General features: G+C 34.2%; 3 protein-coding genes and 1 non-coding gene across 4 annotated transcripts; 2 read left to right on the top strand and 2 right to left on the bottom strand.

Moving 5' to 3' along the window:
* Nucleotides 1–20,969: 20,969 nt before the first annotated feature.
* On the top strand, nucleotides 20,970–24,862 carry LOC139893498 (phosphoinositide phospholipase C 2-like). The gene is made up of 9 exons (XM_071876657.1): nucleotides 20,970–21,485; nucleotides 21,830–22,026; nucleotides 22,138–22,273; nucleotides 22,439–22,687; nucleotides 22,910–23,121; nucleotides 23,376–23,493; nucleotides 23,862–24,005; nucleotides 24,091–24,177; nucleotides 24,320–24,862. Exons 1-9 carry the CDS (start codon nucleotides 21,180–21,182, stop codon nucleotides 24,611–24,613), a joined length of 1,743 nt encoding a protein of 580 aa, XP_071732758.1. The 5' UTR covers nucleotides 20,970–21,179; the 3' UTR covers nucleotides 24,614–24,862.
* Nucleotides 24,863–27,964: 3,102 nt separating this feature from the next.
* Nucleotides 27,965–30,639, bottom strand: LOC139893497 (putative serine/threonine-protein kinase-like protein CCR3). The gene has a single exon (XM_071876656.1). The coding sequence runs from the start codon at nucleotides 30,554–30,556 to the stop codon at nucleotides 28,187–28,189; it is 2,370 nt and encodes a 789-aa protein (XP_071732757.1). The 5' UTR covers nucleotides 30,557–30,639; the 3' UTR covers nucleotides 27,965–28,186.
* Nucleotides 30,640–33,747: 3,108 nt separating this feature from the next.
* Nucleotides 33,748–34,548, top strand: LOC139890021 (uncharacterized). Its single transcript, XM_071872927.1, has one exon. It carries the CDS (start codon nucleotides 33,748–33,750, stop codon nucleotides 34,546–34,548), a length of 801 nt encoding a protein of 266 aa, XP_071729028.1.
* A 3,930-nt stretch (nucleotides 34,549–38,478) lies between these two features.
* Nucleotides 38,479–38,585, bottom strand: LOC139894775 (small nucleolar RNA R71). The gene has a single exon (XR_011775260.1). It is a non-coding gene; the product is annotated as a small nucleolar RNA R71 (small nucleolar RNA).
* Nucleotides 38,586–72,089: the final 33,504 nt, after the last annotated feature.

The raw sequence follows: 72,089 nt of genomic DNA, 5'->3' as shown, positions 1-72,089 counted from the left end.
CATTGATGACGTGCCGGTTGTGAGAGAATATCCCGAAGTATTTCCAGAAGAATTACCGGGGCTACCTCCACACAGATGTGTAGAATTCCGGATTGATCTCGTGCCAGGAGCCGCACCTATAGCCCAATCCCCATATAGACTTACACATTTCGAGATGCAAGAACTGCAAAGCTAATTACAAGAATTATTGGATCGTGGATTTATTTGCCCCAGTTTTTCACCTTGGGGTGCTCCTATTCTGTTCGTCAAGAAGAAGGATGGATTCATGAGAACGTGCATAGATTACCAAGAATTAAACAAAATAACGATCAAGAATCGGTACCCATTACCGAGGATCGATGATTTGTTTGATCAATTGCAAGGATCAAGTGTTTATTCTAAGATTGATCTACGCTCCGGATATCATCAGCTGAGAGTGAAGGAAGAAGATGTTCCTAAAACCGCGTTCAGAACCCGTTACGGTCACTATGAGTTTTTAGTCATGCGTTTTGGATTGACTAATGCTCCATCAGTATTCATGGATCTAATGAATCGCATATGCAGACCGTATTTAGACAAATTTGTCATTGTTTTTATCGACGACATATTGATTTACTCGAAGAACAAGGAAGAACATGAGCAACACTTAAGACTGGTACTAGAAATCCTCAAGAAAGAAGAACTGTACGCAAAATTTTCGAAGTGTGATTTCTGGTTACAAGAAGTATAGTTTTTGGGCCATGTTGTCAGTAAACATGGAATTAAAGTTGACCCTGCCAAGATCGAAGCCATTAGTAAATGGGAAACACCAAAGACTCCAACACAAATCCGCCAATTCTTAGGTCTTGCTGGTTACTACCGAAGATTCATTCAAGATTTCTCTAAATTCGTCAAACCCTTAACTGCGTTGACTTAAAATGGAAAGAAGTAAGATTGGTCCACGGAACAGGAATCCGTATTTCAACTGTTAAAGAAGAAGTTAACATCTGCACCCATTTTGTCATTACCAGAAGGAAATGATAATTTCGTGATCTATTATGATGCTTCGCGCCAAGGTTTAGGATGCGTATTAATGCAACGCACAAAATTTATCGCACACGCCTCGCGACAACTAAAAGTTCACGAAAGGAACTATACGACGCACGATTTGGAACTTGGAGCAGTAGTTTTTGCACTCAAAATATGGAGACACTATCTGTATGGAACCAAGTGTACAGTGTACACCGACCATAAGAGTCTTCAGCATATTTTTGATCAAAAATAACTGAATATGAGGCAACGTCGCTGGGTAGAGTTATTGAACGATTACGATTGTGAAATCCGTTACCACTCCGGAAAGGCTAATGTTGTAGCTGATGCCCTAAGTCGAAAAGAAAGAGTAAAACCTCTTAGGGTTCGAGCTTTGAACATTACAATTCGTACTGATCTCACAAAGCAAATTCAAGCATCACAGTTAGAAGTTTTAAAAGAAGAAAACGAAAAAGGCGAAATGAACAAAGGGTTAGAAAAACAGCTTGAAGTAAAAGCCGATGGAACCCTGTATTTTGCTGGTAGGATATGGGTACCAAAACATGGTAACCTAAGACAACTAGTACTGGATGAAGCACACAAAATGAGGTACTCAATTCACCCGGGAACCGGGAAAATGTACCATGATCTCAAGAAATTCTATTGGTGGCCTAATATGAAGATAGAAATTGCTACTTATGTAAGCAAATGTTTGACATGTGCGAAGGTCAAAGCTGAGCACCAAAAGCCGTCAGGATTACTGCAACAACTGGAAATTCCTCGGTAGAAATGGGAAAGAATAACCATGGATTTCATTACGAAATTGCCAAGGACTGCAAGTAGTCACGATACTATTTGGGTGATAGTTGATCGCCTCACTAAATCATCTCATTTTTTATCAATAAAGGAGACAGACAATATGGAGAGATTAGCACGCCTATATTTGAAGGAAGTAGTTTCCAGGCATGGTGTACCTATCTCCATCATATCTGATCGCGACACCCGATTCACATCACATTTTTGGCAGTCATTACAAAAAGCATTGGGAACTCGATTAGATATGAGCACCGCTTATCACCCACAGACAGATGGTCAAAGTGAAAGAACAATACAAACATTAGAAGACATGTTACGGGCATGCGTGATTGACTTTGGAACCAGTTGGGATCGACACTTACCCTTGGCAGAATTCTCATACAATAACAGTTATCATACGAGCATCAACGCAGCGCCATTTGAAGCACTTTACGGTAGAAAGTGCATATCTCCTATTTGTTGGAGTGAAGTATGAGAAAGACAACTTACCGGACCAGAAATTATTCATGAAACCACCGAAAAGATCATTCAAATACAACAGCGATTGAAAACGGCCATGAGTCGCCAAAAGAGTTATGCTGATGTAAGAAGAAAACCGCTAGAATTTCAAGTGGGCGACAAAGTCATGTTGAAAGTGTCACCCTGGAAAGGCATTATACGATTCGGTAAACGAGGAAAGCTAAGTCCTAGGTACATGGGACCCTTTGAAATCATCGAAAGAATTGGATTAGTTGCTTATCGATTAAAGCTACCGCAAGAACTTAGTGGTGTTCATGACACATTTCACGTGTCAAATTTAAAGAAATGATTAGCTAAAGAGGATGTCGTAATTCCTCTTGAAGAAATACGAATAAATGATAAACTCCATTTTATCGAAGAACCTGTTGAAATCAGGGACCGTGAGGTCAAACAATTAAAACAAAACAAAATACCGATAGTTAGGGTTCGTTGGAACGCTAGACGAGGACCCGAGTTTACTTGGGAGCGTGAAGATCAAATGAAGCAAAAGTATCCACATTTGTTCACTGATATCGCTCATAAAACAGGTACTACTTAAAAATTTCGGGACGAAATTTTCTTTAACGGTGGGGTACTATGATGACCTAGAAAATTTCACATTGATAAATTAATTACAGGATAAAATGTTTCTGACACGATAAGCGAACCTATTATGTTGAGTCTTAAAACTTTTTGAACTAGTTTACACATTCAAGTACCCTTTGACCTTTCCCGACGAGTCATGAACAACAATTTATAAATGGATAAATTACCCAATAATAATTACTTTTTCATAACAAACGACTTTAAGTCTTTAACTTCTATTCCTGTAGGAATATTAGATGATAGGTTAGTATAACCTGAACAAACTAAAACAATGTTAATTAAGTACATTATATATTCTTCGTCTAATAAGTTTTAAGATGATTTGGTAGATATGGGGTATACGATTCGAAATTGAATTTGATTAACCTATAAATTATATTTTAAGTTTTAATAATATCAATATCCTAAAAGGTAAAATAATCTATAATCCCTAAACTAATTGTTGCTAGTTCTAACATTTAAAACTAACATGATTGTCAATCCGTACAAGTGTTCTTTTTATATATTTAGTGGATATAATAAAAGAAAGTGATATGAATGTATTGTATGATTGTTATTCAATATAAAATTAACAAAATTGAAAAGGGATCAAAGCAACCCGTGACTCGAATTTGGTTGAATTACATGGGTGTCTTTTTGTGGTGTGTGTCTATCCTGCTACACGCGGATCTCATGTCTTTTAATCCCGTGAATTATGGGTTCATATAATTTCTCTCATCATCATTATTATACGTATTTAATTAAAATTAAATATTACCTCATGAAACTAGAAACCAATCATTCCATTTACTTTAGCTCCATATATATAAAAAAAACATAAACGATTACCATCTTTATTTATTTTGTTTTTATGCTATTTCAGTATCTTATTATTACTTTTCTTTTTGATCTTTACTACAACTATATATATATTATATTAATGATGCTAGATTGATGTTTGTTTTCAACCAACTTCTTGATCGCATTACATTTATAATATATATATATATATATATATATATATATATATATATATATATATATATATATATATATATATATATATATATATATATATATTTATTTATATAGACAAAAATAGTAAAATATGGATATATAATCTGTGATTTCTTGTATTCAAAAAAACACAAACACATGAGTTTCTTTTTCTGACTTCTCTACTACTCGACAACCCACTCAAACACCACTACCTTTATTTTATTTCTTTAATTGACTTATTCGATCACCAAAACACATAGTTCCAATTCATCTCAAGTTATATATATATATATATATATATATATATATATATATATATATATATATATATATATATATATATATATATTTCTTCACATATGCATGAATCCACAGCAATGATCAAAAAGAAACAAATTACTAATTGTCTACTTGCATCTTTTGTGACCCACTTCCACACAAACATCTATGTCATGCTTCGTATTATATAATTACATTAGATGAATATGAATTATTTTATTTTAACAAATAGTAGGAACATGACGTGTTTAGGAGATCTACATGTGACAAGTTGGATAAGAACAAGTAAAAAAAAACTAATAATAATAATAAGTCACGGATCATATTTCTGAATCACGGGTCATGATACGTTATTTTGGATTTCCTGAAAACGTGTTTTCTTTAAGTTGACTATAGAGTTGCTTGTCTTTGGCCAAAGTATTATATATATGGTGCTCTTAATTCTTGTTGAGATATAGCGAAAACAATATATAAATTACTATTTTTTTTCTTTCTTTCCAATCAATATAGTGATTAGCTCGAAGTAAAATTTCAACAAATTTTAGCACTTTGAATTTCGGTCGAGAGAAAACATACATATATCATATCTCTATCTATATTTACTCCGTATAAACTATAGTTAGAGGTAAAATATTGAAACGAGGTTATGCTCAAGAGATTTGCAAGTCGGGTTTCATATTGATTTAAAACTAAGGAAATATTGAGTATTGTTCATGAATCCAAGGCCAACATCCAATCATCTACTATCATTACGTCTACGTAATTTGCCTACAATATTGAATCTCAATATTGAACAGTGAGTTTATAGATCCCTTTTTAAATACTTTAAATATTTTGGGCTGAGAATACATGCACTTTATTTTATGGACACAAGTACATACTTAATTCTACACTGAGTTTAAACCGAAAATCTCTTAGCTTTGGTAACTAGTAACTGCCAGTACATAGGATGTGGACTGGTGGGCTCGAGTTATCGTATATGGATCCATAGGGCTTGACATCCCCATCCGAGCTAGAGCGCTAGCCTTTTAATGGACGTATGTTACTTGAGTTTATGACACGTTGGTTTACGTGTATTAAAACAATAGGGGTAATTATTATTATAGCGTTAAGTTTAGTTACCAGGGTGCTCTATTACGTAGAATCTATTGATAAATTTTTGATGAAATCTTGTGGTCCATCTTATTATACTTACTCGAGCAGTAAAACCTATAACTCACCAACATTCGTGTTGACCTTTTTAGCATGTTTTATTCTCAGGTCCTTAGACTGCTTCCGCTGTGATGTGCTTGTTGCATGCATGGAGTCTCTCATGCTTTGTATAAAGTTTATTGCATTCGAAACAAAACTACGTTGTGTAATAAATAATTTGACTGTGATGTCAACCTGTAAGATAAAGACTTATGTATTTCCGGGGATTTACTTATACTTAAGTAATCGCCCACATGTTTATAAATTTTTATGTTCAGAAAGTCACTTATTTTAATGAATGCAATATTTTTATTAAAATGTATCATGTAGAGGTCAAAACCTCACTATGGAATCAATGAATAACGTGCCACGTCAATAGCGATTTTGACGAGTCGTTACAAAGTTGTACTATAATAAATTGTACTAGTATTTTAAATTTAAGTTTCAACCATTTAGAGATAATGAAAATGAAGATATTTGTAAGTTGTAGCATTTATCTCTGATGTCTCGTGGCTAGAGGTGTTCATTAAATGGTTCTATCCGAAAAACTGAGCTAGAGGCGTTCATTAAATGGTTCTATCCGAAAAACTGACCTATCCAAATGAGTTTGGATAAAACGGGTTTGGTTAATTTTGGATTTGGTTACCGTTTTTGGTGGAACTCGAATTATAAAATGGTTTATGGCTTGGTTTTAGGTATAAAAACACAAACATGGTTATAACTTGAAAACCCGACTTAGTTTTGTAATATCATTATAATATATATCATTATAATATAATATATACTAGTATAGTTTTATATTTTATATTCTATAAAATATATTCAATCATTAATGACCCATATAGAAATAGTGAAGTTCCACTCATTCCAGCTGTGAGGCATAAATCCTTGACTCATACATATAAAAGCCATAAATTAAGATTAATTCATTAGTTTTATCATTGATATTTTTTTTTAATGTTCATCCTTATCCTTACTAATTTAAGGGTTCTAGATACGTTCAATCAAAAACTTTTGGAATACCTAATGAGTATAACTCAGTGGTGGAAGAACCTAAATTGATAAACTCTTGATCAGAAGACACATCGGATTGTTGAAGAAATTGATTACAGAAGGGTTGATGGTTTAGAGAGTCTGGAGCTTAATCGGTGTATATTTCACCGTGATGTTGCTGCTCCGGTGGTGATATGAATGTGTATAAATAAATGTAAGTAACCATAAATAAATGTTAGATAACATAAATGTAAATGTTAGTATACATAAATAATTGTTAGATAACAAGAATGTAAATTAGGCGACAGTGTCGACCATATATTATTTAGGCAGTATAACCGACCATATATTATTTAGGTGGCAGAGCTAACCATGTTATAAATGTTGAGATAATCGTGCTGATAACGTGTTATAATTTTAGTTGTTTATAACAACTTTTAGTATGCTAATCTAAATACAAACTTCTTATAATATAAGAGTAGAATGTATATGAGAGAAAGAAGTATAATACTTGATGTAAGTATATTAGAATGGTGTGTGTTTTTGAGCTTCCATTCATGAGTATTTATAGCTGATAACTCCTAAATTATACAGCTTTTTGATAACATTTTGAGGAGTTATCTTAGTATTTTTGAGTCATTTTAATGCCAAAACACACTAAAATGGGTAAAAATGGGAAAAATGTATTTCTAATGATTGTATCAAAGTTATGTATCAAACATGATCAAAAATAAAGAAAATTGTAGAACGGCTACATGAAGCCGCCGGCATGGATTCACTGAAGCTTCCGGCTTGGAGTCACATGTGTCAAAATGTTCCAGAATCTTCGTAAAATTGAAAGCACTTGTTGATCAAACAAAAGGCAAAGGAAGCCGCCGGCTTCACCCTGAAGCCGCCGACCTAGTTGACATGGTTTCTCAACATATCGACCAAGTTCAAGTAAAAATGGAAACAAAATCAAAAAGATTTGGCGGATCTCTGAAGCCGCCGGCCTTTCCTGGAGCCGCCGTCTTGAGTATGACGGTTAAAATATTTTAGCTTGCGGATTAAGTTTAACTTGCAAAAGGAGTCACCGACCCAAGGCAAGCCGTCGGCTTCCCACTGAAGCCGCCGGCTTGGCCACCATCTCAGAATACTATAAATTTCGACCTCTGGTCTCAGTTTTCAAATGTAATTAGTTTTTCAGTGTAGTGACCCGTCCTAATCCACCTGGACAGAGTCTCCAACATTTGGTCCCATTGCGAGGTACTGACCTCTATATGCCATGAATGACTCCAAGTAATATCTTTAAATTGAGCAAATGCACAGCGAAAAATTTCTTTCGTACCTGAGAATAAACATGCTTAAAAGTGTCAACCAAAAGGTTGGTGAGTTCATAGGTTTATCATAATCATTCATTTCCATAATTTTAATAGACCACAGGATTTTTATTTTATAAATATAATTCTCATAGTGGAATCCTCTCGTCTGCATAAAGGTAAAATCATTCATATGGTGAACACCTGGTAACCGACATTAACAAGATGCATATAGAATATCCCCAAAATAGAATCCTCTCGTCTGTATAATAATAAGTCGAAGTACTAAAGCATCCATACCTCGGATGGGGTTTGTTAGGCCCATAGATCTATCTTTAGGATTCGCGTCAATTAGGGGTACTGTTCCTTAATTCTTAGGTTACCAAGCTAAAGGGGTGATATTCGATTTCGATAATCCAACCATAGAATGTAGTTTTTAGTACTTGTGTCTATTTCGTCAAACATTTATAAAAACAGCGCATGTATTCTCAGTCCCAAAAATATATATTGCAAAACCATTTAAAAAGGGAGCACATGAAACTCACGATACGATATTTGTAGTGAAAATATGCATACGACGGAACTGAACAATGCAGGGTTGACTTCGGATTCACAAACCTATAACAATTATATATATTAACACATATAATTGTAATCAGACAATTTCACATATAATTATTAGTGATATCAATTATATGTTTCATGTATATATATTTTATTATATATTATTAAATTGTAACTTATTATAATGTATTCAAATTAATATTTATATTTATATATGTGTAATTATTACTTATAATATTTTAAGATATATTTATACACTAGATGTAATTTAGTTATTATTATAGCTAACAAAAATATAGTATGTAATATACTTTTTATATATAAATCTCTTTCGTTTGTAAAATCAATAATTATATTATAATAGTACTAAAATAGAGTTAATAATACTAATAATAATAAAAATGATAATTTTTATAAAAATTGATATGATAATAATAATAATGATAATAATAATAATAATAATGTTAAAAGTAATAATAAAAGTAATGTTAATACTAATAATAATAATAATAATAATAATAATAATAATAATGATACTTTTAATTTTAATAAAAAGATAAGCTTAATAATAATGATAATTCTAATATTAGTCTTAATGATAATACTACTGATTTTAATTATAAGAGTCATTATGATAATCATAATAAGGATAATATTATTCCTAATGATAATGATAATATTAGTAATTAGTAATAATAATAATAAATAACAACAACAACAACAATAATAATAATAATAATAATAATAATAATAATAATAATAATAATAATAATAATAATAATAATAATAATAATAATAATAATAATAATAATAATAATAACAATAAGAGTAATAATAATAACTACCTCACTAGAAAAAGCTCCAAAAAGAATAACTGCCCATGCCTAGACTCGAACCCAAGACCTCTCGCTAACCGCTAACACACTTAACCATTACTCCGCCTTGTATCTTTCTGAATTATTATCATACTTAATTCTTTTTATCTTTCTTTCGGTTTTCATCCTCTTCATCATCTATTGTAGATCACCACGTGCATCATCATTAACTTTGTTTATTATTAACGACATCATCTCCTCTTCATTATAGCATCACGAAATCAACATCATCACTCACTAGTCTCTGTAATATCATCACCATTTTCGTAACCCATTACTATTCAAGATTTTCTTCATCATCATTTCTTTATCACATCTTTTTCTTCGTTAATTATTATTTCGAATCATAATCTCTTGATCACGATCCTTTAACATCATCACGACATCATCATCTACCTTATATCAATCGTCACTATTCATCTTCTTCTTCATGTTATTACCCTCCATCATCATCATCATTTACTTTGTGATTACTATAACGGTATCATCAATATGTAACTTCATCATCATAATATCACTATCTTCCTTCACGACATCATCATCACCATAACAGGAAGTGGGTTTCGAACATTTACTTTTCATCATCTTTTTCACATCATTTCATCTTCTTCGCTTCCTTTTATTTTAATCATCTTCGAACATAAACAGACACAGAAATTATATAGCGAACAGCGGAAGTTACAAACAAGCAACTTGTGATCATCTACTATTCATCATCTTTATCTTCGCATTTTTAAACAGAAACAGTAGCTGTCGCATTATCGGTTAGCAAGGGTTGCAGCCGGTTGGAATCGAACACAAGCAGCAACAAAACACAAGTTTAGCAGCAACATGAGGGTTGTTTGAGTTGGTTATCAAAGTAGAAGTGCAACAGTAACAACTCCTTTGAATTGAACAGGAACAGAAAGTAGAAACTGCACCTGCAGTTGGGGTGGTTTTGTGTGGCTGTTTAGGCTGTAGAACCGGTAGACAAGTGGTGATGGGAGGCTGTGGTCGTTGGTTGCAAACAGAAAGAAACGGGTAGAGGTGGTGGTAACAGTGGGATGGCGGTTTAGAATATGGTGCAAGGTGGTGGATGGTGATCAACGAAACATGTGAAGGGTGTGTGTGATCAAGAGGTGAGGTGGGTTTCGATTATGAGGTCTTAAATATCTCTGCATATGTATATGTACATATATAATATAGAGCAAAGATAATGGATGGTTATATATATATATATATATATATATATATATATATATATATATATATATATATATAGTTGTAAAGGTGGTTGTAAGTGATGGGTTCTTGGTTTTTAAGAAGTAAAAAGGTGATGATGGATTTATGAGAAAGAAGAAGAAACTGATAGTAGCAAGACAATGGTTTCGGTTGTGGTGTGTAAATGAATAATTGTTTAAGTGAGTTTGTGTATGGTGGTTGATGAATTATTATTAAACAGAACTAGGAAGTAGTAGTACATTCAATTGATTATTAGATGGTGGATATATAATAATGAATATGTACGTAAATTAGTATATCAATTACAATCAATCAATAATAGTAAAAGATATTTTAATAATATAATAATATTTATAAACACATGTTGAAGAATATAAAGAAACATAAAAGCCATCGGAGACTTGTCAGTACTCTTGAGGACCTCGGATATTATTTCGTACTCTGTTGTTAATCAGGAGCGGATAAAAGTATTTGAAAAAAATTCCAAATTTTTAAATTAAATATCTTTATTTATTTTAGTCATTATGGTATAAAATTGGTCATTAATTTATTAAATAAAAATTACATCAACTGTCTGTACTCGATCCTGGGTAAAATATAAAAAGTGGTAAAATTTAATAATTAGATCCTAAATAGACTTTTAATAAGCCTATAGTTTATATAATTGATTTTCGGATCACAGTTTATTTTACAATAATATAACTTCGTATTTAATTTACTTAATATCAATCGGAACATCAAACGAGTATTACAATCATTTAATATTTATTTTTAATATACATTATTTATATATAGATATGTTTTAAATAATAATTATTGTAATATCCTATTTTTATTTTATTTCACATAATTACATAAAACAACAACATATAATATTTCAAATTACATTTCCAATTATTATTTATATATATATATACACACATATCTATTTACAATTAATTGTTCGTGAATCGTCGGAAATTGGTCGAGGTTAAATGAATATGAAAACAGTTCAAAATTTTTGAGACTCAACCTAACAGACTTTGCTTATCGTGTCAAAAATATTAAATCGTATCGAGAGTTTGATTTAAAATTAGTCAAAAATTTCCGGGTCATCATAGTACCTACCCGTTAAATAAATTTCGTCCCTAAATTTGATCGAGGTCGTCAAGGCTAACACTAAACATGTTTTCTTGACGAATATGAGTCGATAAATAGAGTTTTATCACCGTTGAGTAATATGAATATGACAATTCGATTACTCGAACCGTATGAGTGAAGCTGTCATAAAAGAGTGAAATGAAGAAAATAAAGTTTCGTCTTAACTTTTTCGATTGAATTCCGGAATTCAAAGGATTTAAAGAAAATCTTCGTGATCTAAATAAGATTTGGTTCTTCGGTGATTAAAGAAATTAGGATTTCTTTAATTAAATGTGATAATCTGCCTCGATTGCTACGTCTTGTTATTTCACTATAAATTCACTTTCTTTGTTTCCTTACTGTCACCATTTTCACCATACTTTCCTCAATTTCAACTTTCAAGAGATTGTGAAAATGCTTAATCCAGTTCTGATTCTTGATCTTATATTGACTATTGCCACAATCATCCTTCTCTTCCAACTCCCACCGGAGGAATCTGCTTACTTTGCTCTAGGATTTATAGTGTTTATTATTCTCCCGTATCTTTATATTGCTATACGCATTGATATACACGGTTTGTAATTTCTATGTTGTTGTCGTGCTTATATTTTCTCTTATATTTTGGAGCTTCATGCTTTTGTTTTCTCTTCTCGGCCTAAAGTAAAGCGATCAAGACGTCTCAGTTTGTAGGTATGAAGTTCGAAAGAACATAACTAAGATTATAAGCAGAAAGGAAAGGTAATAGCACGATTTGACTTGTTAAATTACCAGAATCACTGAGGATAGAACTATCAAGAATATATTTTCTTGATATGTTCAGAGGTTAAATAGAATGAAAGAGTTATGTAACATGGCACATGATGAGGGTATGATCTGTGAACCATCATCAAGTTTCATTAGAAATTTCAGCATGACTTACTGTAATATAACCACGTTGGCCTGACGTCATTATATTATACTAACTCATGCTTCAATTCCCAACACTTCTCCAGAAATCATTCATAATTTAAACTTGAATTTTATAGAACTTGAATTTTATAGAAGGATAGAAACTAAAACAGTTTCTTTTATGATGTAACACAGATAGCACGAAGAGATAGATAATTTTGGACAAGAATATTTATGAATATATCTTTAGAAATATCGAAGATATTTATGACGATATTTTGGAATTTATAAGATCGAAGATTGATGAAGAAAATCCTTCCGCAAGGATTTAGAATCAATAATGAGCAAGATATTCTCTAAAGAGTTCATCAGATATAGAATCATCTGGATTTATTAAATACATGTTTAGTCCTTGTGATTTGTCCACAGTCTCCTTTATAGTTTTGTATAATCCGCTTTCCAGTACCAATTTTCTATTGAGTGTTTCCAACGCTCCATTCTTTATCACCAAACTTTTATCCATTAAGACCATCTTCAGTTTTGCTGCTTCATCAGCATTCAAAGTTATCATAATTGAATCGTTGGTTATCAATCTGAGGTGTTTCAAGAATTTCGAAGATTTTGAACGTAGATTGTAATCGCCAAGATACAAAAGATTGTTTAAGGTGAAATCAAGTGGAAAACTTGAGGAATTATTTATCTGTAGTAGATGTAACTTATTAACGATATTTTAAGTCAGAATGTTGTAATTAATATTTCCTACTCTTTTAATACTTCTTAATTGTCCAAGGTTAGTAGTCCAATGTTGATAGTACAATAGTCCAATAGTTCAATGGTCCAATATATAATCTTAGAATTAATCGACGTATTTCATAAAATAAAGTGCGTAAAATAAATAACAGTATTTAAATGACGATAAATAAAATTGCGAGTATTAAAATTGCGATAATTAATTGCGATAATTAAAATGACAATAAATAAAATGTAACAAGGAAATAGTCATAACGGGTATAGGAACAGTTAGCTAGGATTTGGTTAGTATAGATTTAAAATTTACGTAGTTAATTAATTTGTTTCTAATCAATTTTATTTAGTCCATTATTTTCTTCATTATGCCACTTGTCAAATCTTGACTTGGATTCTGATCGGTCAAAATCCGAATATGAAATTGAATTTGAATGAAGATAGTTGTTCTTTGGTGAACAGATACGTATATGTGTGGATTTGAGCAGTATTGTTAATGACTGCTGAATCTGAATTGAAGAATGTACAGTGTAACTTATTAATGTGAAATCTAAATATTCCTCGGGTATTACCTACCCGTTAAAATATTTTCACCATTAACAGTTTGTACAAAAGAATTTTTAATTACAATTTTTGAGAAAATATACTTACATATACATTTTCTTCAGATGTAATCATGGATTTAATGAGTCAATGTGATATTAAACTCATCTGATTTACGGTTAGAACTATGATACATAATCTCTAAAACATTATAGATTACATAATCGTCATGTAGAACGAAGATAATCGATGTAGAACGATATGTAGAACGAAGATTAAAGATTATAGATATCGATTGTTAAATCGTTGATGAAAGATGTGAATGATAGCATATGTGAATTAAATATGATAAAAGCCCTTTAAAGCTTCTTTTATCTTTCTCGGGTATTACCTACCCGTTAAAAATTCACACGCCATAGTTAATATGAAAAGAATTTTTATTACGATTTCGAGGTATACATAAACATATATACGTATATCCGTTTAACCGTGAACCGAAAGTAATGAATTAATATTTCATAATTCATCATTATCGGTACTCTTCGGTGTATGTGGTGCCTACGGAGCTTGTGGTGATTACAGTGCTTGTGGTGCTGGAGAGGATGCTGGTACTGGTGGTGTTGTTGTTGGTGTTAGTACTGCTTGTGGTACCTGCGTAGTAGATGCGAGCCTAGCTTCCAAATCGAACACCGTCACTTCCAGGGTTTCTACTTTACGTTCGAGTCTATGAATTAGTTCTACCCATTCTTCCGTAAGGTTTGTCAATTCTTGTTATTTAGTTCGAAGTCTTCTAACTTCTTCTAATAATCCTATCTGATTAGAATTCGGGAGTAGAGGATGAATACTATCTTTAACTACATTGGGTCGACCTTCGAGGAGGAAAATCCTTGCGAAAAGAGTGAAACCAGTATTGCGAACAGGTTCGCCGGTAAGCGGATCGAGAACTCCGACATTAGGTGGTAAGTTCGGCTCGTGATACGGAGTACCTTCTTCATTTCTCCATAGGGTAAGTATTTCGCGAACCCATCCCCACTTTCTAAAGAAATCACGGTAGTTGATCGGTTGGTGCGCTCCCGTCACGCTATCTTCGGAGCTGGAGGAACTTGGTCTATTCGAAGAGGCCATCTTTCGCGATCACAGAAAGTTATGAAATGATTCTTGATATGAATTGAGGGTTGAATACTGGATGATATTTTCGTATTCTCGAATACATATATATAACAAAAAGATTCCGTAATTTACGGAGGAAATTTTGGAAAGTGCCAAATAAGATTCACGGTAATAGATATGATAGGATATGATTCGTCTATACACCGTGTATGCAATAAATGCAAAAACACGTGTCAAGACTTAGGAATGATAAAACATGTAATTTTCCACTAGGAATGATAAACTAAACTTATAATATGCAGCTAAGGTCGAAGTCCAGACTCACTAATGCATCTTAACAACTATCAGTTAGACACACTAATGCAAGATCTGGTTCGCTAAGACCACCGCTCTGATACCACCTGTAGTGACCCGTCCTAATCCACCTGGATAGAGTCTCCAACATTTGGTCTCATTGCGAGGTACTGACCTCTATATGCCATGAATGACTCCAATTAATATCTTTAAATTGAGCAAATGCACAGAGGAAGATTTCTTTCGTACCCGAGAATAAACATGCTTAAAAGTGTTAACCAAAAGGTTGGTGAGTTCATAGGTTTATCATAATCATTCATTTCCATAATTTTAATAGACCACAAGATTTTCATTTTATAAATATAATTCCCATAGCAGAATCCTCTTGTCTGCGTAAAGGTAAAATCATTCATATGGTGAACACCTGGTAACCGACATTAACAAGATGCATATAGAATATCCCCAAAACAGAATCCTCTCGTCTGTATAATAATAAGTCGAAGTACTAAAGCATCCGTACCTCGGATGGGGTTTGTTAGGCCCATAGATCTATCTTTAGGATTCGCGTCAATTATGGGTACTGTTCCCTAATTCTTAGGTTACCAAGCTAAAGGGGTGATATTCGATTTCGATAATCCAACCATAGAATATAGTTTTTAGTACTTGTGTCTATTTCGTCAAACATTTATAAAAACAGCGCATGTATTCTCAGTCCCAAAAATATATATTGCAAAAGCATTTAAAAATGGAGCAAATGAAACTCACGATACGATATTTGTAGTAAAAATATGCATACGACGGAACTGAACAATGCAGGGTTGACTTCGGATTCACGAACCTATAACAATTATATATATTAACACATATAATTGTAATCGGACAATTTCACATATAATTATTAGTGATATCAATTATATGTTTCATGTATATATATTTTATTATATATTATTAAATTGTAACTTATTATAATGTATTCAAATTAATATTTATATTTATATATGTGTAATTATTACTTATAATATTTTAAGATATATTTATACAGTAGATATAATTTAGTTATTATTATAGCTAACAAAAATATAGTATGTAATATACTTTTTATATATAAATCTCTTTCGTTTGTAAAACCAATAATTATATTATAATAGTACTAAAATAGAGTTAATAATACTAATAATAATAAAAATAATAATTTTTATAAAAATCGATATGATAATAATAATAATGATAATAATAATAATAATGTTAAAAGTAATAATAAAAGTAATGTTAATACTAATAATAATAATAATGATACTTTTAATTTTAATAAAAAGATAAGCTTCATAATAATGATAATTCTAATATTAGTCTTAATGATAATACTACTGATTTTGATTATAAGAGTCCTTATGATAATCATAAAAAGGATAATATTATTCCTAATAATAATGATAATATTAGTAAATAGTAATAATAATAATAATAATAAATAACAACAACAACAATAATAATAATAATATTAATAATAATAATAATAATAATAATTATAATAATAATTATAATAATAATAATAATTATAATAATAATAATAATAATAATAATAATAATAATAATAATAATAATAATAATAATAATAATAATAATAATAATAATAATAATAATAATAACTACTTCACTAGAAAAAGCTCCAAAAAGAATAACTGCCCATGCCTAGACTCGAACCCAAGACCTCTCGCTAACCGCTAACACCCTTAACCATTACTCCGCCTTGTATCTTTCTGAATTATTATCATACTTAATTCTTTTTATCTTTCTTTCTGTTTTCATCCTCTTCATCATCTATTGTACATCACCACGTGCATCATCATTAACTTCGTTTATTATAAACGTCATCATCTCCTCTTCATTATAAAATCACGAAATCAACATCATCACTCACTAGTCTCTGTAATATCATCACCATTTTCGTAACCCATTACTATTCACGATTTTCTTCATCATCGTTTCTTTATCACATCTTTTTCTTCGTTAATTATTATTTCGAATCATAATATCTTGATCAAGATCCTTTAACATCATCACGACATCATCATCTACCTTATATCAATCGTCACTATTCATCTTCTTCTTCATGTTATTACCCTCCATCATCATCATCATTTACTTTGTGATTACTATAACGGTATCATCAATATGTAACTTCATCATCATAATATCACTATCTTCCTTCACGACATCATCATCACCATAACAGGAAGTGGGTTTCGAACATTTACTATTCATCATCTTTTTCACATCATTTCATCTTCTTCGCTTCCTTTTATTTTAATCATCTTCGAACAGAAACAGACACAGAAATTATATAGCGAACAGCAGCAGTTACAAACAAGTAACTTGTGATCATCTACTATTAATCATCTTTATCTTCGCATTTTTAAACAGAAACAGTAGCTGTCGCATTATCGGTTAGCAAGGGTTGCAGCCGGTTGGAATCGAACACAAGCAGCAACAAAACACAAGTTTAGCAGTAACATGAGGGTTGTTTGAGTTGGTTATCAAAGTAGAAGTGCAACAGTAACAACTCGTTTGAATTGAACAGGAATAGAAAGTAGAAACTGCAGCTGCAGTTGGGGTGGTTTTGTGTGGTTATTTAGGCTGTAGAACCGGTAGACAAGTGGTGATGGGAGGCTGTGGTCGTGGGTTGCAAACAGAAAGAAACGGGCAGAGGTGGTGGTAGCTGTGGGATGGCGGTTTAGAATATGGTGCAAGGTGGCGGATGGTGATCAACGAAACATGTGAAGGGTGTGTGTGATCAAGAGGTGAGGTGGGTTTCGATTATGGGGTCTTAAATATCTCTGCATATGTATATGTACATATATAATATAGAGCAAAGATGATGGATGGTTAAATTATATATATATATATATATATATATATATATATATATATATATATATATATATTAGTTGTAAAGGTGGTTGTAAGTGATGGGTTCTTGGTTTTTAAGAAGTAAAAAGGTGATGATGGATTTATGAGAAAGAAGAAGAAACTGATAGTAGCAAGACAATGGTTTCGATTGTGGTGTGTAAATGAATAATTGTTTAAGTGAGTTTGTGGTAGGTGGTTGATGAATTATTATTAAACAGAACTAGGAAGCAGTAGTACATTCAATTGATTATTAGATGGTGGATATATAATAATGAATATGTACGTAAATTAGTATATCAATTACAATCAATCAATAACAGTAAAAGATATTTAATAATATAATAATATTTATAAACACATGTTGAAGAATATAAAGAAACATAAAAGCCATCGGAGACTTGTCAGTACTCTTGAGGACCTCGGATATTATTTCGTACTCTGTTGTTAATCAGGAGCGGATAAAAGTATTAAAAAAAAATTCCAAATTTTTAAATTAAATATCTTTATTTATTTTAGTCATTATGGTATAAAATTGGTCATTAATTTATTAAATAAAAATTACATCAACTGTCAGTACTCGATCCTGGGTAAAATATAAAAAGTGGTAAAATTTAATAATTAGATCCTAAATAGACTTTTAATAAGCCTATAGTTTATATAACTCATTTTCGGATCATATTTTATTTTACAATCATATAACTTCGTATTTAATTTACTTAATATCAATCAAAACATCAAACGAGTATTACAATCATTTAATATTTATTTTTAATATACATTATTTATATTTATATATAGATATGTTTTAAATAATAATTATTGTAATATCTTATTTTTATTTTATTTCACATAATTACATATAACAACAACATATAATATTTCAAATTACATTTCCAATTATTATTTATATATATATATACACACATATCTATTTATAATTAATTGTTCGTGAATCGTCAGAAATTGGTCGAGGTTAAATGAATATGAAAACAGTTCAAAATTTTTGAGACTCAACCTAACAGACTTTGCTGATCGTGTCAAAAATATTAAATCGTATCAAGAGTTTGATTTAAAATTAGTCGAAATTTTCCGGGTCGTCATATTCAGAATTCAATAATTCTGGTTAGGTCTTTTTTAGGGCTTTCTCTAAACCCTTAGGTTAGATTTATTTATTGTAATCAAGATTCAAGTTTTAATTTAAGTTCTTTTACATCTACCTTCTTTTTAAGGTATGATTCTATCCTTATTTTATTGTTTTACTTATTTTAATTACTGTATTCGTTTCTGTTCGTCTTCTGCTATGAACTAAACGTTCATAGTGATTACGTGGACGAAAACTGAACTTCATCTGAGAATCAGATGAAGCCGCCGGCCTCACTCCCAAGCCACCGGTTGGAAGGAAGCCGCCGGCTTCGTGCTTCATCCGCACAGTTTCTGGTTCTTTTCCAGAACTGTATGGTCGAGTTTCTGTAACGATATTTGAACTGTTTTGAATCTGTTATGCTTTAATATATACTTGTTTGCCATGCTTAATGATTAGATAACATGATTTTAGGGTTGACTAATACTTGATCCGATGATCTATTATTCGATTCATGCTACTTGTTTAGATCTAGTCCATCAAACTTGTTAAATTGAATTGCATGCAACTAGGTTAAACAACATAATAGTGATAAATATGTTGAATCTGAATTACGCTTTTATAATAGAGTTTGATATTGTTAGGCTTAATTGAAGAACCTTCGTTTGAATTTGTTTAATTAATGATTGCATGAGAACTTAGTAGTAATTGACTTTCAGCTAGTAACTTGAGTTGATCTACTTGGTGTTTAATAGCTTATATGATTTGTCAGTCTATTTACATATTGATCCTCATCACAAGATTAATGTGTATCATGTAATTGAATTGAACATGAAGAATTAAGATGTTAGTTATGAACATCACATATCTAGCATATGCTTTAAGTCCTGCTTATTGAATGATATGCAACACTTGTCTTAATCTGCTTAGGGATAATAATTGGTCTATGATTATTATTTTGATTTGTGTTAATATAAGTCATGAAACTTGCTTAATATGATTCCCGTATGAGTTAGTCGTTCATGTAACTGTTTTTATTTATAATTGTTTAATTTGAATATTTACTTTCTTGCTTTATATTTTGTTATTTTGTTTATCTTCAATCATCTCTTTTCTAAGAGATAAAAACCAACAACCTTAAAAACACATTAAAATCTATCTTTAGTTCTTTAATAAGAGCTAAGCTATATAATAAACAACTCTTATCTGCTTCCACGCTCTCTTGGGACGATAACCTAAATTACTACATCTGACCGGGTCTTGTTGCTCGTTAGGGTGTTAAAGTGTATAAAATAAAAGTTTTATAAATTTAAAAGTTGAAAAGCAAATTAAGCACCACTGTACACACACTTTCACCACATCAATAGCCTAAAATCTCAATATAAAAATACATACTATATGTACCAAAATTGACTATATGTATGCACCAAAATTGACTATCCATATCTATATTATCATTATTATTATAACAAATACAAGTTTGTTTGAAAAACTCGTTTAGCTCGACTTGTTTATACATAAGCGAACATACGAATTATTCAAGTCGTATACATACGAATTATTCAAGCCATATAAGCTCGATTAACTCGATCGATTATTAAACGAGCTTTCGAGCGAGTCGAATCGAATACTAATTTTTTCACAATCGGCTCGTGATACTAATCGAACAACACCCTTTGTTCGAACTCGAGCTCGAACTCATTAAAGCTCGAACTCAAAATAAACGAGCTCAAACTCAGTAGCTCGTTAAAAACTGATTCATTAAACCTTGATGTGTCAAATTGACTCAACTAGATGATATCTATCAATTAGACGTAGTCTGTATTGCAACACTTTTGGATATTTATAATTTACTTTATATTTTTCAATAAAAAGAAAAAAAGATAAATGATTAACAAATCGAACACCAGCCACACAGTAACACACACGTAAACAGATGGACCACCAATCCATATGCGTATCCAAATCCAATACCTTGCTTTGCTGTCGTCGTAAAACAATCATACTATAACCTGATTGAAACTGGAACTATGAAATTCAACTTTTAAATAACAAACAAAATTAATCACTTAAAACGAATCAACTACCTAAATACCTTCCCAATGTTTTAAGCAAAATTATATCATTCCAACTATAAAAATCTTCAAATTCCCATCAATTCAATCAATCAATCAATCAACGGCAATGGCTAATAAACAAACTTATCGAGTATGTTTCTGTTTCCGGCGACGGTTCCGGCTAGCTGCCACCGAAGCACCACCGTCGATCAAGTCTCTGTTCGATAAGTATTCTGAGAACGGAATCATGAACATCAATCACCTTCATCGGTTCCTAATTGATGTTCAAAAACAACATAATGCTACTGTTGAAGATGCTCAAACTATTATGCATAATACTGCGCATATCTTCCATCGCAAGGGTTTTAATCTCGAAACATTTTTTAAGTACCTGTTTGGTGATTCTAATCCTGCACTGGATCCCGATCGATCGGTAAACTATTACTCCGTACTTCAATTGATCGATTCAATATATAGTTTGTTTTATATTTAGACCTAATGTTTGAGTGATACTAAATTTAGAAATATTAATTATTCAGTTTGTGAATGAGTATATATATTGAGTAAAGTTTACATGTCTGAATATTACTAAATTTAGAAATATTACCGTTTCGGTTACTTTTCTTAGATTGTGTGTAATTTTTGTGAAGTGGACGGTAATATTGAAATTAGTGAGTAACTGAAAGAAGAAATGTAGGCTGAATTTGAATAAGTAAACGAGGATAATGCTGATGATGATACGATGATGATACGATGATGATATCTTTGATGTTTCAGGTTCATCATGATATGAATGCGCCATTGTCTCACTATTTTATATTTACCGGACACAATTCGTATTTAACTGGGAACCAACTGAGTAGTGATTGTAGTGATGTTCCGATTATTCAAGCGTTGGAGAGAGGTGTGAGAGTTATCGAGTTGGATATATGGCCTAACTCGACTAAGGATGATGTGGATGTTCTTCATGGAAGGTATGGTGTATGTACATTTTCAGTTGTTATTATCTAGTAATATTTTGTTTAAAAGTTATGAGCTATAGTGTGATTAATTAATAATTAATAATCGGTGGGTATGTTGTATAGGACGTTGACTGCACCGGTCGCGCTGATTAAGTGTTTAAGGTCTATTAAGGCTTATGCCTTTAGTGCATCTGAGTACCCTGTTGTGATTACCCTAGAAGACCACCTTACTACAGATCTTCAGGCTAAAGTGGCTCAGGTTTGAACTTTTACTTGTGTGATCTTGAATAAGTAAAACTAGTAATTATTTATAACTACTGATGGTGTTTGGATGTGCTTATTCCGTATGAGATTGTATTAAATGTTTGAACAATGTGATTTTGGATGTGCTTGATTTCATGATTTCAATGCGGTTAAATTGTAGATGGTTACTGAAACATTTGGAGAGATGCTATTTACTCCTGATGCGGACGGCTTAGGCGAATTTCCATCTCCAGAATTTCTAAAAAGAAGGATTATTATATCCACTAAACCTCCTAAAGAATACCTTAAAGCAAAAGACACTCAGCCCGGTGGAGATGGAAATGCTTCACATAAAGAGACCGATGCATCTGTAGAAGCTTGGGGTGGTGAAATTCCCAGTTTTAAACATAAAACTTCATCTGATTTCAAGGTACCTTAATACAGTTTACTTGCTTTTCCTATTTTATACGAGTAATTAAGAACAAGGTTGCAAAAATCGCTACTCGGGGAGTAGTTCTTCGGGACTTTTTAGGGAGTACCCTGAAACTTGGGGAGTACTCGGATGTTGACCAAGTTTGACTGAGATTGACTGAGTACTCACCGAGTTGCAAAAACTGAGTGGGTTCAATGCTGAGTGAATATTTTGTTGCAGGATGATTTGGAGGACTCTGAGGAGGAAGATGAAGATCTTCATGATGACCATTGTGCCCCTGAATATAGGAATTTGATTGCTATTCATGCTGGAAAGGGGAAAGGTGGTTTAGATGATTGGCTGAAAGTTGACCCTGATAAAGTCAGACGTCTTAGCTTAAGTGAGCAAGAGCTTGAGAAAGCAGCAAAAACTCATGGCCCACAAATTGTCAGGTATCGTTTAAAATTGTTATGAACATCGGCTAAATGATCAAGGAAACATGTTTATGTAGTATGTGTTAAATACCTTGAGTGTCATTAGTATATCTGTATACGTGTTGTATGATTCTGTGTCACTAAAAGATTTCATATTTGTTTAATCCATCAGGTGTAAGTACTATGTAGTGGAAATAATTTTATTTTGTTGTTGATATTATTGACTTGTTTGGGCTCTTTATCAAGTTGTCCTCATTTACTGTTTGATTTAGGTTCACTCAGAAAAATATACTGAGAGTGTATCCAAAGGGGATACGGTTCGACTCATCGAATTACAACCCGATGATTGGGTGGATGCATGGAGCACAGATGGTTGCATTTAATATGCAGGTTAGTTATGTAGTTCATTAACAATTTTATGAGTCTGCCACAATCGTCTCATGGATCTCGTTTATGTTACATTTTGAATTCTCTGTTTATGTATGCTTAGGTTCATTGTTACTTAGTTGCTCAACTTATTGTGCAATCACCATACATCACCCTACTATTTTCCTTCACCTCATATTAGAGGTGGTAAGATGGGCGGGCTTGACAGGTGGATAACGTGTTTTGGTTCAAAATGAGTCGTTTTTCAGTATGGTATGAAAACGAGCAGCACTGGGTTAGGTTGGACTATGAACAATGTTGTTGTCCATTTTTCATTTTTTTTTTTTAAATAAATAATAATTGTTAATGATTATAAAACAACATTGTTACAGGGCTATGGAAGGTCACTTTGGGTGATGCAAGGAATGTTCAAGGCCAACGGTGGTTGCGGATACGTTAAAAAACCTGATATTCTGATGGAAAATGAGTCTATCTTTGATCCTAGAATTACATTACCTGTCAAAATGACTCTTAAGGTAACAAACAACTATGTTCTGTTCTTTTATGTCAGTTATATCCATTTACAATTCGACTAATAAATACTCCGTAAATGCGTCTCAGGTAACTGTGTATATGGGTGAAGGATGGTATTATGATTTCTCACATACACATTTTGATGCATATTCACCTCCAGATTTCTACACAAGGGTAAGACACTTTATTTGATACTCCATTGTTGACCTTACCCAATTGTCCATAAGCGATTGAACCTAGCCCAAATAGACTCAATAATAAGTAACTGGGTCAAAGTTGATACCTTTTTGTAAAAGTTATTGCATCTTTCTTACAGGTTGGAATAGCTGGAGTACCTGCTGATACTATTATGAAGAGAACAAAAGCAATGGAGGACAGTTGGATCCCATCATGGAACGAAGAATTTGAATTCCCGTTAACAGTTCCCGAACTAGCTCTCCTTCGAATCGAAGTTCATGAGTATGACATGTCAGAAAAAGATGATTTCGGTGGCCAAGCATGCCTACCCATTTCGGAGCTGCGTAAAGGCATTCGAGCAGTTCCACTTTACAGCCAGAAAGGTGACAAGTACAAAACGGTAAAGCTACTTATGAACTTTGACCTTGTGTAGTTTGTTTCATGTGCCATCTGGGTACTGTTTTGGGTTGTTCCTTTGGATCTGTTGGGATGATGCTGGTGAAGCCTTCTTGTTGTGTGTATATGTATGTATGAGTGTTATTTGTTTGTTGATTATATGTGAATATTTCCGAAATGTTGTACAAAGCCATGAGAAATCTTGTGTTGTGATAGTTACAGTTGATTGATGCATAATATAATATTTGTGTTTATATATAAATATATACATGAGAAATCATATCTACATTGATGAGTCGTGTATTGTTTGTTTCGTCTTTGTCTTGTTAGTTTCGGCTATTGTCTTATTAGTTGTTTAGTGTTGTCGCGTTGGTTTTAAGTCCTTGTAATGTTCCGTTTTGGTTTTTTTTTCTTCCATAATTTTGATGAATATTGGCGTGATTTTTATAGATTTCGCTTTTTTTTTTTATGGAAAAATAAAGATCTACTTATTTGATGATTTCCTTTTTTTTTGGAACAAAAGTATGGGATCACTCGGGGGACTTAACCATCTAGGCGTTCATCTCTAGCATTGTCATAACCCGCCCTCAACTGCTGCTCAGGAGGAAACTCGGCCCAATCCGAGGGCATGGGCAGTAAAACTCCTTTCCCCCACTGCCCGTGGAACGCGATGTGCCAAAAGCACCCTTGAGTGGAATTTAATGGTAAAGGGCAACTTTGTGTACAATGTTGCACTCTACGGGAGTCGAACTCCTAACCTCTCGCTAAGAGAGTCAAGTCACTACTAAATGAGCTACAACACAAGGTTATTTGATGATTTACTAACTGGATTCAAAGTTGCTTTTATTTGAAACATCTGCTAAATTTTAACAATAGTCCACACTTATATATGGTTAAGATGAAGAATTGAAGACCACTCAAAATCACCTATCGAATAGTGGTGTAATGGTTATTTTTTATTGGGTATGTGATTAACGTCTATACACATTATTATATTATTATTATTATTACTTTATATTAAAACAAATTATTATTAGACAAAATTTCATTTCTCGTCCCTGATATTTAAATCAAATTTGACTCCTCGTCCTTTTTCTTTTTTTTTGTGCATCCCTCGTCCCTAATATTTGGACGTTCTACATTCCTCGTCCTTCCGTCTATTCTCTATCAATTTCAGTCGTTACCTTCAATCACGTGATGAACATGTGAGGGTATTTTAATCTTTTTTTTATTTTTTCCTTTTCTTTATTATTTATTTATTTATCTTTTCACCTCACCCCAACCCCAACAAATGTTTGTGTTTGACTTCTATCCAAAAACTTCAACCAAATCTCAACTCTATCATCATCTCTTTCATCTTTATTAAAAAACACCAAATATCTCACAAAAAAATTTCTGTTTTTTTATTATCAAATAATGATCACATCATTTATCATTTTTACTTTCAGAAAATCAAAAAGAAAAGGAAAATCATATTTCCTATTTCTGCTACAGTTCGTATTTTGATATGCACCCAAATCATCAAAACACATTTCAAACCCTGAAAACACAATTCATCCAAAAAAACCCATATCCTAACAAAAAAATATACTATCCTTAACTTCTAGGATTATTTTATTAAACACATTAAAACATCAATTATTAGCATAAAAAATGAATAAACTGTACCAATCAAAAGCAGTAATAAAGTAACAAGAACACCAGCCCAAAGTGGTAAAAAAACCAAGTGTCAAAATCTTAAGAGCAATAGCACTTCCAATAACTTCTTGTATATCAACCCCAATTAGTGCAACTTCAGTCATTATCCATAACAATTTTCGAAACCCAGATTGATATGTGAAAACAAGATCTATTTTTCAGATCTGAAAACAAGATGTAATATTTAAATCGGAAACCGTTGGATCGGAGACCATTTAATCGCTGCGTTTTCCGGATCTGATTTAAACCTGTGTAATTTGTTGTTCTTCTTTTTGGATCTGATTTTGATTATAAAACCTCTATTTATTTTCTTCTTCTATTGTTGTTATATGCTCCTGTGGTTGGTATTCCAAGGGCTTTGAAATCTGAGTTGGGTTTCAAAGTTGATTGTAAATGTTCGTATTTAATGGTGATGATGTTGTACAGTAATGATTTTGATTTTCATTTTGTACTGGGTTTTTTATTTGGGAAGTGGTTCCTAGTTTTAACATGATAGATCTACTGTAACAGGAAAGAATTGGGAGAGAGATGTAGCAGAGGAACGAACACAGAGTAATTACGGAGTATATACATAAGGGTATTTTGGGAAGAATGGGAAGAAAATACAATGACAAAAATACCCCACATGATATGCACGTGATAAGAGGTAACGGCTGGTTTTAACAGAAAATAGACGGGAGGATGAGAGATGTCGATTTATGATACATTAGGGACGAGGAATTCACAAAAAAAAATAAAAATGACATAGAGTCAAATTTGATATAAAGTTCAGGGACGAGGAATGAAATTTTATCTTATTATTACTTTATATTAAAACAAAACATATTTTGATCTAGAAAGTCAAATACTTTCATCAAATTATATTGAAATACATGTAAATATGTGATCTATTATTGAATCTACCAAGAGGAAATGTTCAAATGTTGAATACACATAGACAATTTCCATTCCGTAGTTTACATATATTCAAAACTAAACAAATTCAACACTACTTTTAATTTATTCATCGCTATAGGATTTATATATATATGTCACCTTCTTTGACCAAAACTTTTATAGTACTTGATCATACCAAAATGAAGCAAAATGATTGTAGCCATAACCGGTTTTAGATTTAGAAGTTTGGAACTAATTTTGCACACGCTTTTCAAAAAAAAAAAAAAAAAAAAAAAACTAATTTTGCACATTCTAAATGATTAAACAAAGACACGCGTTAGGTACAATATTTATTTTTAGTACACATGTGTGGACCTACTAACTAAACTAATCAACCCATTGCTACTAATTTTTTAAGCAAACAAATTTCATTCCAAATGTCTTTTATTAGTATATTAATTCATAAATATGAATTTTTTTTGTATTATATATTATAATATTATAATTATTAGTTATAACACATTTATGTCTGTCAAAATGAACCTAAACATTTCAAAAGATAAATACAGTTGTATGCTTTTATTTTGGGCTTTGCTAGCAAAACTTTTTTATTTTTTTAAGTAGAGAGAACATGCCATTCACCTAATTCCTTGTTGCTACACATAAAGTGAATTTTTTCCAACAAATCAAGTATGATGATTATGTTGCAAATATAATACCACTTTAAGTTATGGTATACAAAATCAACAACTTATATATTTTATTTAATAGACAGTTCACTTTTAAGTTTTAATCAACTTTAAAAATAACAAACTTAACCAAATTAAAAATCAGGAATTAGAACCAAACAACTAACAATGATCTAAAAAACCATACAAAACCTGAATTATCCTCTTTATTGACACTTACAAAGAATGGAACTTGCAAATTGTTTCATCAACATATCTACATTCTTTACAAATATACCCAGGTCCCAAAAAATCCAATAAATCAAATCCACAAAATAAAACAAAAATAATAAAATAATAAAAAATAATCAATCTGAAGGTACTGAAATACTACCAGAAATACTACCATGACTATCACTAATCAATCCCAAAGCTCTCTCCAAATTAGCAACAATATCAGTCATGCTTGGTCTATAAATACCTTCTGTATTCACACAATGTAAAGCAGTATATGCCATTAGCTCAACTGCTTCAGCCTCATTCACTTCAGGTGGCCCGACCCGTTTATCCAATATCTTACCCAGTTCGCCCGCCATGATTATAGGCACAGCATAATCCACCAAACTAATCGGTGCACCACCGTTAACTTCATTACTCTTAAATATAGCCCGTCTTCCGGTTAAAAGTTCTAACAACACAACCCCAAAACCATAAACGTCACTTTTTGCAGTTAGCACATTTAGCCCATAATATTCTGGGTCAATGTAACCAACTGTACCAGCTGCTTTTGTGGGTCGAAACTCACGATCAGATATCGGGCCCATTAACGATAACCCGAAATCAGACACTCTCGCAACCCATTTCGCGTCTAGCAGAATATTTGACGATTTAATGTCTCTGTGTATTATAGGAGGAACCGCGTAATTATGAAGATATTCAATACCTCTAGAAGCATCTAACGCGATCTTAATTCTCATTTTCCAAGAATTTAAAAAACTACTACTCTTTTCGACGTTGTTAGTCCCATGTAAATGATCAAATAACGCCCCGTTTTTCATGTAATCATAAACTAAAAGGCGTTCATCGCGTTCTTGACAAAACCCAACGAGCCTAACCAAATGTTTATGGTTTAATCTTGACAAAAACGCTAATTCCGAATCAAACGCGCTCTCTTTTTCTTGAAACTTTTTCGTTTTATCAGTTACTTCACTTCGTTTAATAGCGACTTCACGACCATCTAATAATTTGCCTCTATAAACGACACCGAAACTCCCTGCACCAATTTTGTTCTCTAGTGAAAAATCGTTTGTAGCTAACGCCAGGTCAGCAAACGTGAACTCCTCTTCTTTATCCGCTTGTTTAGACGACGTCCCGCTTCTTTGTCTCCTAAAACCTCGTGACAGCTGTCGCCTAATCGTAGCTGATCTCGAAACTTGACCACTACCATTTTGACCCGCATTATTCGACCCATTAATTCTAGGTTGTACAGAGTTGTGTATCCTTTTATTCCCAAAACAAACACCCATCCACAAACAATATATAACACTACAGATACCTGCAACTGCCCCAACGGACCCCACAATCGCAAATGCTAACAAACCTCTAGTCAACTTTCTTGACCGTACAGTCCTTACCGTTGGTGGTACTGGTATGAATGCAGGTGGAGGTGCTAACCTGGGTTGACCCATATTGGTTACATCACAAGGTGTACAAATGGACCCAAACCCAGAACAAAGCGATTGTGATTGTGGATATATCCCACATTCACAACCCGTACTAACACACGGGCCAGGAAGAATTTGATCAAAACCAATCAAACTTGACCCATTTCCAACCCAACCTTGTCCCCAACACATAACCGAAAAATTATTACTTGTTAGCCCACAAGTGAAATCCAATCCAGCAACAATCGTTTCAAACGAAACGTTACCAATATCATAACTACCATTAACAACAACACCTCCTCTCCCACCCCAACAAACAACAGACTTATTTAATCTACGCAATGCACACGTATGATTCGCACCAAGCGCAAGTGAATTAAACTCAAATGCTAAATGATCAGGTACATTAATTTGTCCGTACTCATTATCACCTCTACAAATCAAAAAACCACTAGAGTTTAAACCACAAGCATGATTACCACCAACTGCAATACTTATCATACTACAATTCATAAACTGACCTTGTATAGAATTCGATAATCTTGAATTCGTTCCGAAACAAATTATCCCTTTATTCGTATCGTTTAACTTGATCCCACAATTTACACCCAATCCTGAAGATATCATCTTCATCCCAATTCTTTCATTTGGTAACACATTATTATTTCTCCAACAATAAACATTTGAATCATTAGTATTAGTACTATTTGTGATGGCACAAATTTGATTGTTACCGATCGATAATTCGCGTAAAAGTACGGTTTCGTTGTAATAAATTCGTTTGGGGATTAAATTATAATCCCAGCACACAAGAGTTGTTCCACCGGACCTGATACCACAAAACACATCACGGCCACCGGCGATTGATTCGAAGGAGATGTTGGAGAAGATCGAGACGACGGCTCCGTTACGCCAGCATTGGATGCGTTGACTGGGTTGACCGGCGACAATTCCGCAAACGGTGAGAGTGTTTCCATATGTAACAGAAAGTGTAGTGGCTGAGCCACCAAGAGCATTGATTGATGAAATGAGAGATGACGTAAGTATGAAGATGACGGAGAGGAGTGACGTCATGTTATGGTTGTTAGAGTGTGGCCGGCGGTGATGTTTTTCATCGGAGGATGGCCGGAGAAAATGTAGGGGTGAGAATTGGTTTTGATTTTGAAAGTGTGGAAAATTTGTTGGGGGAGTAGAATGTAAAGCGGGATATATTGTTAATTATTAATAAAAAAAAGTGGCTCATAGCGAATAAATTAATGACACGTGTCAAGTGTCGCCATGATTTTTCTAATATTAGATGTCAAGTTTGACTCAGAAGTTCGTCTTTTGAAATGGGATAAAAGAAAGTTACCCGAATAGTCCCTCAAATTACGTATTAAGTTTAATATAATATAATAGTCCGTATAGTTTTGCTTATGCACTGTTTAATTTGTGTTTATTTTCTTTTTGGGTAGTACTGTATTTGTATTCTTGTAGACGTCTATATGCAATATGGATTTGGATTTGTTTATTTATGATCACAAATTATTTGTTACCCGTTATTAATGATATTCATATGCTTATCCTAAATGACGGTTATATAGCATGTTTTTCTTCGGTAGTAAAGAAACCTCTTTATATGTGAATAACTACATTGACTCTCTTATACAGGGTAAAGTCTCGGGTAATCAAGCCCCTCAAGGGGAGACCTGCTATCGAGTGATATACGCATTATGTGTACCTTCTGGTCACACTCTTTTTCTGAACAATTTGGCATAGTCAGGAATTGAACCCGGGTGGTGTGCTTCATTGGACAACTCAGTGACCACTCAAGCAAGCCTGTGTAGTTGGTTATATAGCATGTTACACATATTACATAATTTACATGGCAGTTATTTTTTCACTTTTTACATGACAGTTATTAAATTAAATTGTACGTTCTTATTTTCTATTTTCTTTTTTCATTTTGAGCGGAGGTATTTGTAGAGGTAGTTTCTCTACCCTAGAATAAAATAAGATATAACTTTTGTACGATCAGTTGGGGAAACCTTTTTTTATTCATAGGTGAAGAAACGACTTCCCTCTTACTTTAGGACATACTCCCTCCGTCAAGCTTTGTAGAAAATGTTTGATTCTACAAATTGATATTCATCGTAAGGGTTGAGATTCAGATATTTTAAAAAGATAGATTGACTAACGTTAAACCTCAATCGATCGAGATATTATTGACGACAAGTTAAACAGTGAAGGAAGAAGATGACCGTATCGATGTTGTTGCGGCGTCGACAAGGGCAGATCCAGTACAGAGCAATTGGTATCAGTAGCCTTAACAATCGATTTTCTTTTTAACCATCTTCATTTAACTGAGTGGTTACCACCCTTATGAGTTCCGTGAGATATCGAGTTCGAATCTCACCCGGAAGTTTCATAATGCAATTTGCTTTGTAGTTGGTTATGGAGTCCTCTAGAGGCATCATTGTCTGAGCCTGTCCTATGACAGTTGTTCTGGGGTGCTTTCCAATGGTGACTACACGCAGAGTCAGGGGCGAAACTACTTGGGGGTAGGGGGCGCCCGTCCATAGTGGATTTTTTTTCAGTGTAAAAATTTTGGGGTTTTCGACTTTGTCCCCAGTGGATTTTTGTTTTTTCCACAAAACCTACATATTTTGCCCAAAACCTTCAAATTTTGCCCCAAATTCTCCAACTTTTGCCTCAAAATCTTCAAATTTTGCTCAAAAATCTTCAACTTTTGCCTTAAAACCATCATAATTTTCCTAAAAACCTCATTTTTTTTTCCCAAAAACCTCCATATTTTGTCCAAAAAATTGCTACGGTTTTGATTTTTTTTTTTGTCCCCAGTGAAAAAATGCCTAGTTCCGCCACTGCGCAGAGTCTGTTCTACGGCAGTTATTCGGTGGAACATCACTGACACTTGAAACATATATGATCGGGGTGATGGGAACTCGTTTAATGATCCCCGTAAGTGACTTCAATATTGCTGTTAAAAAAACAACCAAATTTTTTAAGTAGTTATAAGTTAATGTTCTACATCGCATTTGGAAAAAGTTTTCTGCATCGACACTGAGTTGATGACGACTACGACCTAGTCATTGATTATGAAGGGCTAAAAGCCTAAGAATGAATAATAAATATTGATGAAAATATTAAGTAGCCCAGGACCCATTGAAATTGAAAGCTAAGAAATAAACAACCATACGAATTTCATTTTCATTATTCTAAAACTAATTTTAAGATAAATATACTAGCAACAAAGAAACGACCTAAATTGAAATTGACTAATTTTTTCATTCACATTCACATTCACATTCACATTAATACTAATAAAAACTAACATTAGCAAATAAATACGGCAAGAGAAATATTCATTTGAATTCCTAATTTAATTTAAGATTTAAAAAATCATTCTCAGCCCCTCATTCCATATTACACAATTCAATATATTCAAATTCAAACAAATTGCAACAGTACGTTCTTCAACACCGTCAAATTGGAATGTTAAAACTGATGATGACGATGGTTCTGACAGTGAATCTGAATCCGCTGATTTAGATGGAGGAGTGAAGATGGAAGATGGAAGATGTTAAGATCAATGTTGAAGAAAAGGAGGTTGAAGAAGCACATGTTCAGGCACCAACAGAGTCTAATCATGACAAGAACAAGGAGGAAAGGGATTCCAGTGAACATGTAGGTGATCCTAGCTCTCTTCAATCCAAAGGTAACGAAGGTTTTTCCAAAATCTTTTCACAAGACATTGATAAAATGGCAAAGGCAGCAGCAAAAGTTGGGGGTAATGAGGATAGAATAAAAGATTTGTGTGCTCAACTTATCGATCAAATTAGTGTCTTAACTAGATATCAATGAAGCTCATGTCGATTAACATAAGGAGTACTAAAAAACGATTCAAGAGGTTACGGGTAAAGGAATTATGCTATTCAAATAATGTTAATTTCCTAGGCGTTCAAGAGACCAAGATGCATTGGTTAGAACCTTTTCGTGTTAAAAGCATGTGGGGCAATTTTACTTTTGATTTTGCTTGTAGTCTATCTAGAGGAAGATCGGGTGGAATCTTATCCTTTTGGTATCCTAATTTTTTTGTCAAAGAAGAGATTTGGTGTGATATTAATTATGTTATTATGAAGGGGAAGTGGGTGAATTCGGATGATACGTTCTTTATGGTTAACGTTTACGGGCCTCACAATATGCGCGATAAGGTTAACCTCTAGTCAAAACTAGCTAACTTTATCAGGTCTAACGTTGGTGAATATATGATGTTTGGGGATTGGAATGAAGTCTGTGATGCTAGTGAAAGATATGGGTGTAATTTTAATAATGAAGGTGCATCGGCATTTAACTCTTTTATTCATGAGTCGGGGATGGTGGAGCTTCCTTTAGACGGAAGGAGGTTTACGTGGGTAAATAAAAAAGCATCAAAGATGAGTCGGTTAGATCGTGTATTTATGTCGGTCAATGGCCTTAACATTTTTTCTGACATTAAACTCAATACACTTAACCGTGAGTACTCGGATCATTTTCCTCTGTTGGCAAGGGTTAACAAAAATGACTATGGCCCGATTCCTTTTAAATTTTACAACTCTTGGCTTACTTGTTCAGATTTTGACGAATTAGTCCGTGATAAATGGTCGGAAGATGAACGTGTTTTTCATGATAAACTGAAGGAGCTGAAAATGTCCATTAAAGCTTGGATGATTGAAAAAAGAAGATGTGATAATGCCAATAAGACCACGATTATAAACAGAATTAGTGAACTCGATGATAAAATAGATGATAATGTGATTGATGAGGCAGAAATGGTGGAACGAGGTGACTTAGCTCAACAGTTACATAACTTGAAACAAGAGGAGGATGCGGATAACTTGCAAAAATCGAGAATAAAATGGGATGTTGAGGGTGATGAAAATTCAAAAAATTTCCACGCTCTACTCAAACAAAAGAGGTCCAAACAAACGATTAATGGCATTCAAGTGGATGGTGAATGGATTACGGATCCTTCTTTGATAAAAAATGCTTTCTTTAACTTTTTTAAATGCAAATTTAAACGCAATTGATAATGCTAAAAATGAACACATATTTAATAGCATTATCCTTCAAGAAGGACAAGCTTTTAGTTGCAATTGTTCTATTTACAAGTGATATTCGTTTAAATATTAAAAGGTGAAGACAAAATACAGATTCGACGATTTGAAGACGCAAACGACCAAAAAGCTAAAAAGTACAAAGTACAATCCAAGTAGTTCAAATTATTGATGAGAAACTTCTAAAAGTTACAAGAGTACGAGCCGCAAAACGCAAAGTACAAGATATTAAATCGTACGAAAGGACGTTCGAAAATTCAGAACCGAGACATGAACCAACTATCAATGTGCGACGCAACGGGCCTAAAATTACAAGTCAACATTGCACAAGAATATAATATAATATATATATAATTATCTAAAATTATATTATATATATTAAATAATCGCAGCAGCCCACGTTTTAAGCAAGTTTGGGAGCTGGACAGCCTGTCCATGCGATCGCATGGAGAATGCAAAGGAAAGCCATGTGATCGCATGGCTGTAACAGTGAGGCTAAGTGCTATAAAAAGGCAGTTTGATCGACGTTTTATGGACACCTTCTTCAACTGATACTCTCTATCTCTAAATATATATTTATATTTTAATTATAATTTTAATTTTAATATTAAGTTAATAATAATAAGGTTATAGTGACGAATGTTTTAAGTTTGTAAGTCGAAATTCTGTCTGTGTAACACTACGCGATTAATACTCATTGTAAGTTATGTTCAACCTTTTTAAATTAATGTCTCGTAGCTAAATTATTATTATGTTTATTTAAGCCAAATTAATCGTGATGTTGGACTAAATATTAAGATTGGGTTATTGGGCTTTGAACCATAATTGGGGTTTGGACAAAAGACCGACACTTGTGGAAATTGGACTATGGGCTATTAATGGGCTTTATATTAATTAAATGATATCTCGTTGATTTAATATAGTGATTTATAATTTAACGTGTTTATATATAACCACATACGCTTGACTGGGTACGGTGGGCGGTATATCTATAAATACTAATAATTATTCATTTGACCGGACATGGGGATGGATTAATAATCACTGGACTCATTAAAACAGGGGTGGATTACATTCAAGGGTAATTGGTGTAATTGTTAACAAAGTATTAAAACCTTGGATTACACGCAGTCTATAACCTGGTGTATTCATTAAACAAAGTATTAAGACCTTGTTACAGTTTGAATCCCCAATTAGTTGGAATATTTGACTTCGGGTATAAGGTTAATTTGGCGAAGACTCTCGCACTTTATAATTATGACCGATGGACTATTATGGACAAAATCAGATGGACATATCGAATAATCTAGGACAAAGGACAATTAACTCATGGTAATAAATTAAAATCAACACGTCAAACATCATGATTACGGAAGTTTAAATAAGCATAATTCCTTTAATTTATATCTCTTCGCACTTTTATTTACCGTCATTTTATTTATCCTACTTTAAATTATCGCACTTTTAATTATTGTACTTTTATTTATCATCATTTACTTTACGCTTTAAATTAAGTTATATTTATATTTAATATTTTACATTAGGTATTAATTGTGATTTAAGACATAAAATCGACAAACCGATCATTAAATGGTAAAACCCCCTTTTTATAATAATAATAATATTACTTATATATATATTGATACAAATATAGTTTAAAACATATATAGCGTTAAACTCAGTTAGCTCCCTGTGGAACGAACCGGACTTACTAAAAACTACACTACTCTACGATTAGGTACACTGCCTATAAGTGTTGTAGCAAGGTTTAGGTATATCCCATTCTATAAATAAATAAATAACTTGTGTAAATTGTATCGTATTTAATAGTATTTCGTTGTAAAATATAATCTATTTCGTACTACACCTCGCATACATCAAGTATTTTTGGCGCCGCTGCCGGGGACGCCATAGAACGCTATAATTAAAAATTTTAGTTTTAATCTATTTTTGTAAAAATATATTTATAAAAGTTTTAAAAAGAAACAAAAATATAAAACATAAAAAAAGAAAATTATTTATCTATATTTTTAAGAGTTTAAATTAAAAAGTTTTTTTTTTAGTTACAAAAACTAATAAGTTTTTTTTTTTATAAGTTTTAGTTATATTTTATTTTCTATAAAATAAGAAAAAAAAATCAAAGTAAAAAGTAAAAAAAATAAAAAAATAAACAAAACTGAGTCTGCATCGATTTTGGCCTGCATCTCAGCTGAACCTGCCTCTCATGCGATCGCATGAGAATGAGGCTCTAAACCCATGCGACCGCATGGTATGGTCTGACACGTCTGTACCTTGTACGAACAATTAGGGTTACGGTTTAATATTAGGGTTACGGTTTAATAATTATTATTATTAATTAATTAGAATTAGGGTTTTAATTTAATATTAATTAGTTTTAGTTTTAATTAAATTTGTATTTTAAGTTTTAAGATTTAATTAGTTTTATTAACTACATAAATTAATACTTTTATAAAATAATAAGATAAAATTAATATTTTTATAAAATTATATTTTTTATCAATTTAGTTTCTTTTTATATTTATATCTTTTTAATCGTTTATTCGTATATTGTATATTTTTCGTTCGTAATTAGTTCGTAACTTAGTAGTTTGCCATAGTTATTTTTATTTCTAGATTTTTAGGCTTTGCCGTAAAATCCCTTAAGTGCTTTTTCTTTAGATTAAGATTTAGGCGTTTTAGAATTTTACGACGTCGCTTATCACTTTAATATTTAATAGATTTTAGTGCCTATTTAAGTTATTGCCGTTTTGGATATAGAATTCCTTTTAAGCTTTAATACCTTTAGTCGCAACTTTTAATATTTAGTTTTTAGACTTTTAAGTTTCGATGCTCTACTTTCTTATTATTGTTTTTCGACTTTTTATTTTTCGACATTTTTCGACGCACTCTTTTTCTTTCTTATTTCTCGACGCTCTAGTTTTTAGGACATAGATTTTATCTTCAAAAATTTCGACGAAAAAATATTTTAAGCGGTTAAATTGATAGACATCCAAAATTCTCTGGTTCGTAGTAATAGTTGGATTTGTTAGTGGCGAGTTGTGGGCTTCCGATTTAAAGGGTCCTGGCTACCTGCTGCATCTATTGGCTATTCGAAACGTGGGCAATATCAGAAAAGTCTATTAATTTGATAACTTATATAATTTTTATTTTTATTTTTATAACTAATAGGATATTCAGGGAATGCACCGAGCAAAACGTTCACCACCTTTCATACGTTCACCTCCTGTAACTCGATCAAGACATCTAGCCAATATTGTCGCCGTTGATTTTTCTTTAGAATCGTCATCTAGTCGACCAAGTACTCCAATTCAAATTTCCGATAATCCATTTTTTGAGCCCGACCTCACAATTGAGAACCCGGAGGATATTCAAGGACAATTCAGAGATCCTGAACCACTAATCATTCCTCCTGAACCGCAAATTATACAATCAGAGATTATCGAGGAAGAAACCATTAAATCAGAATCCTCTAGTGATTCAGATTTAACAAATTCAATTATGGAAAATCAGGAACCTCTAAGTTTGGAAGACGAAATGAGAGCTACACGCACTGGTCAAGATCACGCAATTGCTCAACCAGATATTAATGCGCCAGATTATGAAATCAAAGGACAAATCCTACACATGGTAACTAATCAATGCCAATTTAGTGGTACGCCAAAAGAAGATCCAAACGAACATCTTCGTACCTTTAATAGGATCTGTACTTTATTTAAAATCAGAGAAGTTGAGGATGAACAGATCTATCTCATATTATTTCCCTGGACTTTAAAGGGAGAAGTCAAAGATTGGTTAGAATCGTTACCTGAAGGGGCGATTGATACATGGGATGTTTTAGTTGAGAAATTTCTTAAAAGATTCTTTCCGGCATCTAAAGCCGTGAGACTTCAAGGAGAAATTGTTACGTTCACACAAAAGTCAAATGAAACTTTATATGAAGCGTGGACAAGATTTAGAAAGTTGTTGAGAGGATGTCCTCAACATGGTTTAGACACTTATCAAATAGTATAAATATTCTACCAAGGATGCGACATTACTACACGAAAAGACATCGACATAGCAGCCAGTGGTTCCATTATGAAGAAAACCGCAACTGAAGCTTACAAAATTATTGATAACACAGCCTCCCACTCACATGAGTGGCATCAAGAAAAAGACATCGTTAGATCATCTAAAGCGGCTAGAGCCGATTCTAGCCATGACTTTGATTCCATTTCCGCAAAGTTAGATGCTTTCGAGAGACGAATGGAAAAGATGACTAAAGATATTCACGCAATACGAATTAGTTGTGAGCAGTGTTGTGACGCCCCGTACAAAACCATCGTGTACGGGTCATCAACATCAGGATCATCACAAGGTCAAAAACTATATGCTGTTTGAAAACCGATTTGCATACATTAAAAAGATAACGTTTTACAAAGATAACATGTCATAAGACTTATTACAAACCATTGTTCCAAAATAACATAAGTTTACGAATGCAAAACATAGGTTTCATAATTTGAGACATCTCTAGTAATGCAGCGGATAACTAGTACAGTAGGTCCATAACAGCAATTCAATAACAGCATGACAGCAAGTGTAACAGCGGAAGCAATAAACCTCTAGGCACCTGAGAAATACACGCTTAAAAAGTCAACACGAATGTTGGTGAGCTATAGTTTAAGTTGTAATAGTAACGTAAGATAGGCCACGAGATTTCAGTGCTGCAAATAGCGTATCAAACAGTATGAAAAGTATATGCATAACCGTGGGCACCCGGTAACTAGACTTAACGTTTATAACCCCCTGAAAGTACACCTGGCGAGTGCGTATGTTCACGAAGTATTAAACACCCGTTAAATGCTAGAGTGACTAGCCCGAGTGGGGATGTCAAACCCTATGGATCCATATCTAATATTTGCGTTCACCGGTTCAAAAACCAATGACTAAACGTTACCGTGCTAAGGGGAATGTTTATGCCGTTGTATAACCCACACACATATAAAGTTTAAGTACTCGTGCCTAACATGTAAACTGTAAAAAGCGCATGTATTCTCAGTCTCAAAATAGTTAAAGTAAAAAGGGATGCTATAACTCACAGTGATAAAAGCGGTAAAGTCGGTAATGAAAGTACGCAAGTAGTAAGTCGGTCCGAAAGGTCGTCAACCTAAATCAAAGGTTACTAGGTCAGTAGGTTGTCTTTATAAATTCTAATAGTGCATAAAATAAGTTTAAGTGTCATCATCATCATCATCATTCATCATCATAAAAGCTAAGTAAGTTTGACAAGAATAGAGATCGAAACAACAGGCTGACTTCGGTCAGCTGCTACGACCTCTACGTAAATCGAAAAGACGCATAGTCAGTGGCTATGGCTCAGTATATGAGTCCCCTAACCACTGAACAATTTCCAGAACCTAACTCGTCTTCGTTTGACCGTGGCAACGGTTTAAGTGCGAGTAGGTCAGAAATTTCAGCACAACGTTAATAGGGTGTAGTGACTCTCGGAGGGCCATAAATCCTAAACCGTAACTCGGATTAAGACGAGGCCTAAACGGAAAATCATCTACTCGAACCGAACTAACTGAAAATAACCTTTCCAGTAGCCCAAGTTGTAGTGACCCGAACTTTTCCATGTTTATATATATTAATTGAGATTGATATTTACATGATTAAATGTTTCTAACATGTTAAGCAATCAAACTTGTTAAGACTTGATTAATTGAAATATGTTTCATATAGACAATTGATCACCCAAGTTGACCGGTGATTCACGAACGTTAAAACTTGTAAAAACTATACAATGACATATATATGGTTATATATATAGTTAACATGTTTTTATTATAAGTATGTATCTCATTAGGTATTTTAACAATGAGTTATATACATAAAAATGAGACTATTAATTTAAGAAACTCGAAAACGATATATATAACGATTATCGTTATAACAACGTCTTACTAGGTACATATGAATCATATTAAGATATTGATACACTTGGTTAATTATGTTAAATGATAAGTAAATATATTATTAAGTGTATTAACAATGAAATACATATGTAAAAATAAGACTACTAACTTAATGATTTCGAAACGAGACATATATGTAACGATTATCGTTGTAACGACATTTAACTGTATATACATCATACTAAGATATATTATATATCATAATATCATGATAATATAATAATTTAACATCTCATTTGTTATAATAAACAATGGGTTAACAACATTCAACAAGATCGCTAACCTAAAGGTTTCAAAACAACATTTACATGTAACGACTAACGATGACTTAACGACTCAGTTAAAATGTATATACATGTAGTGTTTTAATATGTATTCATACACTTTTTAAAGACTTCAAGACACTTATCAAAATACTTCTACTTAACAAAAATGCTTACAATTACATCCTCGTTCAGTTTCATCAACAATTCTACTCGTATGCACCCGTATTCGTACTCGTACAATACACAGCTTTTAGATGTATGTACTATTAGTATATACACTCCAATGATCAGCTCTTAGAAGCCCACGTGAGTCACCTAACACATGTGGGAACCATCATTTGGCAACTAGCATGAAATATCTCATAAAATTACAAAAAATATGAGTAATCATTCATGACTTATTTACATGAAAACAAAATTACATATCCTTTATATCTAATCCTTACACCAACAACCAAAAACACCTACAAACACTTTCATTCTTCAATTTTCTTCATCTAATTGATCTCTCTCAAGTTCTATCTTCAAGTTCTAAGTGTTCTTCATAAATTCCAAAAGTTATAGTTTCATAAAATCAAGAATACTTTCAAGTTTGCTAGCTCACTTCCAATCTTGTAAGGTGATCATCCAACCTCAAGAAATCTTTGTTTCTTACAGTAGGTTATCATTCTAATATAAGGTAATAATCATATTCAAACTTTGGTTCAATTTCTATAACTATAACAATCTTATTTCAAGTGATGATCTTACTTGAACTTGTTTTCGTGTCATGATTCTGCTTCAAGAACTTCGAGCCATCCAAGGATCCGTTGAAGCTAGATCCATTTTTCTCTTTTCCAGTAGGTTTATCCAAGGGACTTAAGGTAGTAATTATGTTCATAACATCATTCGATTCATACATATAAAGCTATCTTATTCGAAGGTTTAAACTTGTAATCACTAGAACATAGTTTAGTTAATTCTAAACTTGTTCGCAAACAAAAGTTAATCCTTCTAACTTGACTTTTAAAATCAACTAAACACATGTTCTATATCTATATGATATGCTAACTTAATGATTTAAAACCTGGAAACACGAAAAACACCGTAAAACCGGATTTACGCCGTCGTAGTAACACCGCGGGCTGTTTTGGGTTAGTTAATTAAAAACTATGATAAACTTTGATTTAAAAGGTGTTATTCTGGGAAAATGATTTTTATTATGAACATGAAACTATATCCAAAAATTATGGTTAAACTCAAAGTGGAAGTATGTTTTCTAAAATGGTCATCTAGACGTCGTTCTTTCGACTGAAATGACTACCTTTACAAAAACGACTTGTAACTTATTTTTCCGACTATAAACCTATACTTTTTCTGTTTAGATTCATAAAATAGAGTTCAATATGAAACCATAGCAATTTGATTCACTCAAAACGGATTTAAAATGAAGAAGTTATGGGTAAAACAAGATTGGATAATTTTTCTCATTTTAGCTACGTGAAAATTGGTAACAAATCTATTCCAACCATAACTTAATCAACTTGTATTGTATATTATGTAATCTTGAGATACCATAGACACGTATACAATGTTTCGACCTATCATGTCGACACATCTATATATATTTCGGAACAACCATAGACACTCTATATGTGAATGTTGGAGTTAGCTATACAGGGTTGAGGTTGATTCCAAAATATATATAGTTTGAGTTGTGATCAATACTGAGATACGTATACACTGGGTCGTGGATTGATTCAAGATAATATTTATCGATTTATTTCTGTACATCTAACTGTGGACAACTAGTTGTAGGTTACTAACGAGGACAGCTGACTTAATAAACTTAAAACACCAAAATATATTAAAAGTGTTGTAAATATATTTTGAACATACTTTGATATATATGTATATATTGTTATAGGTTCGTGAATCAACCAGTAGCCAAGTCTTACTTCCCGACTAAGTAAAAATCTGTGAAAGTGAGTTATAGTCCCACTTTTAAAATCTAATATTTTTGGGATGAGAATACATGCAGGTTTTATAAATGATTTACAAAATAGATACAAGTACGTGAAACTACATTCTATGGTTGAATTATCGAAATCGAATATGCCCCTTTTTATTAAGTCTGGCAATCTAAGAATTAGGGAACATACACCCTAATTGACGCGAATCCTAAAGATAGATCTATTGGGTCTAACAAACCCCATCCAAAGTACCGGATGCTTTAGTACTTCGAAATTTATATCATATCCGAATGGTGTCCCGGAATGATGGGGATATTTTTATATATGCATCTTGTTAATGTCGGTTACCAGGTGTTCACCATATGAATGACTTTTATCTCTATGTATGGGATGTGTATTGAAATATGAAATCTTGTGGTCTATTATTATGATTTGATATATATAGGTTAAACCTATAACTCACCAACATTTTTGTTGACGTTTTAAGCATGTTTATTCTCAGGTGATTATTAAGAGCTTCCGCTGTCGCATACTTAAATAAGGACGAGATTTGGAGTCCATGTTTGTATGATATTGTGTAAAAACTGCATTCAAGAAACTTATTTTGTTGTAACATATTTGTATTGTAAACCATTATGTAATGGTCGTGTGTAAACAGGATATTTTAGATTATCATTATTTGATAATCTACGTAAAGCTTTTTAAACCTTTATTGATGAAATAAAGGTTATGGTTTGTTTTAAAATGAATGCAGTCTTTGAAAAACGTCTCATATAGAGGTCAAAACCTCGCAACGAAATCAATTAATATGGAACGTTTTTAATCAATAAGAACGGGACATTTCAGTTGGTATCAGAGCGTTGGTCTTAGAGAACCAGAATTTTACATTAGTGTGTCTTATCGAGTTTGTTAGGATGCATTAGTGAGTCTGGACATCGACCGTGTTTACTTGAAAAATGATTGCTTAACAAATTTTGTTGGAAACTATATATTTTTAACATGTGAATATTATGTGATATATTAATCTCTTAACGCGTTTGATATTATGTGATAGATGTCTACCTCTAGAACAAGTCCCATTGACTCACCTAATAATAATGAAGAGTCAAATGTAAATTGGAATGATTCGTGGACTGATTCACTAAAATGTCCCGTTCTTATTGATTAAAAACGTTCCATATTAATTGATTTCGTTGCGAGGTTTTGACCTCTATATGAGACGTTTTTCAAAGACTGCATTCATTTTAAAACAAACCATAACCTTTATTTCATCAATAAAGGTTTAAAAAGCTTTACGTAGATCATCAAATAATGATAATCTAAAATATCCCGTTTACACACGACCATTACATAATGGTTTACAATACAAATATGTTACAACAAAATAAGTTTCTTGAATGCAGTTTTTACACAATATCATACAAGCATGGACTCCAAATCTCGTCCTTATTTAAGTATGCGACAGCGGAAGCTCTTAATAATCACCTGAGAATAAACATGCTTAAAACGTCAACAAAAATGTTGGTGAGTTATAGGTTTAACCTATATATATATCAAATCACAATAATAGACCACAAGATTTCATATTTCAATACACATCCCATACATAGAGATAAAAATCATTCATATGGTGAACACCTGGTAACCAACATTAACAAGATGCATATATAAGAATATCCCCATCATTCCAGGACACCCTTCGGATATGATATAAATTTCGAAGTACTAAAGCATCCGGTACTTTGGATGGGGTTTGTTAGGCCCAATAGATCTATCTTTAGGATTCACGTCAATTAGGGTGTCTGTTCCCTAATTCTTAGATTACCAGACTTAATAAAAAGGGGCATATTCGATTTCTATAATTCAACCATAGAATGTAGTTTCACGTACTTGTGTCTATTTTGTAAATCATTTATAAAACCTGCATGTATTCTCATCCCAAAAATATTAGATTTTAAAAGTGGGACTATAACTCACTTTCACAGATTTTTACTTCGTCGAGAAGTAAGACTTGGCCACTGGTTGATTCACGAACCTATAACAATATATACATATATATCAAAGTATGTTCAAAATATATTTACAACACTTTTAATATATTTTGATGTTTTAAGTTTATTAAGTCAGCTGTCCTCGTTAGTAACCTACAACTAGTTGTCCACAGTTAGATGTACAGAAATAAATCGATAAATATTATCTTGAATCAATCCACGACCCAGTGTATACGTATCTCAGTATTGATCACAACTCAAACTATATATATTTTGGAATCAACCTCAACCCTGTATAGCTAACTCCAACATTCACATATAGAGTGTCTATGGTTGTTCCGAAATATATATAGATGTGTCGACATGATAGGTCGAAACATTGTATACGTGTCTATGGTATCTCAAGATTACATAATATACAATACAAGTTGATTAAGTTATGGTTGGAATAGATTTGTTACCAATTTTCACGTAGCTAAAATGAGAAAAATTATCCAATCTTGTTTTACCCATAACTTCTTCATTTTAAATCCGTTTTGAGTGAATCAAATTGCTATGGTTTCATATTGAACTCTATTTTATGAATCTAAACAGAAAAAGTATAGGTTTATAGTCGGAAAAATAAGTTACAAGTCATTTTTGTAAAGGTAGTCATTTCAGTCGAAAGAACGACGTCTAGATGACCATTTTAGAAAACATACTTCCACTTTGAGTTTAACCATAATTTTTGGATATAGTTTCATGTTCATAATAAAAATCATTTTCCCAGAATAACAACTTTTAAATCAAAGTTTATCATAGTTTTTAATTAACTAACCCAAAACAGCCCGCGGTGTTACTACGACGGCGTAAATCCGGTTTTACGGTGTTTTTCGTGTTTCCAGGTTTTAAATCATTAAGTTAGCATATCATATAGATATAGAACATGTGTTTAGTTGATTTTAAAAGTCAAGTTAGAAGGATTAACTTTTGTTTGCGAACAAGTTTAGAATTAACTAAACTATGTTCTAGTGATTACAAGTTTAAACCTTCGAATAAGATAGCTTTATATGTATGAATCGAATGATGTTATGAACATCATTACTACCTTAAGTTCCTTGGATAAACCTACTGGAAAAGAGAAAAATGGATCTAGCTTCAACGGATCCTTGGATGGCTCGAAGTTCTTGAAGCAGAATCATGACACGAAAACAAGTTCAAGTAAGATCATCACTTGAAATAAGATTGTTATAGTTATAGAAATTGAACCAAAGTTTGAATATGATTATTACCTTGTATTAGAATGATAACCTACTGTAAGAAATAAAGATTTCTTGAGGTTGGATGATCACCTTACAAGATTGGAAGTGAGCTAGCAAACTTGAAAGTATTCTTGATTTTATGTAACTAGAACTTGTAGAATATATGAAGAACACTTAGAACTTGAAGATAGAACTTGAGAGAGATCAATTAGATGAAGAAAATTGAAGAATGAAAGTGTTTGTAGGTGTTTTTGGTCGTTGGTGTATGGATTAGATATAAAGGATATGTAATTTTGTTTTCATGTAAATAAGTCATGAATGATTACTCATATTTTTGTAATTTTATGAGATATTTTATGCTAGTTGCCAAATGATGGTTCCCACATGTGTTAGGTGACTCACATGGTCTGCTAAGAGCTGATCATTGGAGTGTATATACCAATAGTACATACATCTAAAAGCTGTGTATTGTACGAGTACGAATACGGGTGCATACGAGTAGAATTGTTGATGAAACTGAACGAGGATGTAATTGTAAGCATTTTTGTTAAGTAGAAGTATTTTGATAAGTGTATTGAAGTCTTTCAAAAGTGTATAAATACATATTAAAACACTACATGTATATACATTTTAACTGAGTCGTTAAGTCATCGTTAGTCGTTACATGTAAGTGTTGTTTTGAAACCTTTAGGTTAACGATCTGTTAAATGTTGTTAACCCAATGTTTATAATATCAAATGAGATTTTAAATTATTATATTATCATGATATTATCATGTATGAATATCTCTTAATATGATATATATACATTAAATGTCTTTACAACGATAATCGTTACATATATGTCTCGTTTAAAAATCATTAAGTTAGTAGTCTTGTTTTTACATATGTAGTTCATTGTTAATATACTTAATGATATGTTTACTTATCATATTATCATGTTAACTATATATATATATATATCCATATATATGTCATCATATAGTTTTTACAAGTTTTAACGTTCGTGAATCACCGGTCAACTTGGGTGGTCAATTGTCTATATGAAACATATTTCAATTAATCAAGTCTTAACAAGTTTGATTGCTTAACATGTCGGAAACATTTAATCATGTAAATATCAATCTCAATTAATATATATAAACATGGAAAAGTTCGGGTCACTACAGTACCTACCCGTTAAATAAATTTCGTCCCGAAATTTTAAGCTGTTGAAGGTGTTGGCGAATCTTCTGGAAATAGATGCGGGTATTTCTTCTTCATCTGATCTTCACGCTCCCAGGTGAACTCGGGTCCTCTGCGAGCATTCCATCGAACCTTAACAATTGGTATCTTGTTTTGCTTAAGTCTTTTAACCTCACGATCCATTATTTCGACGGGTTCTTCGATGAATTGGAGTTTTTCGTTGATTTGGATTTCATCTAACGGAATAGTGAGATCTTCTTTAGCAAAACATTTCTTCAAATTCGAGACGTGGAAAGTGTTATGTACAGCCGCGAGTTGTTGAGGTAACTCATGTCGGTAAGCTACTGGTCCGACACGATCAATAATCTTGAATGGTCCAATATACCTTGGATTTAATTTCCCTCGTTTACCAAATCGAACAACGCCTTTCCAAGGTGAAACTTTAAGCATGACCATCTCTCCAATTTTAAATTCTATATCTTTTCTTTTAATGTCAGCGTAGCTCTTTTGTCAACTTTGGGCGGTTTTCAACCGTTGTTGAATTTGGATGATCTTCTCGGTAGTTTCTTGTATAATCTCCGGACCCGTAATCTGTCTATCCCCCACTTCACTCCAACAAATCAGAGACCTGCACTTTCTACCATAAAGTGCTTCAAACGGCGCCATCTCAATGCTTGAATGGTAGCTGTTGTTGTAGAAAAATTCTGCTAACGGTAGATGTCGATCCCAACTGTTTCCGAAATCAATAACACATGCTCGTAGCATGTCTTCAAGCGTTTGTATCGTCCTTTCGCTCTGCCCATCAGTTTGTGGATGATAGGCAGTACTCATGTCTAGACGAGTTCCTAATGCTTGCTGTAATGTCTGCCAGAATCTTGAAATAAATCTGCCATCCCTATCAGAGATAATAGAAATTGGTATTCCATGTCTGGAGACGACTTCCTTCAAATACAGTCGTGCTAACTTCTCCATCTTGTCATCTTCTCTTATTGGCAGGAAGTGTGCTGATTTGGTGAGACGATCAACTATTACCCAAATAGTATCAAAACCACTTGCAGTCCTTGGCAATTTAGTGATGAAATCCATGGTAATGTTTTCCCATTTCCATTCCGGGATTTCGGGTTGTTGAAGTAGACCTGATGGTTTCTGATGCTCAGCTTTGACCTTAGAACACGTCAAACATTCTCCTACATATTTAGCAACATCGGCTTTCATGCCCGGCCACCAAAAATGTTTCTTGAGATCCTTGTACATCTTCCCCGTTCCAGGATGTATTGAGTATCTGGTTTTATGAGCTTCTCTAAGTACCATTTCTCTCATATCTCCAAATTTTGGTATCCAAATCCTTTCAGCCCTATACCGGGTTCCGTCTTCCCGAATATTAAGATGCTTCTCCGATTCTTTGGGTATTTCATCCTTTAAATTTCCCTCTTTTAAAACTCCTTGTTGCGCCTCCTTTATTTGAGTAGTAAGGTTATTATGAATCATTATATTCATAGATTTTACTCGAATGGGTTCTCTGTCCTTCCTGCTCAAGGCATCGGCTACCACATTTGCCTTCCCCGGGTGGTAACGAATCTCAAAGTCGTAATCATTCAATAATTCAATCCACCTACGCTGCCTCATATTCAGTTGTTTCTGATTAAATATGTGTTGAAGACTTTTGTGGTCGGTATATATAATACTTTTGACCCCATATAAGTAGTGCCTCCAAGTCTTTAATGCAAAAACAACCGCGCCTAATTCCAAATCATGCGTCGTATAATTTTGTTCGTGAATTTTCAATTGTCTAGACGCATAAGCAATCACCTTCGTTCGTTGCATTAATACACAACCGAGACCTTGCTTTGATGCGTCACAATAAATCACAAAATCATCATTTCCTTCAGGCAATGACAATATAGGTGCCGTAGTTAGCTTTTTCTTCAATAACTGAAACGATTTCTCTTGTTTATCATTCCATTCAAATTTCTTCCCTTTATGCGTTAATGCAGTCAAGGGTTTTGCTATTCTGGAAAAGTCTTGGATGAACCTTCTGTAGTAACCAGCTAGTCCTAAAAACTGGCGTATGTGTTTCGGAGTTTTTGGGGTTTCCCACTTTTCAACAGTTTCTATCTTTGCCGGATCCACCTTAATACCTTCTTTGTTCACTATGTGACCGAGGAATTGAACTTCTTCCAACCAAAATGCACACTTTGAAAACTTAGCGTACAATTCTTCCTTCCTCAATACTTCTAACACCTTTCTCAAACGTTCACCGTGTTCTTGGTCATTCTTTGAGTAAATAAGTATGTCATCAATGAAAACAATGACAAACTTGTCAAGGTATGGTCCACACACTCGGTTCATAAGGTCCATGAACACAGCTGGTGCATTAGTTAAACCAAACGGCATGACCATAAACTCGTAATGACCGTAACGTGTTCTGAAAGCAGTCTTTGGAATATCATCTTCTTTCACCCGCATTTGATGATACCCGGAACGTAAGTCAATCTTTGAATAAACAGACGAGCCTTGTAGTTGATCAAATAAGTCGTCGATTCTCGGTAGTGGGTAACGGTTCTTTATGGTAAGTTTGTTCAACTCTCGGTAGTTGATACACAACCTGAATGTACCATCTTTCTTCTTGACAAACAAAACAGGAGCTCCCCACGGTGATGTGCTTGGTCGAATGAAACCACGCCCTAAAAGTTCTTGTAATTGGCTTTGCAGTTCTTTCATCTTGCTGGGTGCGAGTCTGTAAGGAGCACGAGCTATTGGTGCAGCTCCTGGTACAAGATCTATTTGAAATTCAACGGATCGATGTGGGGATAATCCCGGTAATTCTTTCGGAAATACATCGGGAAATTCTTTTGCAATGGGAACATCATTGATGCTCTTTTCTTCAGTTTGTACTTTCTCGACGTGTGCTAGAACAGCATAGCAACCTTTTCTTATTAGTTTTTGTGCCTTCAAATTTCTAATAAGATGTAGCTTCGTGTTGCCCTTTTCTCCGTACACCATTAAGGGTTTTCCTTTTTCTCGTATAATGCGAATTGCATTTTTGTAACAAACGATCTCTGCTTTCACTTCTTTCAACCAGTCCATACCGATTATCACATCAAAACTCCCTAACTCTACTGGTATCAAGTCAATCTTAAATGTTTCGCTAACCAGTTTAATTTCTCGATTCCGACATATATTATCTGCTGAAATTAATTTACCATTTGCTAATTCGAGTAAAAATTTACTATCCAAAGGCGTCAATGGGCAACTTAATTTAGCACAAAAATCTCTACTCATATAGCTTCTATCCGCACTAGAATCAAATAAAACGTAAGCAGATTTATTGTCAATAAGAAACGTACCCGTAACAAGCTCCGGGTCTTCCTGTGCCTCTGCCGCATTAATATTGAAAACTCTTCCGCGGCCTTGTCCATTCGTGTTCTCCTGGTTCGGGCAATTTCTAATAATGTGGCCCGGTTTTCCACATTTATAACAAACTACATTGGCATAGCTTGCTCCGACACTACTTGCTCCGCCATTACTCGTTCCGACACCATTTGTTCCTTTCGTTATATTAACCCCTGGTCCGTAGACCTCACACTTCGCCGCGCTATGACCATTTCTTTTACACTTGTTGCAAAATTTGGTGCAGAACCCCGAGTGATACTTTTCACACCTTTGGCATAGTTGCTTCTGATTGTTGTTGTTGTTGAGGTTATTATTGTTGTTGGGATGATTGTTGTAGTTGTTGTTGTTGTTGTTGTTATTGTTGTTGTTGGGCCGTTTGTTGTTGTTGCGATTGTTGGGATAATTGTTGCGATTATTGTTGTTGTTGTATTGGTGATTCTTATCACCATTTTCCTCCCACTTTCTTTTGACTTGCTTCACATTGGCCTCTTCAGCAGTCTGTTCTTTAATTCTTTCTTCAATCTGGTTCACTAGTTTGTGAGCCATTCTACATGCCTGTTGTATAGAGGCGGGCTCGTGTGAACTTATATCTTCTTGGATTCTTTCCGGTAATCCTTTCACAAATGCGTCGATCTTCTCTTCCTCATCTTCGAATGCTCCCGGACACAATAGGCACAATTCTGTGAATCGTCTTTCGTACGTGGTAATATCAAATCCTTGGGTTCGTAACCCTCTAAGTTCTGTCTTGAGCTTATTGACCTCGGTTCTGGGACGGTACTTCTCGTTCATCAAGTGCTTGAATGCTGACCACGGTAGTGCGTACGCATCGTCTTGTCCCACTTGCTCTAGTTAGGTATTCCACCATGTTAACGCAGAACCTGTGAAGGTATGCGTAGCGTACTTCACTTTGTCCTCTTCAGTACACTTACTTATGGCAAACACCGATTCGACCTTCTCGGTCCACCGTTTCAATCCGATCGGTCCTTCGGTTCCATCAAATTCCAAAGGTTTGCAGGCAGTGAATTCTTTGTAGGTGCATCCTACACGATTTCCTGTACTGCTAGATCCAAGGTTATTGTTGGTATGTAGCGCAGCCTGTACTGCGGCTATGTTTGAAGCTAGAAAAGTACGGAATTCCTCTTCATTCATATTCACTGTGTGTCGAGTAGTCGGTGCCATTTCCTTCAAAATAGTCAAATGGAACAAGTTAATCATACAGAATATTAAGAGTAGTTAATAGTATTTCGTAGCATAATATGAACTCATTTATAAAAGCTTTTTCTTCATATTAGCGTTTTATAAGTTTAAATTCGGGTAGTACCTACCCGTTAAGTTCATACTTGTAGTTAATATACAATTAAACTACTACAATTCTATATGAAAAACTGATTATAATAATATTTCGCGTTCAAACTTTTACACAATATTTTACAAACTTACAATACCGCTTATTTTACATATAGCATGAAATATAGCACACAATAAATTTGATACAAGATGGTTGTGAAGATAATTCTAGCTAGTACACAAGTCGTTCAGTAAAGGCAATAAAGACACGTAATTCATACGTCCAGAAACAAGTCATGCATTCTGGTTTTACTAGGATTACTTCCCATCCTTGGTCTTGTGGAACATAACCGTTATGGCCGTTGGTAAGACAGCGTGTTGTAACGTCGTCAAAGGGACGAGGGTTACGTAATGTCCAACAGTCCCGTAACAATCTAAAAACCTCATTTCTTACCCCAATTACCGACTCCGTCACTTGTGGGAACGTTTTGTTTAATAGTTGTAGCCCGATGTTCTTGTTCTCACTTTGGTGAGAAGCGAACATTACTAATCCGTAAGCATAACATGCTTCTTTATGTTGCATGTTAGCCGCTTTTTCTAAATCACGAAGTTCAATATTCGGATATATTGAGTCAAAATAATTTCTTAACCCATTGCGTAAAATAGCATTTGGGTTCCCCGCAATATATGCGTCAAAGTAAACACATCGTAACTTATGGATTTCCCAATGTGATATCCCCCATCTTTCGAACGAAAGCCTTTTATAAACCAAGGCATTCTTGGAACGTTCTTCGAATGTCTTACAAACTGATCTCGCCTTAAATAGTTGCGCCGAAGAATTCTGACCGAGTCTAGACAAGATTTCATCAATCATGTCTCCGGGTAGGTCTCTTAAAATATTGGGTTGTCTATCCATTTTGTGTTTTTATACTGTAATATAGACAAGAGTTAGATTCATAAAAAAAATACTTATTAATACAAGAAATTTTTACATATATCATAAAGCATAAGCACATAATATTACATATATTACACCACACGAATACAACTATCTTATTCCGACTCGCTTGTTTCTTCTTCTTCGGTTTTGGTTCGTTTTACCAAGTTTCTAGGGATATATGATGTTCCCCTAATACGAGCCGTCGTTTTCCACATTGGTTTAGAAAAACCTGGTGGTTTAGAGGTTCCCGGGTCATTGTTACAACTTAAGGACTTCGGGGGTTGACGATACATATAAAGTTCATCGGGGTTGGAATTAGATTTCTCTATTTTTATGCCCTTTCCCTTATTATTTTCTTTTGCCTTTTTAAATTCAGTTGGGGTAATTTCTATAACATCATCGGAATTCTCGTCGGAATCCGATTCATCGGAGAATTGGTAATCCTCCCAATATTTTGCTTCCTTGGCGGAAACACCATTGACCATAATTAACCTTGGTCGGTTGGTTGAGGATTTTCTTTTACTTAACCGTTTTATTATTTCCCCCACCGGTTCTATTTCTTCATCCGGTTATGATTCTTCTTCCGGTTCCGATTCTTCTTCCGGTTTCGACTCTTCTTCCGGTTCTTCTTCGGAAACTTGTGAATCAGTCCACGAATCATTCCAATTTACATTTGACTCTTCATTATTATTAGGTGAGTCAATGGGACTTGTTCTAGAGGTAGACATCTATCACATAATATCAAATGCGTTAAGAGATTAATATATCACATAATATTCACATGTTAAAAATATATAGTTTCCAACAAAATTTGTTAAGCAATCATTTTTCAAGTAAACACGGTCGAAGTCCAGACTCACTAATGCATCCTAACAAACTCGATAAGACACACTAATGCAAAATTCTGGTTCTCTAAGACCAACGCTTGGATACCAACTGAAATGTCCCGTTCTTATTGATTAAAAACGTTCCATATTAATTGATTTCGTTGCGAGGTTTTGACCTCTATATGAGACGTTTTTCAAAGACTGCATTCATTTTAAAACAACCCATAACCTTTATTTCATCAATAAAGGTTTAAAAAGCTTTACGTAGATCATCAAATAATGATAATCTAAAATATCCCGTTTACACACGACCATTACATAATGGTTTACAATACAAATATGTTACAACAAAATAAGTTTCTTGAATGCAGTTTTTACACAATATCATACAAGCATGGACTCCAAATCTCGTCCTTATTTAAGTATGCGACAGCGGAAGCTCTTAATAATCACCTGAGAATAAACATGCTTAAAACGTCAACAAAAATGTTGGTGAGTTATAGGTTTAACCTATATATATCAAATCATAATAATAGACCACAAGATTTCATATTTCAATACACATCCCATACATAGAGATAAAAATCATTCATATGGTGAACACCTGGTAACCAACATTAACAAGATGCATATATAAGAATATCCCCATCATTCCGGGACACCCTTCGGATATGATATAAATTTCGAAGTACTAAAGCATCTGGTACTTTGGATGGGGTTTGTTAGGCCCAATAGATCTATCTTTAGGATTCGCGTCAATTAGGGTGTCTGTTCCCTAATTCTTAGATTACCAGACTTAATAAAAAGGGGCATATTCGATTTCGATAATTCAACCATAGAATGTAGTTTCACGTACTTGTGTCTATTTTGTAAATCATTTATAAAACCTGCATGTATTCTCATCCCAAAAATATTAGATTTTAAAAGTGGGACTATAACTCACTTTCACAGATTTTTACTTCGTCGGGAAGTAAGACTTGGCCACTGGTTGATTCACGAACCTATAACAATATATACATATATATCAAAGTATGTTCAAAATATATTTACAACACTTTTAATATATTTTGATGTTTTAAGTTTATTAAATCAGCTGTCCTCGTTAGTAACCTACAACTAGTTGTCCACAGTTAGATGTACAGAAATAAATCGATAAATATTATCTTGAATCAATCCACGACCCAGTGTATACGTATCTCAGTATTGATCACAACTCAAACTATATATATTTTGGAATCAACCTCAACCCTGTATAGCTAACTCCAACATTCACATATAGAGTGTCTATGGTTGTTCCGAAATATATATAGATGTGTCGACATGATAGGTCGAAACATTGTATACGTGTCTATGGTATCTCAAGATTACATAATATACAATACAAGTTGATTAAGTTATGGTTGGAATAGATTTGTTACCAATTTTCACGTAGCTAAAATGAGAAAAATTATCCAATCTTGTTTTACCCATAACTTCTTCATTTTAAATCCGTTTTGAGTGAATCAAATTGCTATGGTTTCATATTGAACTCTATTTTATGAATCTAAACAGAAAAAGTATAGGTTTATAGTCGGAAAAATAAGTTACAAGTCGCTTTTGTAAAGGTAGTCATTTCAGTCGAAAGAACGACGTCTAGATGACCATTTTAGAAAACATACTTCCACTTTGAGTTTAACCATAATTTTTGGATATAGTTTCATGTTCATAATAAAAATCATTTTCTCAGAATAACAACTTTTAAATCAAAGTTTATCATAGTTTTTAATTAACTAACCCAAAACAGCCCGCGGTGTTACTACGACGGCGTAAATCCGATTTTACGGTGTTTTTCGTGTTTCCAGGTTTTAAATCATTAAGTTAGCATATCATATAGATATAGAACATGTGTTTAGTTGATTTTAAAATTCAAGTTAGAAGGATTAACTTTTGTTTGCGAACAAGTTTAGAATTAACTAAACTATGTTCTAGTGATTACAAGTTTAAACCTTCGAATAAGATAGCTTTATATGTATGAATCGAATGATGTTATGAACATCATTACTACCTTAAGTTCCTTGGATAAACCTACTGGAAAAGAGAAAAATGGATCTAGCTTCAACGGATCCTTGGATGGCTCGAAGTTCTTGAAGCAGAATCATGACACGAAAACAAGTTCAAGTAAGATCATCACTTGAAATAAGATTGTTATAGTTATAGAAATTGAACCAAAGTTTGAATATGATTATTACCTTTTATTAGAATGATAACCTACTATAAGAAACAAAGATTTCTTGAGGTTGGATGATCACCTTACAAGATTGGAAGTGAGCTAGCAAACTTGAAAGTATTCTTGATTTTATGTAACTAGAACTTGTAGAATATATGAAGAACACTTAGAACTTGAAGATAGAACTTGAGAGAGATCAATTAGATGAAGAAAATTGAAGAATGAAAGTGTTTGTAGGTGTTTTTGGTCGTTGGTGTATGGATTAAATATAAAGGATATGTAATTTTGTTTTCATGTAAATAAGTCATGAATGATTACTCATATTTTTGTAATTTTATGAGATATTTCATGCTAGTTGCCAAATGATGGTTCCCACATGTGTTAGGTGACTCACATGGGCTGCTAAGAGCTGATCATTGAAGTGTATATACCAATAGTACATACATCTAAAAGCTGTGTATTGTACGAGTACGAATACGGGTGCATACGAGTAGAATTGTTGATGAAACTGAACGAGGATGTAATTGTAAGCATTTTTGTTAAGTAGAAGTATTTTGATAAGTGTATTGAAGTCTTTCAAAAGTGTATAAATACATATTAAAACACTACATGTATATACATTTTAACTGAGTCGTTAAGTCATCGTTAGTCGTTACATGTAAGTGTTGTTTTGAAACCTTTAGGTTAACGATCTTGTTAAATGTTGTTAACCCAATGTTTATAATATCAAATGAGATTTTAAATTATTATATTATCATGATATTATCATGTATGAATATCTCTTAATATGATATATATACATTAAATGTCTTTACAACGATAATCGTTACATATATGTCTCGTTTAAAAATCATTAAGTTAGTAGTCTTGTTTTTACATATGTAGTTCATTGTTAATATACTTAATGATATGTTTACTTATCATAGTATCATGTTAACTATATATATATATCCATATATATGTCATCATATAGTTTTTACAAGTTTTAACGTTCGTGAATCACCGGTCAACTTGGGTGGTCAATTGTCTATATGAAACATATTTCAATTAATCAAGTCTTAACAAGTTTGATTGCTTAACATGTTGGAAACATTTAATCATGTAAATATCAATCTCAATTAATATATATAAACATGGAAAAGTTCGGGTCACTACATTCACAAGTTCCCGAAGAGGAACCGGAAGAAGAGTCGGAACCGAAAGAAGAATCGGAACCGGAAGAAGAATCGGAACCGGATGAAGAAATAGAACCGGTGGGGGAAATAATAAAACGGTTAAGTAAAAGAAAATCCTCAACCAACCGACCAAGGTTAATTATGGTCAATGGTGTTTCCGCCAAGGAAGCAAAATATTGGGAGGATTACCAATTCTCCGATGAATCGGATTCCGACGAGAATTCCGATGATGTTATAGAAATTACCCCAACTGAATTTAAAAAGGCAAAAGAAAATAATAAGGGAAAGGGCATAAAAATAGAGAAATCTAATTCCAACCCCGATGAACTTTATATGTATCGTCAACCCCCGAAGTCCTTAAGTTGTAACAATGACCCGGGAACCTCTAAACCACCAGGTTTTTCTAAACCAATGCGGAAAACGACGGTTCGTATTAGGGGAACATCATATATCCCTAGAAACTTGGCAAAATGAACCAAAACCGAAGAAGAAGAAACAAGCGAGTCGGAATAAGATAGTTGTATTCGTGTGGTGCAATATATGTAATATAGTGTGCTTATGCTTTATGATATATGTAAAAATTGCTTGTATTAATAAGTATTTTTTTTATGAATCTAACTCTTGTCTATTTTACAGTATAAAAACACAAAATGGATAGACAACCCAATATTTTAAGAGACCTACCCGGAGACATGATTGATGAAATCTTGTCTAGAGTCGGTCAGAATTCTTCGGCACAACTATTTAAGGCGAGATCAGTTTGTAAGACATTCGAAGAACGTTCCAAGAATGCCTTGGTTTATAAAAGGCTTTCGTTCGAAAGATGGGGGATATCACATTGGGAAATCCATAAGTTACGATGTGTTTACTTTGACGCATATATTGCGGGGAACCCAAATGCTATTTTACGCAATGGGTTAAGAAATTATTTTGACTCAATATATCCGAATATTGGACTTCGTGATTTAGAAAAAGCGGCTAACATGCAACATAAAGAAGCATGTTATGCTTACGGATTAGTAATGTTCGCTTCTCACTAAAGTGAGAACAAGAACATCGGGCTACAACTATTAAACAAAACGTTTCCACAAGTGACGGAGTCGGTAATTAGGGTAAGAAATGAGGTTTTTAGATTGTTACGGGACTGTTGGACATTACGTAACCCTCGTCCCTTTGACGACGTTACAACACGCTGTCTTATCAACGGCCATAATGATTATGTTCCACAAGACCAAGGATGGGAAGTAATCCTAGTAAAACCAGAATGCATGACTTGTTTCTGGACGTATGAATTACGTGTCTTTATTGCCTTTGCTGTACGACTTGTGTACTAGCTAGAATTATCTTCACAACCATCTTGTATCAAATTTATTGTGTGCTATATTTCATGCTATATGTAAAATAAGCGGTATTGTAAGTTTGTAAAATATTGTGTAAAAGTTTGAACGCGAAATATTATTATAATCAGTTTTTCATATAGAATTGTAGTAGTTGAATTGTATATTAGCTACTAAGTATGAACTTAACGGGTAGGTACTACCCGAATTTAAACTTATAAAACGCTAATATGAAGAAAAAGCTTTTATAAATGAGTTCATATTATGCTACGAAATACTATTAACTACTCTTAATATTCTGTATGATTAACTTGTTCCATTTGACTATTTTGAAGGAAATGGCACCGACTACTCGACACACCGTGAATATGAATGAAGAGGAATTTCGTACTTTTCTAGCTTCAAACATAGCCGCAGTACAGGCTGCGCTACATACCAACAATAACCTTGGATCTAGCAGTACAGGAAATCGTGTAGGATGCACCTACAAAGAATTCACTGCCTGCAAACCTTTGGAATTTGATGGAACCGAAGGACCGATCGGATTGAAACGGTGGACCGAGAAGGTCGAATCGGTGTTTGCCATAAGTAAGTGTACTGAAGAGGACAAAGTGAAGTACGCTACGCATACCTTCACAGGTTCTGCGTTAACATGGTGGAATACCTATCTAGAGCAAGTGGGACAAGACGATGCGTACGCACTACCGTGGTCAGCATTCAAGCACTTGATGAACGAGAAGTACCGTCCCAGAACCGAGGTCAATAAGCTCAAGACAGAACTTAGAGGGTTACGAACCCAAGGATTTGATATTACCACGTACGAAAGACGATTCACAGAATTGTGCCTATTGTGTCCGGGAGCATTCGAAGATGAGGAAGAGAAGATCGACGCGTTTGTGAAAGGATTACCGGAAAGAATCCAAGAAGATATAAGTTCACACGAGCCCGCCTCCATACAACAGGCATGTAGAATGGCTCACAAACTAGTGAACCAGATTGAAGAAAGAATTAAAGAACAGACTGCTGAAGAGGCCAATGTGAAGCAAGTTAAAAGAAAGTGGGAGGAAAACGGTGATAAGAATCACCAATACAACAACAACAGCAATTACAACAATAATCGCAACAATTATCCCAACAATCGCAACATCAATCGCAACTACAACAAACTGCCCAACAACAACAACAACAACAACAACAGCAACTACAACAATCATCCTAACAACAATAATAACCGCAACAACAACAACAATCAGAAGCAGCTATGCCAAAGGTGTGAAAAGTATCACTCGGGGTTCTGCACCAAATTTTGCAACAAGTGTAAAAGAAATGGTCATAGTGCGGCGAAGTGTGAGGTCTACGGACCAGGGGTTAATAGAACGAAAGGAACAAATGGTGTCGGAACGAGTAATGGCGGAGCAAGTAGTGTCGGAGCAAGTTATGCCAATGTAGTTTGTTATAAATGTGGAAAACCGGGCCACATTATTAGAAATTGCCCGAACCAGGAGAACACGAATGGACAAGGCTGCGGAAGAGTTTTCAATTTTAATGCAGCAGAGGCACAGGAAGACCCGGAGCTTGTTACGGGTACGTTTCTTATTGACAATAAATCTGCTTACGTTTTATTTGATTCGGGTGCGGATAGAAGCTATATGAGTAGAGATTTTTGTGCTAAATTAAGTTGTCCATTGACGCCTTTGGATAGTAAATTTTTACTCGAATTAGCAAATGGTAAATTAATTTCAGCAGATAATATATGTCGGAATCGAGAAATTAAACTGGTTAGCTAAACATTTAAGATTGACTTGATACCAGTAGAGTTAGGGAGTTTTGATGTGATAATCGGTATGGACTGGTTGAAAGAAGTGAAAGCAGAGATCGTTTGTTACAAAAATGCAATTCGCATTATACGAGAAAAAGGAAAACCCTTAATGGTGTACGGAGAAAAGGGCAACACGAAGCTACATCTTATTAGAAATTTGAAGGCACAAAAACTAATAAGAAAAGGTTGCTATGCTGTTCTAGCACACGTCGAGAAAGTACAAACTGAAGAAAAGAGCATCAATGATGTTCCCATTGCAAAAGAATTTCCCGATGTATTTTCGAAAGAATTACCGGGATTACCCCCACATCGATCCGTTGAATTTCAAATAGATCTTGTACCAGGAGCTGCACCAATAGCTCGTGCTCCTTACAGACTCGCACCCAGCGAGATGAAAGAACTGCAAAGCCAATTACAAGAATTTTTAGAGCGTGGTTTCATTCGACCAAGCACATCACCGTAGGGAGCTCCTGTTTTGTTTGTCAAGAAGAAAGATGGTACATTCAGGTTGTGTATCGACTACCGAGAGTTGAACAAACTTACCATCAAGAACCGCTACCCACTACCGAGAATCGACGACTTATTTGATCAACTACAAGGCTCTTCTGTTTATTCAAAGATTGACTTACGTTCCGGGTATCATCAAATGCGGGTGAAAGAAGATGATATTCCAAAGACTGCTTTCAGAACACGTTACGGTCATTACGAGTTTATGGTCATGCCGTTTGGTTTAACTAATGCACCAGCTGTGTTCATGGACCTTATGAACCGAGTGTGTGGACCATACCTTGACAAGTTTGTCATTGTTTTCATTGATGACATACTTATTTACTCAAAGAATGACCAAGAACACGGTGAACATTTGAGAAAGGTGTTAGAAGTATTGAGGAAGGAAGAATTGTACGCTAAGTTTTCAAAGTGTGCATTTTGGTTGGAAGAAGTTCAATTCCTCGGTCACATAGTGAACAAAGAAGGTATTAAGGTGGATCCGGCAAAGATAGAAACTGTTGAAAAGTGGGAAACCCCGAAAACTCCGAAACACATACGCCAGTTTTTAGGACTAGCTGGTTACTACAGAAGGTTCATCCAAGACTTTTCCAGAATAGCAAAACCCTTGACTGCATTAACGCATAAAGGGAAGAAATTTGAATGGAATGATGAACAAGAGAAAGCGTTTCAGTTATTGAAGAAAAAGCTAACTACGGCACCTATATTGTCATTGCCTGAAGGGAATGATGATTTTGTGATTTATTGTGACGCATCAAAGCAAGGTCTCGGTTGTGTATTAATGCAACGAATGAAGGTGATTGCTTATGCGTCTAGACAATTGAAGATTCACGAACAAAATTATACGACGCATGATTTGGAATTAGGCACGGTTGTTTTTGCATTAAAGACTTGGAGGCACTACTTATATGGGGTCAAAAGTATTATATATACCGACCACAAAAGTCTTCAACACATATTTAATCAGAAACAACTGAATATGAGGCAGCGTAGGTGGATTGAATTATTGAATGATTACGACTTTGAGATTCGTTACCACCCGGGGAAGGCAAATGTGGTAGCCGATGCCTTGAGCAGGAAGGACAGAGAACCCATTCGAGTAAAATCTATGAATATAATGATTCATAATAACCTTACTACTCAAATAAAGGAGGCGCAACAAGGAGTTTTAAAAGAGGGAAATTTAAAGGATGAAATACCCAAAGGATCGGAGAAGCATCTTAATATTCGGGAAGACGGAACCCGGTATGGGGCTGAAAGGATTTGGGTACCAAAATTTGGAGATATGAGAGAAATGGTACTTAGAGAAGCTCATAAAACCAGATACTCAATACATCCTGGAACGGGGAAGATGTACAAGGATCTCAAGAAACATTTTTGGTGGCCGGGTATGAAAGCCGATGTTGCTAAATACGTAGGAGAATGTTTGACGTGTTCTAAGGTCAAAGCTGAGCATCAGAAACCATCAGGTCTACTTCAACAACCCGAAATTCCGGAATGGAAATGGGAAAACATTACCATGGATTTCATCACTAAATTGCCAAGGACTGCAAGTGGTTTTGATACTCTTTGGGTAATAGTTGATCGTCTCACCAAATCAGCACACTTCCTGCCAATAAGAGAAGATGACAAGATGGAGAAGTTAGCACGACTGTATTTGAAGGAAGTCGTCTCCAGACATGGAATACCAATCTCTATTATCTCTGATAGGGATGGCAGATTTATTTCAAGATTCTGGCAGACATTACAGCAAGCATTAGGAACTCGTCTAGATATGAGTACTGCCTATCATCCACAAACTGATGGGCAGAGTGAAAAGACAATACAAATGCTTGAAGACATGCTACGAGCATGTGTTATTGATTTCGGAAACAGTTGGGATCGACATCTACCGTTAGCAGAATTTTCCTACAACAACAGCTACCATTCAAGCATTGAGATGGCGCCGTTTGAAGCACTTTATGGTAGAAAGTGCAGGTCTCCGATTTGTTGGAGTGAAGTGGGGGATAGACAGATTACGGGTCTGGAGATTATACAAGAAACTACCGAGAAGATCATCCAAATTCAACAACGGTTGAAAACCGCCCAATGTCGACAAAAGAGCTACGCTGACATTAAAAGAAAAGATATAGAATTTGAAATTGGAGTGATGGTCATGCTTAAAGTTGCACCTTGGAAAGGCTTTGTTCGATTTAGTAAACGAGGGAAATTAAATCCAAGGTATATTGGACCATTCAAGGTTATTGATCGTGTCGGACCAGTAGCTTACCGACTTGAGTTACCTCAACAACTCGCGGCTGTACATAACACTTTCCACGTCTCAAATTTGAAGAAATGTTTTGATAAAGAAGATCTCACTATTCCGTTAGATGAAATTCAAATCAACGAAAAACTTCAATTCATCGAAGAACCCGTCGAAATAATGGATCGTGAGGTTAAAAGACTTAAGCAAAACAAGATACCAATTGTTAAGGTTCGATGGAATGCTCGTAGAGGACCCGAGTTCACCTGGGAGCGTGAAGATCAGATGAAGAAGAAATACCCGCATCTATTTCCAGAAGATTCGTCAACAACTTCAACAGCTTAAAATTTCGGGACGAAATTTATTTAACGGGTAGGTACTGTAGTGACCCGAACTTTTCCATGTTTATATATATTAATTGAGATTGATATTTACATGATTAAATGTTTCCAACATGTTAAGCAATCAAACTTGTTAAGACTTGATTAATTGAAATATGTTTCATATAGACAATTGACCACCCAAGTTGACCGGTGATTCACGAACGTTAAAACTTGTTAAAACTATACAATGACATATATATGGTTATATATATAGTTAACATGTTTTTATTATAAGTATGTATCTCATTAGGTATTTTAACAATGAGTTATATACATAAAAATGAGACTATTAATTTAAGAAACTCGAAAACGATATATATAACGATTATCGTTATAACAACGTCTTACTAGGTACATATGAATCATATTAAGATATTGATACACTTGGTTAATTATGTTAAATGATAAGTAAATATATTATTAAGTGTATTAACAATGAAATACATATGTAAAAATAAGACTACTAACTTAATGATTTCGAAACGAGACATATATGTAACGATTATCGTTGTAACGACATTTAACTGTATATACATCATACTAAGATATATTATATATCATAATATCATGATAATATAATAATTTAACATCTCATTTGTTATAATAAACAATGGGTTAACAACATTCAACAAGATCGCTAACCTAAAGGTTTCAAAACAACATTTACATGTAACGACTAACGATGACTTAATGACTCAGTTAAAATGTATATACATGTAGTGTTTTAATATGTATTCATACACTTTTGAAAGACTTCAAGACACTTATCAAAATACTTCTACTTAACAAAAATGCTTACAATTACATCCTCGTTCAGTTTCATCAACAATTCTACTCGTATGCACCCGTATTCGTACTCGTACAATACACAGCTTTTAGATGTATGTACTATTGGTATATACACTCCAATGATCAGATCTTAGTAGCCCATGTGAGTCACCTAACACATGTGGGAACCATCATTTGGCAACTAGCATGAAATATCTCATAAAATTACAAAAATATGAGTAATCATTCATGACTTATTTACATGAAAACAAAATTACATATCCTTTATATCTAATCCTTACACCAACGACCAAAAACACCTACAAACACTTTCATTCTTCAATTTTCTTCATCTAATTGATCTCTCTCAAGTTCTATCTTCAAGTTCTAAGTGTTCTTCATAAATTCCAAAAGTTCTAGTTTCATAAAATCAAGAATACTTTCAAGTTTGCTAGCTCACTTCCAATCTTGTAAGGTGATCATCCAACCTCAAGAAATCTTTGTTTCTTACAGTAGGTTATCATTCTAATACAAGGTAATAATCATATTCAAACTTTGGTTCAATTTCTATAACTATAACAATCTTATTTCAAGTGATGATCTTACTTGAACTTGTTTTCGTGTCATGATTCTGCTTCAAGAACTTCGAGCCATCCAAGGATCCATTGAAGCTAGATCCACTTTTCTCTTTTCCAGTAGGTTTATCCAAGGAACTTAAGGTAGTAATTATGTTCATAACATTATTCGATTCATACATATAAAGCTATCTTATTCGAAGGTTTAAACTTGTAATCACTAGAACATAGTTTAGTTAATTCTAAACTTGTTCGCAAATAAAAGTTAATCCTTCTAACTTGACTTTTAAAATCAACTAAACACATGTTCTATATCTATATGATATGCTAACTTAATGATTTAAAACCTGGAAACACGAAAAACACCGTAAAACTGGATTTACGCCGTCGTAGTAACACCGCGGGCTGTTTTGGGTTAGTTAATTAAAAACTATGATAAACTTTGATTTAAAAGTTGTTATTCTGGGAAAATGATTTTTATTATGAACATGAAACTATATCCAAAAATTATGGTTAAACTCAAAGTGGAAGTATGTTTTCTAAAATGGTCATCTAGACGTCGTTCTTTCGACTGAAATGACTACCTTTACAAAAACGACTTGTAACTTATTTTTCCCACTATAAACCTATACTTTTTCTGTTTAGATTCATAAAATAGATTTCAATATGAAACCATAGCAATTTGATTCACTCAAAACGGATTTAAAATGAAGAAGTTATGGGTAAAACAAGATTGGATAATTTTTCTCATTTTAGCTACGTGAAAATTGGTAACAAATCTATTCCAACCATAACTTAATCAACTTGTATTGTATATTATGTAATCTTGAGATACCATAGACACGTATACAATGTTTCGACCTATCATGTCGACACATCTATATATATTTCGGAACAACCATAGACACTCTATATGTGAATGTTGGAGTTAGCTATACAGGGTTGAGGTTGATTCCAAAATATATATAGTTTGAGTTGTGATCAATACTGAGATACGTATACACTGGGTCGTGGATTGATTCAAGATAATATTTATCGATTTATTTCTGTACATCTAACTGTGGACAACTAGTTGTAGGTTACTAACGAGGACAGCTGACTTAATAAACTTAAAACATCAAAATATATTAAAAGTGTTGTAAATATATTTTGAACATACTTTGATATATATGTATATATTGTTATAGGTTCGTGAATCAACCAGTGGCCAAGTCTTACTTCCCGACGAAGTAAAAATCTGTGAAAGTGAGTTATAGTCCCACTTTTAAAATCTAATATTTTTGGGATGAGAATACATGCAGGTTTTATAAATGATTTACAAAATAGACACAAGTACGTGAAACTACATTCTATGGTTGAATTATCGAAATCGAATATGCCCCTTTTTATTAAGTCTGGTAATCTAAGAATTAGGGAACAGACACCCTAATTGACGCGAATCCTAAAGATAGATCTATTGGGCCTAACAAACCCCATCCAAAGTACCGGATGCTTTAGTACTTCGAAATTTATATCATATCCGAAGGGTGTCCCGGATTGATGGGGATATTCTTATATATGCATCTTGTTAATGTCGGTTACCAGGTGTTCACCATATGAATGACTTTTATCTCTATGTATCGGATGTGTATTGAAATATGAAATCTTGTGGTCTATTATTATGATTTGATATATATAGGTTAAACCTATAACTCACCAACATTTTTGTTGACGTTTTAAGCATGTTTATTCTCAGGTGATTATTAAGAGCTTCCGATGTCGGATACTTAAATAAGGACGAGATTTGGAGTCCATGTTTGTATGATATTGTGTAAAAACTGCATTCAAGAAACTTATTTTGTTGTAACATATTTGTATTGTAAACCATTATGTAATGGTCGTGTGTAAACAGGATATTTTAGATTATCATTATTTGATAATCTACGTAAAGCTTTTTAAACCTTTATTGATGAAATAAAGGTTATGGTTTGTTTTAAAATGAATGCAGTCTTTGAAAAACATCTCATATAGAGGTCAAAACCTCGCAACGAAATCAATTAATATGGAACGTTTTTAATCAATAAGAACGGGACATTTCACAAGTGGTCTGATCAGATACGAAAATCAGTGGACAAGTGCTCCGGTGGAGTTCTTGGTGCTTGATGCTCATCACGGTTCTCATCCTTGATGCTTGTAGCTTCAAGTGTACAACTCGTTGATGGTTTAGCATCACTTTTGATCAAGATTCACCATCAATACACAATATGTTAAGACCAAGTAAGAACACAACTCATTCATGAGTCTTAGATGGATGATGAACCAAGGTTACATCATATCCTTAGTCTTAACACAATTTCAAGTCATAATTACAACTAAAGCTACAAACTTTATATCAATTCAACATGTATAACCACAATCTAAGTCAAATGAGGTGATGGAACCCTAAGCTAGAGAGCTTGGATCCTATTCACACAAGTTACAAGGTTGCAAAGCTAGAAAGCTTGAACCTTTGATGTTCTTGAAGATCTTGAAGCATAAAGCTTGGATCTTTAAGATATATGAAGATAACAAACACAAGTTTGATTCTTTTTAACAAAACAACATGATCAAAGCAAAAAGAACTTAGATCTAACAAAAAGATATGAAGATTCAAGCTAGAAAGCTTGCATCTTAATTGTTCTTGAAGATCTTGAAGCATAAAGCTTGGATCTTGAAGATGCATGAAGATTACAAATAAAAGTTTGAATCTTTATCACAAAATAGAAAGATTAAAGTATAAAAGAAGTAGATCTACAAAAGATATGAAGATTCAAGCTTGAAAGCTTGAATCTTCCATGTTTTTGAAAGATTCATGCTTGAATCAACAAGATATAAGCAAGATCAAAGCTAAAAGGAAATTTGATCTCCATAATATGATGATGATGATCACGAATTTGAAAGGAAAAGAAGAAGGAAAAGAAAACTTACAAGTATTACTAGAAAGGAAAGAAAGAAAGAACAATTGTGTGTGAAAACCAAATGAACAAGTGAGAGGTAAATGACTAGTATTTATAAGCAAGAATTTCACTTGGATTGATGAGGTGGCAAGGGCCTTTGGCCGTGATTTTTGAGGGAAGGGGAGGGGGACACCACTTTGCTTTATGGATAATGGTTGTCTAAAGTGTGTCCTTATGCTAGAATCCTACGTGACAAAGTTGATAATCCTTATCCATTATGCTAGTATGACTCATTAATTAATTAATTTATTATTTATTATTATGGGCTACTAGTAATAATACTTGGGCTAATTAATTGGGTCACTAGCTAGAGTAGGGTGGGCTAGAGCCCAACAAGGTAGAAAGTCCAACAAGACTAACTATTGGGCTTTAGCAATTAAATAAATAAAATTAAGCATCCAAAGGCCCAAGTAATTATTATTATAAAATAATAATTAATATTTCGCAGTCCAAAAGTTCCGGTTCCGACAAAAGTCAAACGTGCGCGCAGTCCGCGGTTTATTCGTAACGGCAAGTAACACAAACGGTTATAAAGCATCCAATGGACAAGTTAAGCATTCCACATACACCAAGGCATGTTTTAGGGTAAATATGAATATAAAACACGTGTGCCAAGGTTCCGGAGTAATAAAGTAACACAGTACGCACAAATACGCAGTTTCGCTAAAATACAAGGCATAAAAGCAAGTCGAAAAAGTTGGGTCGTTACATTACCCACCTGTTAATGGAAATTTCATCTCGAAATTTAAGCTAAGGAAGTAGTTGGAGTCAGGAAAAGGTGAGGATACTTCTGCATCATTTGATCCTCTCGTTCTCAGGTAAACTCAGGTCCACGCTTGGCATTCCATCGAACTTGGACAATTGGAATCTTATTGCGTTTCAAGGTTTTGACCTCACGGTCCATAATTTCGACAGGTTCTTCCACGAAGTGGAGTTTGTCATCAATCGTAAGTTCTTCCAATGGTATAACAAGTTCTGGTGGAGCAAGGCACTTCTTCAAATTTGATACATGGAAGGACCAATATATCGCGGGTTTAACTTTCCGCGCTTTCCAAAATGAATTACACCTTTCCAAGGTGCGACCTTCAACATTACTCGGTCACCCACGTTGAATTCGAAGTCTTTACGTTTACGGTCAGCATAACTCTTTTGGCGATCACAGGCAGTCTTAAGTCTCGCTTGAATCTGAGAAATCTTCTCCGTCGTTTCATGGACTATCTCGGGTCCGGTGATTTGTACTTCACCTAACTCAGCCCAACAAATAGGAGAACAGCACTTGCGGCCATACAACGCTTCAAAAGGTGCGGCTTTAATACTCGAATGATAACTGTTGTTGTAAGAGAATTCGGCTAGCGGCAGATGCCTTTCCCAAGACTTTCCGAAGTCAATAACACAGGCACACAACATGTCCTCCAAAGTCTGGATCGTTCGTTCGCTCTGACCGTCAGTCTGGGGGTGATACGCGGTGCTCATGTCGAGACGGGTTCCCAAGGCTTCTTGCAAAGAACGCCAGAATCTGGAAGCAATATGGGGATCGCGATCGGAGATAATTGATAAGGGCACACCATGAAGAGATACAACCTCTTTGATGTACAGTTGAGCAAGTCTCTCCATTGTATCTATTTCTTTCATTGCTAGGAAATGAGCAGATTTGGTAAGACGGTCAACGATAACCCAGATTGTATCGTATCCACCCACCATTTTTGGTAGCTTCATGATGAATTCCATCGTAATTGCTTCCCATTTCCATTGTGGGATTTATGGTTGTTGAAGTAATCCAGATGGCCTCTGATGTTCAGCCTTAACCTTCGAACAAGTCAAACACCTTCCAACATAAGTTGCAACATCCTTCTTAAGATTTGGCCACCAATACTGTTCCTTAAGATCGTGGTACATTTTTTCGGATCCTGGATGAATCGAATATCTCAACTTGTGGGCTTCATCAAGTAAAAGGCTTCGTAAATCTTCGTAACGAGGTACCCAAATTCTTCCGGCATAACATCGGAGTCCAGACTCCTTAACCTCGAATTTAGAGACGAGGATGTTCAGGTATTCACGAGATATGTTCTCCTCCTTGAGATCCTCTTCTTGGGCTACTCTGATCTGGCTATGGAGGTTCGAATGGATGGTGATGTTCAGAGCCCGAACACGAAGAGGTACCGTTCTCTCCTTTCGACTCAGAGTGTCGGATACAACATTGGCTTACCAGGATGGTAATAAAGTTCACAATTATAGTCGTTCAGCGTCTCAATACATCGTCGTTGTCTCATGTTCAGCTGCTCCTGATCAAAGATGTGCTGGAGGCTTTTGTGATCGGTGAATATGGCACTCTTTGTTCCATAGAGATAGTGTCTCCACAGCTTCAATGCGAAGACAACGGCTCCAAGTTCGAGATCGTGAGTAGTGTAGTTTCGCTCATGAATCTTCAACTGACGAGATGCATAAGCAATGACCTTCGTTCTTTGCATCAACACACAACCAAAACCATTCTTTGAAGCATCGCAGTACACAACGAAGTCGTCACTGCCTTCGGGAAGAGATAAGATAGGTGCGGTGGTTAACTTCTGCTTCAGGGTTTGAAATGCTACTTCTTGTTCGGTTTCCCAAACGGACTTATTTCCTTTGTGAGTCAGTGCGGTCAAAGGACGCGAAATCAACGAAAAACCTTCAATAAACCTTCTATAGTAACCGGCAAGACCTAGAAATTGGCGGATGTGAGTCGGAGTAGTGGGTGTCTCCCACTTACTAATAGCTTCAATCTTGGCGGGGTCAACTTTGATACCTTGATCACTCACAATATGATCCAGAAATTGGACTTCCTTCAGCCAAAATTCACACTTGGAGAATTTGGCATAAAGCTGCTCTCGTCTCAAGAGTTCAAGCACTAACCGAAGATGTTGTTCATGTTCTTCTTCGCTCTTGGAATAGATGAGGATATCATCTATGAAGACGATAACGAATTTATCCAGATAAGGCTTGCAGACAAGATTCATGAGGTCCATGAACACGGCCGGTGTGTTGGTTAATCCGAACGGCATCACAAGAAAATCGTAATGACCATAGCGGGTTCTAAACGCAGTCTTCATCACATCACTCTCTTTAACCCTCAACTGGTGAAAACCGGATCGCAAATCGATCTTAGAGTAAATGCTTGATCCTTGCAGCTGATCAAAAAGATCGTCAATTCGGGGAAGAGGATATCGGTTCTTGATCGTCAATTTATTGAGTTTGCGGTAGTCGATACACATGCAGAAAGATCCATCCTTCTTCTTCACGAATAAAACAGGTGCGCCCCAAGGCGACGAGCTCGGTTGGATAAACCCTCGGTCGAGCAATTCCTGTAGTTGACTCTGCAATTCTTGCAGTTCTGAAGGTGCCAGACGATAAGGCGCACGAGCTACGGGTGCAGCTCCCAGCACTAGATCGATCTGGAACTCCACGGCTCTCAGTGGCGGTAACCCAGGCAGTTCTTCCGAAAAGACGTCGGGGAATTCATTCACAATTCGCACATCATTCACGCTCTTCTCTTCTGTTTCTAAAGCCTTCACGTGTGCTAAAACAGCAAGACGTCCTTTCTTCATGATCTTCTGCGCTTTCATACAACTAATGAGGTTCAGTTTTGAACTACATCTCTCTCCGTATATAACCAGTGGCTCACCATCTCCTTGTGATATACGATGAGCTTTATCTCCACAGATAATGTCGGCCTTTACTTTGGTCAACCAGTCCATACTGACAATCACGTCAAAACTCCCCAATTTGATAGGTATTAAGTCAATTGCGAAATCCACACCAGCTATGTTAATAATAGCTCATCGGCCAATTTGGTCAACTTTCTCAAGTTTCCCATTTGGCTACCTCAACTAGCATACTTTCTTTTAAAGGAACTAATGACCAATTTATCTTATCGCAAAAGTGTCTACATACATAACTTCTATCGGCACCAGTATCAAATAGGACAGAAGCTAAAAGGTTGTTGATAGTGAATATACCTGTCACCAAGTCGGGGTTCTCACGTGCATCCCTTGCATTAACATTAAAAGCTCTACCACGCGGTGGTCCGCCATCCTTCTTCTTATTGGGACAATCATTCCTAAAGTGGCCCTGCTGTCCACACTCGTAGCATTTTCTTGGCCCGTTTTGGTTTGTCCTTGCAGCTGGGACGGGAATCTTGCAGTTCTTGCCAATGTTCCCGATCCTGTTGCACTTTTCACAGACCGCATTACAATACCCAGTGTGGTGTTTGTAACACCTCTTGCATTGCGGTAGGGTACCTTTGTAGTTCGGGTTGGAGCTTGTGCCGGGGTGGGGTTTCCACCATTGTTGTGTCTCTTAGCAGGGGTTTGATCATAGGTCCTCCCCTTACTGTTATCCCACTTTCGCTTGTCACTACTACCCGTTTCAGACTTGGACTTCTCCGGTTCATCGATGAGAATCTGATTCATGAGTGTATGCGCCATGCGCATTG

This window comes from Rutidosis leptorrhynchoides, chromosome 2 (assembly GCF_046630445.1).
Source record: "Rutidosis leptorrhynchoides isolate AG116_Rl617_1_P2 chromosome 2, CSIRO_AGI_Rlap_v1, whole genome shotgun sequence".
Lineage (NCBI taxonomy): Eukaryota > Viridiplantae > Streptophyta > Magnoliopsida > Asterales > Asteraceae > Rutidosis > Rutidosis leptorrhynchoides.
This window is presented reverse-complemented; position numbering and strand designations above follow the sequence as displayed.

What these genes read in the sequence shown, in the direction of transcription:
- LOC139890021 (XM_071872927.1), top strand. Translation starts at nt 33,748, where the DNA reads ATGATGTTTGGGGATTGGAATGAAGTCTGTGATGCTAGTGAAAGATAT.
- LOC139893497 (XM_071876656.1), bottom strand. Translation starts at nt 30,556, where the DNA reads ATGACGTCACTCCTCTCCGTCATCTTCATACTTACGTCATCTCTCATT.
- LOC139893498 (XM_071876657.1), top strand. Translation starts at nt 21,180, where the DNA reads ATGGCTAATAAACAAACTTATCGAGTATGTTTCTGTTTCCGGCGACGG. An exon ending in GTGGATGTTCTTCATGGAAG is followed by an intron (nt 22,027 to 22,137) that starts GTATGGTGTATG and finishes TATGTTGTATAG; the next exon opens with GACGTTGACTGCACCGGTCG. An exon ending in CATGGCCCACAAATTGTCAG is followed by an intron (nt 23,122 to 23,375) that starts GTATCGTTTAAA and finishes TGTTTGATTTAG; the next exon opens with GTTCACTCAGAAAAATATAC.